The sequence below is a fragment of the Dendropsophus ebraccatus genome, chromosome 3 (assembly GCF_027789765.1).
Source record: "Dendropsophus ebraccatus isolate aDenEbr1 chromosome 3, aDenEbr1.pat, whole genome shotgun sequence".
Lineage (NCBI taxonomy): Eukaryota > Metazoa > Chordata > Amphibia > Anura > Hylidae > Dendropsophus > Dendropsophus ebraccatus.
The window spans coordinates 7,880,341-7,935,582 of NC_091456.1; the positions used below are offsets into that span (position 1 = coordinate 7,880,341).

At 44.8% G+C, this 55,242-nt stretch overlaps 1 protein-coding gene across 1 annotated transcript; it reads left to right on the forward strand.

Annotated features, from left to right (window-relative positions):
• The first annotated feature begins 3,333 nt into the window (after positions 1-3,333).
• TMEM116 (transmembrane protein 116) lies at positions 3,334-39,962 on the forward strand. The gene is made up of 11 exons (XM_069960766.1): positions 3,334-3,465; positions 10,087-10,133; positions 13,021-13,084; positions 13,847-13,972; positions 26,555-26,647; positions 28,004-28,053; positions 30,728-30,805; positions 31,879-32,014; positions 33,240-33,381; positions 37,414-37,481; positions 38,884-39,962. The coding sequence occupies exons 1-11, from the start codon at positions 3,412-3,414 to the stop codon at positions 39,079-39,081; spliced, it is 1,056 nt and encodes a 351-aa protein (XP_069816867.1). The 5' UTR covers positions 3,334-3,411; the 3' UTR covers positions 39,082-39,962.
• The last annotated feature ends 15,280 nt before the right edge of the window (positions 39,963-55,242 follow it).

Below are 55,242 nucleotides of genomic sequence, written 5' to 3' on the forward strand. Positions count from 1 at the left end.
GGAAGTCATGCCCGAGGGACCGAGAGCCCAGGGCGTACAGCTGCATTGTTGGGGGTCCCACAAGGGAACCGCTGTGGGAGACCCCTAAAATAAGGGGTAAAGATAAAAAAGCAAAGGCAGAACGAAAAAGAGGAAGAGAACATAAGGGGGGGGGGGGAGGGGGGGGGGGGGGACAGGCAGGGTCACTCCTCACTGAGCCAGCAGGGTCCTGTATTCATGGAGTATAAGGCTTTTGTGACAGGTGTCAGACAAGAAACACCAGTGGTGGGACACCACACCCACACATAACAGGTGGCAGACATACAACAAGGTGGTAGACGTAATCCCTAAGGGGCGAATGGGATGAGGACGGTAATAGGGCCGTAGCCCCGGCCCGTGTGGTAATCCACCCCCAGCCGTCCCCCTCCACTGATAATCTGCAGGCGGCAGATTGGTGTACAGAGGTGGGGCCACACCCATTGGCTGGCCAACCCCTTTTAATGATTATCAATGGAGGGGGCTGTCCAGAGGTGGATCTCCACGTAGGGGCGGGGCCACATCCCTCAAATGGCCCGTCCCCTCTAATGTAGATGAATGGAGGTCAGCAACCTGGGGCCGCTGGAAATAGAGCAGAGGATGAAGGTAAAAGATATAATTTCATCCTCAGCACCTCATGCCCACTAGGGAGCTATCAGCAGGTTTGTCCCCTTTAAGGATCCCCTTGAGACCCCCTGACCCCCATGTTATTATATGTAACTCCCATAGAGGTTAATGGGAGCTGTATATGCAGCATTGCACCACTAGCTAGGCTTTGACCTTTCTAGCCTGGTAAGTACGTGCTGTTCCTCTCTTATTCTTCCTGAAAATGATTGGACAGTAATAGGATGTATAGGGGCATGCTCTATGGACAAGGGGAAGAATAACAGCTAGTTGCGGTTTTTATGTGTACACGTTTAGGAGGAACATTATAACTCATGAAATCAGAGGGACTGTTATAAATGATGGTTGTCCCAGGGCTCTGACCCTAAAGCTGTCCATACACCTCTAATAACTAGTGGCTGAATGATTGATTGTTTGGCTGTCAGTTATCTCTCCAGAGTAGAGGGATAAGCCACAGCCAGACTGCTCTGACTGCGGCTTATCCCTCCGAGAACAAAGGGGTTTGGACAGTCATGTCAGGGACTGTCCAGATCAGTAGCAAATCCCCATAGAAAACCTCTGCTGCTCTGAACAGCTCCTGACATGGACAGAGGTGGCAGCAGAGAGCACTGTGTCAGACTGGAAAGAACACACCACTTATTGCAGGACATACATCAGCTGATTAGTACTAGAAGTAAAGTAAGTAAATTACAAATCTCTGGCACCAGTTGATTTAAAAGAAATTTTTTTCTGGTGAACTACCCCTTTAAAGGAAATCTGACCCCTCCATATCTGGTACAGAGCTGCGGACACACTCACAGGTCAGGAGAGGTGACTGATCCTCTGCCCCAGTACACATTGCTGGAAGCTCGGCTCTCATTGCCTTTCACTTCTTGTCCCCTCACACCTGACTTGTTAGCCGGATCTGCTGATCATTCACTTTATGTTGTCAGGTCCAGTCACCCAATCACTAATCCTATTAGATTCTGTCAGGTATTCTAATCCTTTAGCAGCAGGTAGTGTCCCCCGTTCTTCCTCCCCTGCCCCATGCTCTTCCTCCTCTGCCCCATTATCTTCCTCCCCTGCCCCATACTCTTCCTCCCCTGCCCAATGCTCTTCCTCCTCTGCCCCATTCTCTTCCTCCCCTGCCCCATGCTCTTCCTCCCCTGCCCCTTGCTCTTCCTCCCCTGCCCCTTGCTCTTCTTCCCCTGCCCCTTGCTCTTCCTCCCCTGCCCCATGCTCTTCCTCCCCTGCCCCTTGCTCTTCCTCCCCTGCCCCTTGCTCTTCCTCCCCTGCCACTTGCTCTTCCTCCCCTGCCCCTTGCTCTTCCTCCCCTGCCCCTTGCTCTTTCTACCCTGCCCCTTGCTCTTCCTCCCCTGCCCCTTGCTCTTCCTCCCCTGCCCCATGCTCTTCCTCCCCTGCCCCATGCTCTTCCTCCCCTGCCCCTTGCTCTTCCTCCCCTGCCCCTTGCTCTTCCTCCCCTGCCCAATGCTCTTCCTCCCCTGCCCCATGCTCTTCCTCCCCTGCCCCTTGCTCTTCCTCCCCTGCCCCTTGCTCTTCCTCCCCTGCCCCTTGCTCCTCCTCCCCTGCCCCTTGCTCTTCCTCCTCTGCCCCATGCTCTTCCTCCGCTTCCCCTTGCTCTTCCTCCCCTGCCCCTTTCTCTTCCTACCCTGCCCCTTGCTCTTCCACCCCTGTCTCATACTCTTCCTCCCCTTCCCCATACTCTTCCTCCCCTGCCCCTTGCTCTTCTTCCCCTTCCCCATACTCTTCCCCCCCTGCCCCATGCTCTTCCTCCCCTGTCCCTGCTCTTCCTCCCCTGCCCCATTCTCTTCCTCCCCTGCCCCATGCTCTTCCTCCTCTGTATTTTAATAGCACAGTGTCCTCAAGAGGTAGAAGAGCCGAATCATTGCTGAATACGGAAGCCGATGAGAGACGGGCGCCATCTCTCCAATTCACTGCAGGCTGGGATGGGAGGTGGGCTGAGAATGGGAGATGGGCTGACAATGGGACAATGAGTTTTGCTGAGGGTCTTTGAGAAGTTACAGCTGGAATCTGATTGAGCCGGACTCCATAGAGCTCCATTATAAGTCCGACTCTTTTTTCTAACTCAGAGCAGAGAGCGGATGTGCTGCAGCGCGGTCTTCTTCCAGCAACGTTCTCCTGATCGGTACAGGTGTGAACACTATAATGTCTCTATGATGTCTATAATGTCTCTATGATGTCTCTATAAAGTCTCTATGATGTCTCTATAATGTCTCTATGATATCTCTATGATGTCTCTATAATGTCTCTATGATGTCTCTATGATATCTCTATGATGTCTCTATAATGTCTCTATAATGTCTCTATGATGTCTCTATAATGTCTCTATGATGTCTCTATAATGTCTCTATGATGTCTCTATGATATCTCTATGATGTCTCTATGATGTCTCTATGATGTCTCTATGATGTCTCTATGACATGTCAAAAGTTTTTTGTAACAACAGTGACGCTTTAAGGATCCTTTCATGTAGGATACAGAGCGGTAATGTAGAGACTGTAAATCCAGGAAAATAGTGGTTGAGTATAATGGATGTGAAGTCTGTGTGACCTGGGCAGGCGCTGTCACTGTCACTGTCATTGTCAGCACAACCTCCAGTGTCTGCCCGTACAGCCGGAGTCCCTTCTCAGCCCTGGCCACGCCCCCAGCACTTATAGGCAGCGGCTGCCTCTTATCCCTGCACTGTGCTGTCTGCTGTCCCAGGATGAGACCTCACTACTACTCCTATCTAATCCTCATCTGACTCCCACCATGGACTATAACATTATGTATGAGAACGCTACAGACGCAGAGGAGCTGCCTGGGGTAAGCACAACCTTCTCCCTACAATGTCGCCTCTTATCCCGATGTTTTTTCTACCTGTAGAATTTTTGTGTATTTTATCTTTAACCCTTGAGGCTCCAGTATGGATCGTGTCCTGGTCAAGAATAGCGTCAGATCCACAAACATAGTAACATATATATATAGTAACATAGATCCCAATGCTGCACGACTTTATTCTCGGGATCAGACGAGAAATTCCTTTGTTTGTGGAACAATAGGAGTTTATTGTGCTACAATGGGAGCAGATTGTAGTGTAAAGACTCTTCTCTAAGGAAAATACAAAGGACGCGGCTAAAAACAAGAACATGATGGGGTGTGATTGGGGTTTAATCTCCTTGTCCGTGTTAATACTCGCAGCCCCGGGTCCTTGGAGGGCTTGTGTCCGTGCTGAGGGCTTGTGTCCATGCTGAGGGGCTTGTGTCCGTGCTGAGGGCTTGTGTCCGTGCTGAGGGGCTTGTGTCCGTGCTGAGGGGCTTGTGTCCGTGCTGAGGGGCTTGTGTCTATTGTATTGTGCTAATTGGTGCGAAAAAATGATCAGTGCGATCAGTTGACCAATTCCCATTCATGTCTGTTGGGTTCACGGTGAATCCCATCTATTGGCTCCATCGCGATCACTTTATATATATATATATATATGATCACTTATGGTCCGATTTTTTTAATCGTTTATTTGATCACTTTAAGGTCACTTAAGGTCAACCCCCAAACTAGGGTGAATCTGCGGAAGACTGTTTAGACCAGGGGTAGGGAACCTTGGCCCTCCAGCTGTGGCAAGACTACAACTCCCATCATGCCTGGATGATGAGAGCTAAAGCTTCAGCTGTCCAGGCATGATGGGAGTTGTAGTTTTGCGACAGTTGGAGAACCAAGGTTCCCTATCCCTTGGATGGACTAAGCGATCTGTGAATTATCAGCAAGCGACCAGCGACAATTTAGGGACCTGTTGAAAGACCACGAATAACGATTTCACGCTCGTCAGCTGTATTTACACGATCAGATAATCGCTGAAATGCGATCGTTATGTTTTGAACGATAATCGCTCCGTGTAAAAAGGACCATAAGGTATCAGTGTGGTCGGTGGGTGATACGTGAATAAACTAATAGCAATCACTGGTGTCACACAAACTGGGAGGAACAATGAAGGTGTTTATGGTGTTATTTTCCTGTTGTTTTTTTTTTTTTTACTGCGTTTTAAGGCTATGATCACACACAGTGCAGCACGCTCTAGTTATGGTATTTTTAAGTCTCTATTGTTTTTTCCTCTAATTACAATACAAATCACCAGGAGTAATTATCTATTAATTCAATAAAATTCACAACAAAAACATTCAGGTACTAAGCCACATCATGGGTGCCTTGCACCAGACTTAAAGGGGTATTCCGCTCCAACATAACTTTTTAGCTCTTCTCTCTGTCTCCCCCTCCTCTCCCTCCCTTCTGAGAGGGCTGATGTAAACAAGTCCCTGGCAGGCTTTATCTGCAACATGGTAGCTTCTTTGTAATGCTGGAAGGGTTAAAGGGGTTATCCAGCCCTACAAAAACATGGCCACTTTTCCCCCTCTCTTGTCTCCAGATTGGGTGGGGGTTTCTAAGGGTCTATTTACACAGAAAGATTATCTGACAGATTTAAAACCAAAGCCAGAAACAGACTATAAACAGAGATCAGGTAATAAAGGAAAGCCTGAGATTTCTCCTCTTTTCGAATCCTTTCCTGGCTTTGGCTTCAAATCTTTGGCAGATAATATGCCAGATAATCTTTCTGTGTAAATGGACCCTTATGCTGCGTTTACACAGAAAGATTTATCTGACAGATTTTGGAAGCCAAAGCCAGGAATGGATTTCAAAAGAGGATAGATCCCAGTCTTTCCTTTATGACCTAATCTCTGATTATAGTCTGCTCCTGGTTTTGGCTTCAAAGATCTGTCACATAAATCTGTCTGTGTAAACGCACCATAACTCAGTTCTATTGAAGTAAATGGAGCCATGTTTTTGTAGCGCTGGATAACCGCTTTAATCACAGTGAGTTTATTAGCAACTTGACCTCAGAATAACCCTCCAAGCATTACAAAGAGGCTACAATGTTGCAGATATAGTGAGTCAGGGACTTGTTTACATCAGCAGTTTTAAAAGGGGGGACAGAGAGAAAAGCTCACTCACAGATTTTTGTGTCTTCAGCAGAAAGCAACAGCTGAGAACTTGGGTAAGGAGACTGAATAGATAATAACAAGTATGGAAGGAATTGTTAGTCTCACCATGGGCAACAACTTATCAAAAGTTATGTTTGAGTGGAATACCCCTTTAATGGTCCACATTTACTTTAACTGTCTAATTGCAAACTTAGACTAGACAATCTTTAAATGTTCTGGAGTTATGAGGCTGTTTGCTAAATCTGTCACATTTCAATGGGAAGTTCCATAAAAATAAAGCTACCATGGAGGCAGACCATGCAGCTACTATGGGGCCAGTCAAGGGGGGAAGGCAGGGCCTTCCCCGGCAAGGTGTGCTCTGTCTCCATGGTAAAGCTCACACCAGCATTCTCACCCACTCGTGGACAACCAAGAGCTGATAGCCCAGACAGCATTGTACCGGAAGACATCTTTCATATGGCATTTTTGTGTCTGTTTTTTTTCAGTTATTTCCCCCTCTCGATTAGACAGGGTACTTTTCTGCAGTAGGGTGCCCGTCCGGTTGCCAATCACTTTTGTGTTACAAGAATCTGGATCCATCTGGATTATATTTTTAAACAGGACACAATATGAACCTGCCTCTTGTTTCACTGGTAAATTTGCTCAAAAAGAACAAAACAGTCATCGGGATGCAAAAAAACAAAACAAAAACGAGGCTAAAACAACCCAAAAACTACCTGAACTTCATTGGAATGAGTAAAAACAGACATGAAAGCTGGGTTCTGATTGGTTGCTGCAGGAACGCCTGGCAGTTTTGCCCTTAGGGCCCTATTCCACCGGATGATTATCATTCAGATTATTGTTAAAGCGTTCGAATCTAAACGATAATCGTTCGGTTGAAATGCAGTGAACGATTAACGACCGTTCGGTGGTTTGCAGTAGATACGAACGCAATAGCGAAGAAAAAACGATCAGAAATACGATCATAAGTAACGATTATCGTTCCAATGAAATGAGTGAACGTTTTCAGGTCTTTCGCAATAGCGGTCGTTTGAGATCGTTAATCGTTAACGATTATGCGAACGATAATCGTCTGGTGGAATGGGGCCATTAGTCGGCTATTATTTATTCCCCCCGAAAGACGTATAGGCAGACGGACAGAGTAACGTGATCATCCCCGAACAGCAGAATTGTTTGGACACGGAACGTGCATTCAGCTTCCATCCATATTCTCGGCATTTGTAAAAGTTTGGATAAAAAAAATGAGTAAAATTTGCCTTTGTCCTCCGGATAGTCCCCAGCATTGTGTATGAAGCCTGCGCTCACCGTGACTCTTCTGGGCGACATCTGTTGTTTCTGTTTCTTCTGGATTAGCATAGACGGCTGCTACAACGGACCGTCCAACTCTTCCGCATGACCTGATCCTCAAACAACAGGGACTGACTCATCCTGAGTTTTCCATGTTCTGCCAGCACCTAAATATTTGGGCTGTTAAATATCAATATTTTCATTTCCCTTTTATCGGTCTGGACTGTTATCCCCCCAGTTATCCTCTATGGGAGAAACTCGTCGGGACTTTTTGCATCAATAGATTTTTGCATGCCCTTCGGATACAGAAGGGTCTTCCATGTTTCATACTCACGTCCATTATTGGTTGATTATTGCATCATTATTGATAATAAGCCCAGGTTTTGCTTTATGTCTGATTCACCCATAGCAACATAACATGGTTCATCTTTTATTTAACCGGTGTTTGTTACGATATAAAAGCTGAGCTGTGATTGGTCGTGATGGGCACATCTGATCAGTTTTTGATGAATCCCGGCCATAAAGTCACTAAATGTCACTAAATGGTCTCTAAGTGACCTAATAGCCTTAGGCTGTTGTGTACGCTAAAAAAAGGATGTGTTTTCATCTGCTTTTTGACTCACAAAAATAGCAGTTTTTTTCATATAAATCCATTTTTTTTGCATAAAATTGATGAAAAGAAAAATTAATTGCAAAAACGCAGTGTGAGCCCTGCCATAGGCTGGGTTCACACTGAGCAGTTCTCGAGGGATTGAGGCAGAAAGTTTTCTGCTTGAAATTCCTCGCCTATTTAGCTCTGGCAGAATAGAAGCAAAATTTGAGTGGAATTTGAGCGGAATTCAAGCGGAATTTCAAGCATCATTGACTTCTTTAGGATTCCTCTAGTGGAATCCCAAAGAATTGACATGTCAATTCTTCAGGTCGGAAGGCGATTTTGCGGCGGAATTTTTAGCGTGGAAATTCCGCTGTGTGAACAAATAAGCGGAAAGCCCATTAAAGCCAATGTACATTCACAATGTTCATTCTTTACGGGCGGAATTACCGGCGGAATCTGCCTGAAAATCCGCGAGAATTCCTCATTGTAAACCCAGCCTTAGGCTATGTTCATACTACCTAAAGAGACCGGCCGTTCCGTGACCCGGCCGGTCTCTGCCCAGATATTTCCTGCCGCAGGGTTCTGATGCGGGCGCATCAGCGCACGCCCGCATCAGAACCTCCCACAGCACATAATGAAGCAAGCCGTCGGAGCCGCTCGCTTCACTGTGTGAACTGACATGTCAGTTATTTGTACTAAAATGCTCGATTGCTCACTACTCGAGTTGAGTATTTTCCGATGCTCGATTTGATTAATAGCCCCCATTAAAGTCAATAGGAGACTTAAGCCTCCAGAAGGGACAGTGACAGATTATTAAACGCTATTAGGCTATGTTTACACTACGTATGAGACCGGCCATTCCGTGACCTTGGCCGGGTCACGGAACGGCCGGTCCCTGGCCGGATCATCTCGGCCGGTACTTAAGTACCGGCCGGATGATCTTTCCGGCCGCAGAGCTCTGATGCGGTCGCATCAGCATGCGCCCGCATCAGAGCTTCCCATAGCACACAGTAAAGCGAGCGGCCGGAACCGCTTGCTTCACCGTGTGAACTGACAGGTCTTTCTGCGGCCGGAATTCACTGAATTCCGGCCGCAGAAAACTGACATGTCAGTTATTTGCGGCCCCGTATGGGATCCCGGCCGGAGCGCATACAATGTGTGTACCCCCATAGAAATCCCATAGAAAGTAAGGTTATGTACCACTGTTCCAATGTACTAATCTGACTCCTACATTGGATAACTCTCCTAGATCTATATACTACACCACACTGACTGCACTCATCCAGCATAATCCCTCTGTGGGGACACCCACACCAGGGCTACCTAGTGGTCAGGAAGGGTATAATAGGTCAGATCAGTCACACACATCACATATACTCTATCTAGTTCTATATACCACAACTGAGCGGCAAGATTGTCTTCTGTACCTTCACCAATAAAAGCCAAGTGTCCTGCAGGACAAATGAGAGAATGCATATATACACGTGTATACAGGATGGGGGGTGATGGAGGAACATCATTCTGCACATGCAGCCAGATATGTGAAGTCTCTGCTAAGACTGTTATAGAGCCTGCATGGCATTGCTTTACCAGAATTGATTTTTTCTTTCAAATCAACTGGTACCAGAAAGTGCCAGAGATTTGTAATTTACTTCTAATAAAAAGTATTCAGTCTACCAGTACTTATCAGCTGCTGTATGTCCTGCAGGAAATGGTGTATTCTTTCCAGTGTGACACACTGCTCTCTGCTGCCACCTCTGTCCATGTCAGGAACTGTCCAGAGCAGGAGAGGTTTTCTATGGGGATTTGCTGCTGCTCTGGACAGTTCCTGACATGGACAGAGGTGGCAGCAGAGAGCACTGTGTCAGACTGGAGAGAATATACCACTTCCTGCGGGACATACAGTAGCTGATAAGTACTGGAAGACTGGAGATTTTTAAATAGAAGTAAATTACAAATTACAGTTAATTTGAAAGAATTGTTTTGTCAACTTCCCCTTTAACATCTTACTGTTGTGAATAAAGTCTAAAATGTGGGCAAGTTGTTGGATTTCCCCATCAGCAGAGAAGCCTCACCTGAACCGTACACCGCTCGTCCCTGTAATATATCATGTTCTGCCCTCAGGTGACTGCGATCTATACAGCGGCTCATTTATCCAGATCTGTCACACTGTATTATTACACTGCTGACTGTAATAGGTTTGTACAATCACTGTGATGTGCGGGGAGATATTACACTGATATACGACACTAGCTTCTTACTGCTGTATATAGTCAGTATAGAGTGCTGTATATAGTCAGTATAGAGTGCTGTATATAGTCAGTATAGAGTGCTGTATATAGTCAGTATAGAGTTCTGTATATAGTCAGTATAGAGTGCTGTATATAGTCAGTATAGAGTGCTGTATATAGTCAGTATAGAGTGCTGTATATAGTCAGTATAGAGTGCTGTATATAGTCAGTATAGAGTGCTGTATATAGTCAGTATAGAGTGCTGTATATAGTCAGTATAGAGTGCTGTATAGAGTTCTGTGTCCCAGATGTTACTAACTTGCAGCATTTCCCCTTCTTCTAGGTATTTGCAGCAGTGAAATGGATACAGGTGGTTACTTCTATGCTGAGGTCAGTAACAGAGCTGGACAACAATATAATATGTCATCAAACTATCAACTGCTCTCCTTTAGAATGTAATAATAATAATAATAATAATAATACAATAAATAATGCTATAAATAATAATAATAACAACACAACTATAATAATAATACTACAATAAATAATACAATAAATAAAACAATATTAATAATAATAATACAATTTTTAATACTAACAATAATAAAATTAATAATACAATAAATAATAAAAATAATAACAATTATACAATAAATAATAATAATAAAATAATAAAAATTATACAATAAATAATACAATGAATAATACAATAAAATAATAATAATACAATAAATAATAAAAAAAATTATAATAATACAATTATTTAGAATCACAATAAATAATAATAATAATGATAATGATAATATTACAATAAAATAATAATAATAATAATAATAATAAAAAAGTTTGTGAATAAATAAATAATGTATGTACTTCCAAATAGTAAACTAAGCTTATATGGCAATGGGCCTCTTTATTTCATGAATTACATTATATTCTCTCTCTCTCTCTCTCTCTCTCTCTCTCTCTCTCTCTCTCTCTCTCTCTCTCTCTCTCTTTCTCTCTCTCTCTCTCTCTATATATATATATACACACATGCATATACCGCTTATAGAAAACTCCATGCAACTCTTCTAAAAGTATAGACAGGACAATATGTCTGTTTGCATCCTATATGCTGTAGTGATTCTTCTATCTTCCTGCATTGCAGTCGGCCATCAGGTTCATACTCGGGATAACACCTTGCTGGGCGGACGGCTCATCCTGTCATAATAATCACAATGCTGGGCTGTGTATATGTCAGTGGCTGTGTATATGTCACTGGCTGTGTATATGTCACTGGCTGTGTATATGTCACTGGCTGTGTATATGTCAGTGCCTGTGTATATGTCAGTGGCTGTGTATATGTCAGTGCCTGTGTATATGTCAGTGCCTGTGTATATGTCAGTGACTGTGTATATGTCACTGGCTGTGTATATGTCACTGGCTGTGTATATGTCACTGGCTGTGTATATGTCACTGGCTGTGTATATGTCAGTGCCTGTGTATATGTCAGTGGCTGTGTATATGTCAGTGGCTGTGTATATGTCACTGGCTATGTATATGTCAGTGGCTGTGTATATGTCAGTGCCTGTGTATATGTCACTGGCTGTGTATATGTCAGTGCCTGTGTATATGTCAGTGCCTGTGTATATGTCAGTGCCTGTGTATATGTCAGTGGCTGTGTATATGTCAGTGCCTGTGTATATGTCACTGGCTGTGTATATGTCAGTGCCTGTGTATATGTCAGTGGCTGTGTATATGTCAGTGCAGCATAGTTGAGATGCCATCATTGTGTGCATAGTCTATCTGCTCTGACATTGCATCCTGCAGGTGTGTTCCAAGGCTGAGTCCACCTGAAGAAACTCATACAGTAAAAGCTTCGTCCACCACCCAAAGTGTTTCATGGGTAAAAAAAGAATAAACTCAAAGCAGCTTCCTCTATCACATTGTATATACAGTGGTGCCTTGGATTAGGAGCATAATCTGTTTCGGGACGGCGCTTGTAATCCAAATTCACTCTTAAACCAAAGCAAATTGTCCCATAAGAAATCATAGAAATGCAGACAATTGGTTCCATACCCCAAATATAATGATTTATTATTCTGAATAACATGTAAAACAGATAAAACAAAGATTCAGAAACAGCAGAATATGTGATATTATAAGTTACTGTACAGTAATGGAGAGGATGGGAAACACAAGGGCGGACAGAGACTGCAGGGAGCAGGAAGGAATGAGCAGGGCAGATGTGGGCACATACATGCAGCACTCCTGTACGGGGAGAGAGGGGTTACAGCTATGGAGAGATTACCTCCACAGTCCTGTCCCCTGATGTAAGCCCCAGCCTGAAGTGGATCTGCTATGATTTGGAAGGTGAGGGAGACTTCCATGGTCAGAGTACAGGGCTGTAGACCCCGCTATGCAGCCATACCCCTCCCCCACTCCCCCTCCCACCCAGTACAGGGAGCTCTTACACCAAAGCAATGCTCTTATACCAAGTCACCATTTTGAAAAACTGTGAGCTCTTAAACCAAAACGCTCTTGAACCAAGGTATCACACTATATATATATATATATATATATATATATATATATATATATATATATATATAAAGAGTTGTGATTGGATAGCTGCAGGCAGAACCGGCTACACCAGGGTCACTTCATGTTAAGGGGATTTCCAGGACCAAACATTGGCGGCCCGGCCCAGGGACAGGAAACCTTGGCTCTCCAGCTGTTGCAAAACTGAGATTCTCAATACCCAAATCCCAACTCATCTGATCCCAATTTTTTGGAGGGACAATAACACTTACATTTCTTTATGCATATAGACAACACACCATTTTTTGTCTGGTTTCATACAGCATTAAAGTTTAGTAAAAACACCAAAAAAACTAAACAAAATTCTCCAATCATGAGTTGAGGCGGGACAGCGCGGCAGCTGATGATTGGCTGAGCAGATATTGCAGGAGCCAGAGGCCGGCATACACCAAGCTCAGTGTGCCCGGTCTGGTGCCCACCCCAGCAAGGACCGGGCTCCCTTAACCCCCAGTGTTTAGGCTAACCTGATAATATAAAATGTGGATATCTGCCCCAGTATCCGCTCCCAACTGCAATCTCACTGATAGCGCTGCCTGCAGGACATCCTGGTGCAGTAAGACGCTGAGGAGTCTGGGCTCTTCCTTTATTATTGGCAGATGGGACCAGAACCTACAAAAAACAAACATTTTCAAAATTTTTAAAAACATTTAATGTTCTTAAAATGCCTAATTCTTCCTCTCTGTTTTCTCTCCAGTATTGTGGGTTCGGGCTCCATCATTGGCTATGCTGTGTTTCAGAACGCTGTCAGATCCCCAGAGGTGAGGTTCTTGTGGACAGGAGAGGAACATGTTATATTTCTTCCATGGATTTTACTAATATTCCTGTAATTGTAATGTTCCTATCACTAGGATATGCTGGGGCGATTGGGAAGCACCTGTAGGACTCCTGACTATTTGTGTCTCCACCTGCTGTTCAAGAGAATGGGGCTGTGGTTCCTGCACAGCAGGTGGACAGAAGGGCCAATGTGTTCTCATATAAGCAGAATTAAAGGGGTACTCCAGTAAAAAAAAAAAAAATTCAAACCAACTAGAAAGTTAAATAGATTTGTAATTTACTTCTATGTAAAAAAAAAGTCTCCAGTCTTCCAGTACTTATCGGCTGCTGGATGTCCTGCAGGAAGTGGTTTATAACACAGTGCTCTCTGCTGCCACCTCTGTCCATGTCAGGAACCGTCCAGAGCAGCAAAGGTTTTCTATGGGGATTTGCTGCTGCTCTGGACAGTTCCTGACATGGACAGAGGTGGCAGCAGAGAGTACTGTGTCAGACTGGAGAGGATACACCACTTCCTGCAGGACATACAGCAGCTGATAAGTACTGGAAGACTCTAGATTTTTACATAGTAGAAGTAAATTACAAACAACAGTTTATTTGAAAGAAAAAAAAAATCACTGTAGTGCCCCTTTAATGCTCTGAAGGGATATGGACTGAGGGGGGTAGTCACAGGTAAGTATCTTTCCCTTACTCTCTTTATATTGTCCCCCCCAGAAATCTGTGAAATAATGTGACTTTTTCATCCTTAGGTTCGGCCGCTCTTTTACCTCAGCGTCTCTGACTTACTTCTGGCGTTTTGCTGGCTCCTTGGGGCCGTTCTATACAATCCAAGTACCGGGGGCTTGTCATGCTTTAACCTGCAGGCAGCGGGGCAGGTGAGTACATGTTACTTCTTATAGAGACTTGGCGGGAAGGAATTGTTTGTCAAGTCAAACAATCTGACCTTCCATTGAGTTTGTCGCGTTCACCGCTGTGTAGGTAAAGCTGCTTTATTAGAAACATCATCATAGACTATAGCGGACGCCCGCCACTCTCTTACATTTGTATATTGTTTTTTTAATTAAAGTTTTGTTTTATTAAAGGGGGATTCCGCTCATATGTTGCTGCTCATGGGGAGAATATAGCATACAGCCTATTCTTACCTCACTGGAGTCCTCCTGCATCTTCTCCAGGTCCCCAGCTGAACGATCCCGCCTTCACTTACAACTTGGACTCGTCTAGGGGGGAGGACAGCCCGCTCAGCCAATCACTGGCCGCTGCACTGTCCCGTATTAGTCAGTGATTGGTTGAGCGGGCTGACACTGCCCAGACTAGTCCATCTCGGAAGTAAAGGTGGGATCATAAAGCCGGGGACCTGGAGATGATGCAGGAGGACACCAGAGGAAAGCACAGAAGGAAAAATAGGCTTTCCATACGGTGTTATATAAGGATACACTGATAGTATATGATGGTATATAAGGATACACTGATACTATACGGTGTTATATAAGGATACACTGATACTATACGGTGTTATATAAGGATACACTGATACTATACGGTGTTATATAAGGATACACTGATACTATACGGTGTTATATAAGGATACACTGATAGTATACGATGGTATATAAGGATACACTGATAGTATACGGTGTTATATAAGGATACACTGATACTATACGGTGTTATATAAGGATACACTGATACTATACGGTGTTATATAAGGATACACTGATACTATATGGTGTTATATAAGGATACACTGATACTATATGGTGTTATATAAGGATACACTGATAGTATACGATGGTATATAAGGATACACTGATACTATACGATGGTATATAAGGATACACTGATACTATATGGTGTTATATAAGGATACACTGATACTATACGATGGTATATAAGGATACACTGATACTATACGGTGTTATATAAGGATACACTGATACTATACGGTGTTATATAAGGATACACTGATACTATACGGTGTTATATAAGGATACACTGATAGTATACGATGGTATATAAGGATACACTGATAGTATACGGTGTTATATAAGGATACACTGATACTATACGGTGTTATATAAGGATACACTGATACTATACGGTGTTATATAAGGATACACTGATACTATACGGTGTTATATAAGGATACACTGATACTATATGGTGTTATATAAGGATACACTGATAGTATACGATGGTATATAAGGATACACTGATACTATACGATGGTATATAAGGATACACTGATACTATATGGTGTTATATAAGGATACACTGATACTATACGATGGTATATAAGGATACACTGATACTATACGGTGTTATATAAGGATACACTGATACTATATGGTGTTATATAAGGATACACTGATACTATATGGTGTTATATAAGGATACACTGATAGTATACGATGGTATATAAGGATACACTGATACTATACGATGGTATATAAGGATACACTGATACTATACGGTGTTATATAAGGATACACTGATACTATATGGTGTTATATAAGGATACACTGATACTATATGGTGTTATATAAGGATACACTGATACTATACGATGGTATATAAGGATACACTGATACTATACGGTGTTATATAAGGATACACTGATACTATATGGTGTTATATAAGGATACACTGATACTATATGGTGTTATATAAGGATACACTGATAGTATACGATGGTATATAAGGATACACTGATACTATACGATGGTATATAAGGATACACTGATACTATACGGTGTTATATAAGGATACACTGATACTATATGGTGTTATATAAGGATACACTGATACTATATGGTGTTATATAAGGATACACTGATACTATACGATGGTATATAAGGATACACTGATACTATACGGTGTTATATAAGGATACACTAATACTATACGGTGTTATATAAGGATACACTAATACTATACGGTGTTATATAAGGATACACTGATACTATATGGTGTTATATAAGGATACACTGATAGTATACGATGGTATATAAGGATACACTGATACTATACGATGGTATATAAGGATACACTGATACTATACGGTGTTATATAAGGATACACTGATACTATATGGTGTTATATAAGGATACACTGATACTATACGATGTTATATAAGGATACACTGATACTATACGATGGTATATAAGGATACACTGATACTATACGATGGTATATAAGGATACACTGATACTATACGATGGTATATAAGGATACACTGATACTATATGATGGTATATAAGGATACACTGATACTATACGATGGTATATAAGGATACACTGATACTATACGATGGTATATAAGGATACACTGATACTATACGATGGTATATAAGGATACACTGATACTATACGATGGTATATAAGGATACACTGATACTATATGGTGTTATATAAGGATACACTGATACTATATGGTGTTATATAAGGATACACTGATACTATACGATGGTATATAAGGATACACTGATACTATATGGTGTTATATAAGGATACACTGATACTATACGATGGTATATAAGGATACACTGATACTATACGATGGTATATAAGGATACACTGATAGCACATTATCTTATCAATAAGTATAAGCAAACAAACCCTATAGTTCTCGTCTATCTTGTAGATAAGTACTGATACAGTCACATTATCGCTCACGTCCTGTGTTCCGGGGTTGGGACGTGTCTGGGTATTTCAGGTCAGACATATTCGTTTCCCTATGAGAGGATCGGTCAGCTCTCCTGACTTAGGGTGAGTTCATACTGAGGAAATCTCGCGGATAATGTCCACGGAATTCCGCAGTATGTCCGCGCGCACGGCTGCGCGCCTTTATGCCGACTCCATAGACACCATTCTATGGGCCAGCGTATTCCGCGGAATACACCGGCCCATAGAATGGTGTCTATGGAGCCGGCGGAAAGGCGCGCGGCCGTGTGCGCGGACAGCCGATGGAATTCCGCTGAGTTTATCCGTGAGAATTCCGTAGTGTGAACCCACCCTTATAGGTAATTTGCTGTGGTCTCCATAAAATACTGACCCTGGATCTTGTCTTAGGACTTTACATTGTATATAGGAAGACACTGACAAACTAATAAACTGAAGGAGACAACACTTGCAAGTAAAAAAAAAAAATCTTTTATTCACCACTTTGGGACGTTTCGGCTCCACACTCAGTAACCTGTCTCCATGTCAGGAACTGTCCAGAGCAGGAGAGGTTTTCTATGGGGATTTGCTGCTGCTCTGGACAGTTCCTGACATGGACAGAGGTGGCAGCAGAGAGCACTGTGTCAGTCTGGAGAGAATACACCACTTCCTGCAGGACATACAGCAGCTGATAAGTACTGGAAGAGTGGAGATAAAAAAATAAAAAAAATAAATAGAAGTGAATTACAAATCTATATAATTTTCTGACAACAGCTGATTTAAAAGAAGAAAATTGCCGGAGTGCCCCTTTAACAGAAGTCAGACATGTAGGCAGAACCAGCTAGATCGGTGTTCATTTACTGGGCCTATTACCATGCAGCAAGGGCTGAATATATATATATAGCTAGTTCGCGATGTCTGTGCAGCCCTTGCTTTAAAGGTAACGTTCATACATTACCTCTCCCCGCTCCGCGCTGTTCTCTTTGCTTCTCCCCGCCCCCTGCAGCCTCTGGTGCATCTTCAGAGCCGGTTTCTGAAGTGACAGGCCGATCAGCCAATCACTGGCCCCGGTGGTCCCTTCCTGGCCAGGCATTGGCTGCAGGGAGCGGGGAGAAGCGAAGAGAACAGCGCGGAGCAGGGAGCAGGGAGAGGTAATGGAGGAAGTTTATTATGTTTACACATCAGCCGGCGGCCGTGCATTGTTATCTTTTTAAACTTGTTATAAATGTCAGTAAGTTGCCCAATATTTACCCTGTGATACGGTAATATAATGCAGAGCACTGATCATGGGAAAGGTATACAGGAAAAGTCACCGTGTACACAGGCCGAGAGCAGCGCCAGGAACGGCCGATAGTCACACTGACAGCTTATGGCTGTGTTCACACAACGCGCAGTACGTACAGTTCAGTATTAAGCACGGCTGTTGTTGTGCATCGGCAACAACGGCCGTGATTAATACTGTACTTACATTGTGCTGCAGGCTGAGGGGATCCCATCTGGTTATATTATGTGTTAGTACCTGGCGGTATTATGTGTTAGTACCTGGCGGTATTATGTGTTAGTACCTGGCGGTATTATATGTTCGTACCTGGCTGTATTATGTGTTAGTTCCTGGCGGTATTATGTTACTGCCAGGCTGTATTATATGTTAGTACCAGGCTGTATTATGTGTTAGTACCTGGCTGTATTATATGTTAGTACCAGGCTGTATTATGTGTTAGTACCTGGCTGTATTATATGTTAGTACCTGGCTGTATTATGTTAGTGCCAGGCTGTATTATATGTTAGTACCAGGCTCTATTATGTGTTAGTACCTGGCTGTATTATATGTTAGTATCTGGCGGTATTATGTGTTAGTACCTGGCTGTATTATATGTTAGTATCCGGCTGTATTGTGTGTTAGTACCTGGCTGTATTATATGTTAGTATCCGGCTGTATTGTGTGTTAGTACCTGGCTGTATTATATGTTAGTATCCGGCTGTATTGTGTGTTAGTACTCGGCTGTATTATGTGTTAGTGCCTGGCTGTATTATGTGTTACTACCCGGCTGTATTGTGTGTTAGTACCTGGCTGTATTATGTGTTGGTACCCGGCTGTATTATGTGTTAGTACCCGGCTGTATTGTTAGTACCCGGCTGTATTATGTGTTAGTACCTGGCTGTATTATGTGTTAGTATCTGGCTGTATTATGTGTTAGTATCTGGCTGTATTATGTGTTAGTATCTGGCTGTATTATGCATTAGTATCTGGCTGTATTATGTTAGTAACCGGCTGTATTATATGTTAGTGTCTGGTGATATTATGTGTTAGTACCTGGCTGTATTATGTTAGTATCCGGCTGTATTATGTATTAGTGCCTGGCTGTATTATGTGTTAGTAACCGGCTGTATTATGTGTTAGTACCTGGCTGTATTATGTGTTAGTAACCGGCTGTATTATGTGTTAGTGCCTGGCTGTATTATGTGTTAGTGTCTGGCAGTATTATGTGTAAGGGTCTGGCGGTATTATGTATTAGTGTCTGGCGGTAATATGTGTTAGTACTCGGCTGTATTATATGTTAGTACTCGGTTGTATTATATGTTAGTACTCGGCTGTATTATGTGTTAGTACTCGGTTGTATTATATGTTAGTACTCGGCTGTATTATGTGTTAGTACCTGGCTGTATTATGTGTTAGTACCTGGCTGTATTATGTGTTAGTACCCGGCTGTATTATGTGTTAGTACCTGGCTGTATTATGTTAGTACCTGGCTGTATTATGTGTTAGTACCTGGCTGTATTATGTTAGTGTCTGGCTGTATTATGTTAGTGTCTGGCGGTATTATGTGTTAGTACCTGGCTGTATTATATGTTAGTACCTGGCTGTATTATGTTAGTGTCTGGCTATATTATGTTAGTGTCTGGCGGTATTATGTGTTAGTACCAGGTTGTATTATGTGTTAGTACCCGGCTGTATTATGTGTTAGTACCCGGCTGTATTATGTGTTAGTGTCTGGTTGTATTATGTGTTAGTACCTGGCTGTATTATGTTAGCACCCAGCTGTGTATTGTTAGTACCTGGCTCTATTATGTTAGTGTGTGGCTGTATATTGTTAGTACCAGGTTGTATTATATGTTAGTACCCGGCTGTATATTGTTAGCACCTGGCTGTATTATGTTAGTACCCGGCTGTATTATGTTAGTACCCGGCTGTATTATGTTAGTGCCTGGGTGTATTATGTTAGTGCCTGGCTGTATTATGTTAGTACCCGGCTGTATTATGTTAGTGCCTGGCTGTATTATGTTAGTACCCGGCTGTATAATGTTAGTGCCTGGCTGTGTTATGTTAGTACCTGGCGGTATAATGTTAGTGCCTGGTTGTATTATGTGTTAGTACCTGGCTGTATTATGTGTTAGTACCCGGCTGTATTATGTGTTAGTACCTGGTGGTATTATGTGTTAGTACCCGGCTGTATTATGTGTTAGAACCAGGCTGTATTATGTGTTAGTACCTGGCTGTATTATGTGTTAGTACCTGGCTGTATTATGTGTTAGTACCCGGCTGTATTATGTGTTAGTACCCGGCTGTATTATGTGTTAGTATCTGGTTGTATTATGTTAGAACCAGGCTGTATTATGTTAGTGTCTGGCGGTTTTATGTGTTAGTACCTGGCTGTATTATGTGTTAGTACCTGGCTGTATTATGTGTTAGTACCTGGCTGTATTATGTGTTAGTACCCGGCTGTATTATGTTAGTACCCGGCTGTATAATGTTAGTGCCTGGCTGTATTATGTTAGTGCCTGGCTGTATTATATGTTAGTACCCGGCTGTATTATGTTAGCACCTGGCTGTATTATGTGTTAGCACCTGGCTGTATTATGTTAGTACCTGTCTGTAGTTTGCAGAGTCCAGGTTACATATGCCATCTTTCCTCTCGCTATCTCTCACCGCTGATGTCTTCCAGTCTACAAGCTTAAACATGTAGGAGACATAGGAGTCATGTTTATTTGAGGATGTAAAAATTTGGCCATTATGCAGAATGCTTATCTTGTATATGTAGCCGCCGGATCAGATCAGCTCTGTCGTAACTTGTCCAATAGATCACTCTAAATTATAAAACTGATGTCGAACGTCATCCTAAGAATTGTCTATATAAACAGCCTAGTGATTTATAACAACCGTCTCATCATAGTATCACTGCAATATAGGATGGATTACATGGACCCAGAATACAGTGCGCGTCTCACATCAGGTGTGATTTCCATGTCTGCTGTTATTGTATATCAGGATATCAGGCTATGCATCAGGATATCAGGCAATATATCAGGATATCAGGCAATATATTAGGATATCAGGCTATGCATCATGATATCAGGCAATATATCAGGATATCGGGCTATGCATCAGGATATCGGGATATGCATCAGGATATCGGGATATGCATCAGGATATCAGAATATGTACAGTATCAGGATATTAGGCTATGCATCAGGATATCAGGTTATGCAACAGGATAACCGGCTGTTCATCAGCATAACAGGCTGTGCATCAGGATATCTGGCTATGCATCAGGAATTTAGGCTATGCATCAGGATATCTGGCTATGTACATTGTCAGCAGCATCAATAAAGATGTTATATACATGGCAGCATGGGAAATCAGGATCTGTAAAACATGGTCTTCACTTACTTTCCTTGGTGAAATTATAAAAGAAAAAGTGAAGGTCGTCACCAAGGGATCTCCACTGTGGGTATGCATAGGAATCCCATGAAAATGCTATTTCCCCATATACTGGGACATGCCCAATAAACATTCTGGCTTCCTAGGGCCAGCAGGATACTCCAGGATCTGGTCACAGCAAAAACAGTGAAAAGTTTTAAAATAACATTAATACATTTATAAAACTATAGCATTCTTGTACTAAACCTACACACACCTCCCCCCATTTAACCACTTGTACCTGTCCTCTCCATTGACATCTTCTCTCATCCTTGGTTGGACTTTAAAAAAAAAAAAAAAAGATACTTATCCATTAACTAACAATATGACCATATAGCCACCAGTAGGAAAATCACAGGATCTCCTGCTTACAGAATTGAATAGAAGTACAGATGTACAGAGTGAGCTCCCCCTAGTGGTGGCAGCCATACATGTATTAATTGGGGACACATTTATCATTGTGCGTTTTTGTTTTTTTCCTTTTTCCTGCCACTGCACCTATGGATAAATCCATAAACAACAATAGTTGGTGGGCACCTTCTGATAAATCCAGAGTTTTAGCCTGTTTTTTAGTTAATTAGGGCCCAAAAATTGATGCTTTTTGCACACAGGGAGAACATGCCTCCCCATATACAATACTGTGCCTCCTCCACGTCCCATATGGCGCACAAGGCACAGACTTGACATAAGTGTAAAGTTTTTTGTGCACATGGGGAGTTGGGGGGGGGGACCATGTGCAACCTCAGTGCATTTTTTCAGGCACAGACGTTGATGAAGGTGCCCCTAACTCTATGAAGAAATCAAGGACATCAACATACTTCAAGTAATATCCTTAAAGGAGTATACTGGGGATTATTTTTTAAAACTGTGGTCAGAGAGCAGCTAAGTACAGAAATAGCATATACTTATAACATATACTTCCTTCTCGCACTGTTAGGCTATATTCAGAAGCTGTAAGAGACCGGCCGTTCCGTGACCCGGACGGTCTCAGAAAAGATCATCCCGGCCGGTACTGCGGTACCGGCCGGATGATCTTTAGCACCGCTGAATTCTGATGTGGGCGCATCCGTGTGCCCCTGCATCAGAATTCCTCGTTGCTCACAATGGAGCTTGCAGCCAGAGCCGCACGCTCCATTGTGTGAGCTGATAGGGTTTTCTGTGGCTGCTATTCACTGAATAGTGGCCGCAGAAAAATGACATGTCAGTTTTTTTTGCTGCGCCGCTAGGGTCCCGGCCGGAGTGTATACTATGTGTATGTATATATTTACTATGTGTATACACTCCTATGTGTATACACAACGTGGGTAAAGGATAAATCACGGCTGTGTTGTAAATCGGCAACAACGGCCGTGATTAATAATTTACTTACGTTCTGTAAACATAGCCTTAAGAGTGGTAAAGAATCTCAGTAACTTGAAGAAACTTTCCGGCGGTATTCGTGAGACATTTTCTTGACAATCCAGTTTGTGAGACATTCTGTGTTACATAACAAAACGTAAGAATTACAAAGCCTGAAAAATGCTAAAATGTCACCTGCTTCACTGTTATGTTTTTTTTTTCCTTTATTTTTGACACATCAACCTTGAAGGGAAACTTTCAGCAAGTTAGAAGAATCCTCCCCCGGCTGATATTTCCCTAGAGTGCACCGGGTGCTGAGAAGGTAGAGAAGCTTCTTACCTTCATCCTCGCACCATTTCTGTGCTTTCAGGAAACAGCTCCGAGGATATGTAAGAAACTCCATCCTCGCAACCCCAAGTGCTATAGGGACATATCAGCAGGTTGGATTAAGGGGTATTTCTGTAAGGGTTTTTCTTTTGAAATAAGGGACTGGGGGCGATTTTAAAAGAAAAAATGAAAGCATACTCACCTGCCCTGATCCCTTGTTAGTCAAATGTGGAACTTTCTAGTGATACTTACAAACTGGATTAACTCGCCCCCCCCCCCCCCCAAATATTGGTTGAGTTTGACCAACAGGATTCAGAGATTTGAGAAGATACATACTACAAGGTTTAAAGGGGGCGATAGGAGATACAAACAGCTATGGGAGCCGAGGAAAAATCTATAAAATTTAAATTAAAGTTAATATTTATTTTTTTTTATTTCTCTTCTCTCATGGGGGGGGGGGGGTTGGGAATTTTTATGAATAGTTTGTATATAACATTGCATTGGCTATTACTATAATAGTATAATGTACGGGGTCTTATATATATGAGATGTACAATGTTTGTGGATTGTTTTCTTCTTTTTACTCAAAATAGATAAAATTGAAATGAAAAAAACAAAAAACAAAACAGAATTTCAGTAAACATTCAGGGTCTTGTGACAAACTACAGTTATAACGTCTGGCAGCAGCTTCATAGACATCGCATTGAACTGAATCAGAAACACACGGAACGTTCTGCCACTAGATCTCTTCTATTTCAGTGAAAATATTTCCATCATTATGTAATTTCAGAGATGAGTCATTTTCACAAAGTGAAGGCGTTCTCTTTAGAGTCTGTGACTCTTTCCTTCGCATTATGTACTAAGGTTGTCTAAAGTTTGGGGGATTGGGTCCCAGTATGGCTGGAGGGGAGTGATCTTGTGGGCATAAAGTCTTATAATACATGAGCCTGAGTCTAGTGGGAGAGTGGTTGACTAGGTTTACATTTTTAGATTTTTCTTTCAAATTAACTGTTGCCAGAGATTTGTAATTTACTATTATTTAAAATTTAAAATCCGGTCTTCCAGTACTTATAAGCTGCTATATGTCCTGCAGGAAGTGGTGTATTCTCTCCAGTCTGACACAGTGCTCTCTGCTGCCACCTCTGTCCATGTCAGGAACTGTACGGAGCAGGAGAGGTTTTCTATGGGGATTTGCTGCTGCTCTGCACAGTTCCTGACAGACAGTTCAAGTTCCTGGAAAGAGTACACCACTTCCTGCAGGACATACAGCAGCTAATAAGTACTGGAAGACTACAGATTTATAAATAGAAGTAAATTATAAATCTCAGGCATTTTCTGGCACCAGTTGATTTGAAAGAAAACATTTTTTCTGGAGTGCCCCTTTAATGATTAAGAGGCCTATGGTGAGAAATATTGCACATAAGTATGATTGTGACTGATTGGTGTGAATGACAAGTGATACGGACTCTGTGCTGCCCCTCATGCCCATGTAAAGTAGGGTTGCTATGAGACTATTTTATTAGTCAGTATATTTTTTAGGAGTTGCAGATTGAAACACTTTAGTGTGGGAATTTAGGCAACTCAAGTAGTGCAGTGCTAGTCAGATAGAGTTGAAGCTACTATAACTAATAAAGTATTTGGGTGGGGAACCCCATGAGGCCTACGGCATTAAGGTGCTGGTCACAGCTCACAGTCTGGTGAGGCGCACAGGACATTGCAGTAGATTATACTATGTGTGGTCTGTATGGCTCAGGTGGAGCAGTATGTATTGGTGCAGTGTGTTGTTGGGTTACTACAGGTGGAGTTGTATTTATTTCTGCAGTATGTGGCTGATTCATGTGCACTACATGGCGGTATCTGGCACTGCATAGTAGAATGTGTTTGTTGGTGAGGCCTCCAGCATCAACATGGATTGCTGGGTGAGACCTGGGGGACACCGCCACCGTTCTTTTGTCTTTTCAAAGACTCAGGAAATAGGATTTCCTTTTAATCACGGTAAATGGGAGCAGTGGACCGTCGGGAGGGATCGGTATGTTTACACAATGATTATTTTTGTACAGCGTTATGCACATGAAAGAAAACCTGACTCTTTGATCAGAAGAAAAGTTGTTTGAAAAAAATAATAATAATAATAATAAAAGAAAAACTTTAAATTATATAGATGAAATAAAGTTGTAAAGGGGAAACGGGAAGTTAATAATGTAATTAAAAACATTCCACTGTATCCTCAAAGGGAAACTAACAGCAGGTGAGAGGACTGTAACCGGGTGTTCTGTTCCCATAGTGCACCGGGTGGTGAAAATTAAGCTCATTTTCTTAAATTCATTCTTAGCATCATTTTTGGTAGATCTTAACTTTAATCGATATGTAAATTAGTCGGTTTGGTGCACCCCCCCCCCCGGCCATTTGTCTTCTTATGAATATTCCTTCAGCACTCTACAGTGATGAGTGCTATAGTGACGTCATTGCAGAGCACCGCCTCTATTCTCATAGGGAGGGGAGGGCTGGATCGGTGCAGTGTAGGCTGTAACCCCGCCCCCAGTGCACTTAACTGCCTAGTTTACATACTCAAAGTTTGACTCAAAGTTCAGCGAAAACTGCATTGAGGATGGAGGTAAGACAATAACCCCCCTGTCTTTTTGGTTCTCTATGGAGAGGGGAGGGGTGGAGGGAGATGAGGCACCAAAACAGGGCAACAAACAGTTAATTTACAGCTAGATCACCGGGCTTTCTCCTCTGAAGTCAACACTGACCTCTCTGACCTCTGAATACAGGCTTTTACACAGGTCCTGGGCAGGGGCAGGTGGGTAATCTGATAATGAGTAAGAACTTACCTCCTCCTGTGCTTGCGGTGAGCTGTGGCACCGGCCTTGGTACCCCCGCTGGGCTCCAGAATCTCCAGCACTACACAGCATGATGGACTGGCTGCTCAGCCAGTCAGTGACTGGGACGGGACACTGCTCCAGCGACTGATTGGCTGAGCAGGCTGTCCATGAGCCAGGACAGGCATTTCCCTCCCGATTCGTGACGTCATCCCAACAAGGAAGTAAATGCCTTCTGGCGGGGGTCCTGAGATGGTCCCGACGCTCACCACGCGCACTGGGAGAGGTAAGTACGTACTGTAACGTAACGTACGTAAGTACATTATGAAATTTCCTCCTCTCCTGTTGGCTGCAGGATTTTAAAAATGTCCGGACTTCTCCTTTAAACAGAAGCTTCATTGCAGGGACACTCACAACTGGACAGTCTAGTCTGGAGTACGGAGCTGTATACACATTATATAAGCAGGAATCTCTGGAAGTCTCATTCAGATGAATGGGACGGTCACAGACGTTTATACAAGTCTGCCTAAGGGAGTCCTCCGGGCATACAAGATGTAGTTGTACATAATTATTATGTGATAGATCCTTCTTACATGTCTTGTTTTGCTTCGCAGATGTTTTATCTTTCTACATTTTTCTACACTATCAACTATATGTGGCAGAGCTTCAGTAACTCCAGGAGAAGAATAAACCAGGAGTTATATCAGGTCAGTGGTCGCATCTATAGAAGCTTCCATTCATGTTTATGTTGTACTTTATACTTGTTTTATCATTAGAAGATCCCGGTTATTACCGCTGTTACCTTCATGGATCTCATGCATAAAACTATACTAACAAAAGGTGTCAGTGTTCCCCCAGTTTACTGAGGACCAAGAATAAGACATATAATAAACCTTATTATATCTCTTACACCCACATTATCCAGGATGTCCAGAAATGGAAACATTTTTGAAAGTGGCTTAAAGGGGTATTCCACTCAAACATAACTTTTGATATGTTGCTGCCCATGGTGAGGCTAACAATTCCTTCCATACTTGTTATTATCTATTCAGTCTCCTTCCCCCAGTTCTCAGCTGCTGCTTTCTGCTAAAGACACAAAAATCTGTGTGAGCTTTTCTCTCTGTCTCCCCTTCCCTTCTGAGACGGCTGATTCAAACAAGTCCCTGGCAGGTTGTATCTGCAACTTTGTAGCTTCTTTGTAATGCTGGGAGGGTTACTCTGAGGTGAAGTTGCTAATGAACTCACTGTGATTAACCCTCCCAGAATTACAAAGAAGCTACAATGTTGCAGATACAACCTGCCAAGGACTTGTTTACATCGGCTGTCTCAGAAGGGAGGGGGGAGGAGGGGGAGACAGAGAGAAAAGCTCACACACAGATTTTTGTGTCTTCAGCAGAAAGCCGCAGCTGAGGACTGGGAGAAGGGGACTGAATAGATAATAACAAGTAACAGGCACTCCGGCTGGCCTAGACTTATGTAACGTGTACTCACACACACCAGCATTCACTTTCTACAGTAAGTCTTTGGGATCAGATCAGAGAGGCTAGCCCAGGGAGCCTTGGGTGGCCATGGCCCAGTCTCTGGTTGACCTTCCTTGGACCACTCATGGTAGGTACTGGCTACAGCTCCCCAGAACACCTTACACAGGCTGGAATTACACTGACTCTGTCTAATCTTTACAAATTGGCCCTTGTCGAGGTTGCTCAGATCCTTACATTCATCTATTTCTCTACTTTTAACTTGAAGTGACAGCTGCCATTGTCATGAGCTGATGTTATCCCGTCCACCTGTCAGCCGTACGCCCTGTAGCTGTTTACACTGCGCCGTGTTGACTCGTAGAGGCGGCCGGCCGGCAATGTCCTCAGGTGAAACTAAACGTTCTGGTCGGGTTGTGTTATAGAATTGATTCTGAGACAATAACCAAGAGTTACTGAAACAAACAAACAGAGGCGGCGCTGGGACTTCCGCACATAGATTGCAGTGTGAAGGTCAAGTTCAGGGATAAGTGTATAGACCCGAGTGAGAACAGCAAGTAAACACTGACTTTCCTCTTCTCCTTTCAGATTTCGGATAGAGAATTGCGCATTGGAAAAATAGCCACGGTTTTATGCAGGTAAGAAGGAGGAGGAGGAGGAGGATTGCTGATAGTGAGGACAACGGGAGATTTATCAGACATGGTGTAAAGTGAAACTGGCCCAGTCGCCCCTAGCAACCAATCAGATTCCACCTTTCATTTTCCAAAGAGTCTGTGAGGAATGAAAGGTGGAATCTGATTGGTTGCTAGGGGCAACTGGGCCTGTTTCACTTTACTCCATGTTTGATAAATCTCCCCCAATGATTATAAAAGTACAATGTCAGTGTCGGTAATTACTAGAGATGAGCGAACCCAACATCACCAACCGAGATTCATTACCAACACTGCAAAAGATTCAGTTTGTTACCAAACTGAATTTTTTGGCAAAAATCTTAACCAGTTTTTTAAAGATGGCGGCCAAACTATTTAAAGTGAATATACCACGAGGTACATCGTATTTTTTTTTTTTTTTTACAGACCGGCACCAGTGTGGGGATGTCGATGCCGTGGTCCTTTATTTGAACCGCTGCCTGGTTCCCGTGAATGGCATGAAGCACTGGAGGTAGGCCCGCCCACTGTGACGATCTCCCTTCTCCTCTGTGACGCAGGGTCACTGATTCTAATGGAGCCGTGTCACGGACGGGAAAGGGTTTTGTCACACTGGGGGCCGGTGGGCCGCCTCCAGTGCTTCATGCCCAGCTGGTGCTCAGTGATAGACTGAAGCCGTGCGCAGGAACCAGGCGGCAGTTCAAAAAAAGGACTGTGGCTCTGGCCTCCCCGTATGGGTGCCGGTTTGTTCATGTTAAAAAAAGAGCAGTGGTATACAGTGGTGCCTTGGTTTAAGAGTAACTTGGTTTAAGAGCGTTTTGGTTTAAGAGCTCACAGTTTTTCAAAATAGTGACTTGGTTTAAGAGCATTGCTTTGGTGTAAGAGCTCCCTGTACTGGGTGGGAGGGGGGTGGGGGAGGGGTATGGTCTTCATAGCGGGGTCTACAGCCCTGTACTCTGACCCAGGAAGTCTCCCTCACCTTCCAAATCATAGCAGATCCACTTCAGGCTGGGGCTTGCATCAGGGGACAGGACTGTGGAGGTAATCTCTCCATATCTGTAACCCCTCTCTCCCCGGACAGAGAGTGCTGCATGTATGTGCCCACATCTGCCCTGCTCATTCCTTCATGCTCCCTGCAGTCTCTGTCCGCCCTTGTGTTTTCTATCCTCTCCATTACTGTACAGTAACTTATAATATCACAGATTCTGCTGTTTCTGAATATTTGTTTCATCTGTTTTACATGTTATTCAGAATAATAAATCATTATATTTGGGGTGTGGAACCAATTGTCTGCATTTCTATGATTTCTTATGGGAAAATTTGCTTTGGCTTAAGAACGGATTTGGATTATAAGCGCCGTCCCGGAACGAATTATGCTCCTAATCCAAGGCACCACTGTACCTGCTCCCCCGGTGTCCTACAAGTCTCTGGTGTCCCCTGCCAAATTGTTTTGTGTATTTTATTTTTTGTGTTTTTATTTCAGTGTTGCTGTTTTAGACCATGTTCCCATTCTGTAAGACACCGGCCGTTCCGTGACCCAACCGTTGGTGTCAGAGAAGATCATCCCCACAGGAACTGCAGTACCGGCTGGATGATCTTTACTGCCACTGAATTCAGATGTGGGTGCATCCGTGGGCGCCCGCATCCAAATACCCCGCTGCTCACAACGGACTATGTGTATTCACTCCGGCTGAGATCCTATAGACACTAGCACTACGGAAGTTCCGTAGTAATCATGGCCGTTGTTGCAATTTGGCAACAACGGCCGTGATTATTACAAAACTTACGCAGTGGGAACATGGCCTAAAATGAAAAATCAGCAACATTGGGAAAAAAAAACAACAATCTGTGATAAGTAAATGTACAGCAAACAAGCTGGTGTCATAGAAAGGAATAGACATGATCCCTGTGTATGCTGATTGTGTTCTACCCCGCCAGCTTGTTTGGTGTATATTCACTTATGACAGTATAAACTAACCCAAACTTTGCTTTAATGGGGTTGTTCACCATTTTTTTCTTTCAAATCAACTGGTGCAAGAAAGTGCAAGAGATTTGTAATTTATTTCAATGAAAAAATCTTGAGTCTTTCAGTACTTATCAGCTGCTGTATGTCCTGCAGGAAGTGGTGTATTCTTTCCAGTCTGGCAGGGCTCTCTGCTGTCACCTCTGTCCCTGTCAGGAACTGTTTTCTATGGACAGTACCTGACATGGACAGAGGTGGCAGCAGAGAGCCCTGTGTCAGACTGGAGAGAATACACCACTTCCTGCAGGATATACAGTAGCTGATAAGTACTGGAAGACTGGAGATATTTTTTTAATAAGTAACTTACTAATCTATATAACTTTCTGACACCAGTTGATTTAAAGACACCCCCCCCCCCCACGCGGGAGTTCCCCTTTAATGAAGCATAGTCAACATAGTACAGACCTTGGTCTCAGCAATTTATTAAAGGGGTTATCAACCTGTAATATCAAATGGGGTTGGACCCCTATGATCTAATATTAATCCCCTAATCTGAGGGTGGGTCGTCAACATTTAAAGACTGGATAAATGTGAGTAAAGAGATAGAAAGCAATAGAACTTTATTCCAGGTAAGAAAGTAAATTCAGGTGATAAGTTCTTATTGTGCCCAAATGTGTTACTAATAATATGTCTGTCTTTTAGTGCGATTCCTGTATTATTCATCTCTCCTGTGTTCTATTACGGGAATAGTGAGGAATGTTACGGGAACAACAGCGACAGGTAACGACTACATCTAAACACTGCCATTATATGAAATATAACTATAAGATAAATATAAGTTATATAACATACTGATGAATTGCTTGGACATAAATACATTAAAGGGTTGGTTCAACTTAAAAAAAGAATTCCCGCAGGACATACAGCAGCTGATAACTACTGGAATACCCGAGATTTTTTTTTTTTTAATAGAAGTAAATTACAAATCTCTAATTCTGGTACCAGTTGATTTGACAGAATTTTTTTGGGGGGTGAACAACCCTTATATATTTCTTATATACTACTTATAAAAGGTGCCACAAAACTCCTGTGATTTAAGGAGTACTGAGTTAAAATAACATATCCCTATCCCCATATTCACAGGATGGAGGGTAAGTGTCCGATCTCCAGAACAGGGCGTCATTGTTTTTTTTTTTTTTAAATGAATGGAGCAGCAAGCCAATGCTCTGGAGGTCCTGGATGATCCTAGTGCTGGGGCCCCCTCCAATGCTGTACATATTTGGAATACACGTTTTAAAGGGAATCTGTCACTAGGTTCATGCTGACTTAAATGAGGGCAGCAAAAACTGGTGTAAGTAATACACCGATCCGTTCAGAATTTCTTTCATCATTCTGTTCAGCAGTTCTCCTAATATGCAGGAGAATAGGATTCTTGCCACACCCCTCGCCCGCCCTCCAGCTGCTGATTAACAGTTGATTGCCTATACATAACAAGGATAGATAACTGCCAATCAGAAGCTGGTGGGCGGAGTTTTCTGGTTCTCATGAATATCCAGGACTACTGAGCACATGCACATAATTATAATGTATGCTATACATCATTTTGTTCAGCTTCTCTGTCACTAGTTTATGCTGCGCTGAGATATGACAGTGTAATTCTACTGACAGAGTCTCTACAAACAAGAAATCACAGCTGAGTAATGTCTGACCCTCCCAATAACTTTTCTATGTAATGATAACATCAGCGCCTGTATATGCGTCTGTATATAGAATGGCAGCACATAGAGTGGAAGCAGCTGTTCACATTAGTAAGTGCTGTGTCCTTTCCTGACTCTTCTCTGTGTATTTCCCAGCTGTTTGGTGCTGAACATTGGATCCCACATTACAGTGGACCCCGTCTCTTACCGCGCTGCCGGCTGTGCCGCCTTACACATGTACAGCACCACCGTCTTCATTGTTACATTTGGTCTTTCTACTATCGGTATTTTGGTAAGTAAGTGTAACCTCCATAAATTTTTTATTATGTGTCACTGTCGTTATAAAAAAAACTTTTGTCACGTCATAGAGAGATGTGACAAGTTTAGATTTTTTCCGGGTCTGAGTGTTCACACCTGCACCGATCAGGAGAACGAGCCGCGCTAAGTGCAATCCTTGTACATTTATAATTCGGACAAGTCAGAGAGAATTGCGAGAGGTTTTGAGGAACACATTCTAGTTTTTTTGCCTTTAAAAAAAAAAAATTCTGGATACTTTTAGAAGCCTTAGCTAATAGAGTTATAGGGTCATTGTCATCATACCAGAGTCTATCAAACAATGTAACAGTGTCAGTCAAAATGTCCTCGGATACTGTCAATGGTTCTGCTCTGTTTATAATTTAAAGTGTACCTGTCGTTAAATTTTTTTTTGCAGAAATCAATAGTCCAGGCGATATTAAGAAACTTTGTAATTGGGTTTATTAGCCAAAAAATGTATTTTTATCATGAAAAAGCAGTTTGAAGCTCTCCCCTCTGTCTTCATGGTTCTCTATGGAGAGGGGAGGGGTGGAGGGAGATGAGGCACCAAAACAGGACAACAAAGAGTTAATTTACAGCTACATCACTGGGCTATCTCCTCTAAAGTCAGCACTGACCTCTCTGATCTCAGAATATCTGCTTTCACACAGCTCCCACTGTCTAATCCTTTGTGCTCTGCTCTCTGCTGCCGACTAATCTCCCTCCTACCTCCTCCCCCCTCCCCTCTCCATAGAACAGACAGGGCCCAACTGATGTAAAAGAGTCGAGATTTCTGCAAAAAACATGAAACGACAGTGACACTTTAAAGTGCACCTGTCAGCAGCTTTTTGCTGACTAAAGTAAAAACTGTGTACAATAAGACTTTTACCCCAGGAGATCTTACTCTTATTGCAATCCATTGCTCCAGCGCTGGGATATGAGTTTAGGAAATTTAAGCAAATTAGGCGATAAAGCCACCAGGGTGCTGCTGTAGGCTGCAAAAGCTCAGCAAAGTTCACAGAATGGGAGTTTACATGCAGGAATAGGGACATGAGTTAGGAGAGAAGTGGCTGCACTGTGCGCACATGGCCGCGGACCCCATCACTCCCCAGTTGGCAGCTCCGGGACTATGGGTAATGCTTTCCAGTTGTCTTTCCTGTACTATATATAGTTGTTATTGCACTCCATTACCTCCTGCCTATAACCTATATATCTACTTCCAGGTCATATTGGCTTCTTCCCATCAATTATTCAGAATGAACCAAAGAGACTCCAGGTCCCTACAAGACCACTGGGCGGTCCTCACTGTTACCAGACATAGTTTCCTTCTGTTTCCTTCTATCTTCCTTTTTTGCTGCTTACCAGGTAAAGTCTAACATATACAAGTCCTGCCATGTATCATTGTTACACTTATGGGTTTTTCTTTCTAAGGCTGCGTTCACACCTTACTTATTTGCAGCGACTGCAGCAAGCTGGAATGCCTCCTTGCTCCCCCTCCCATACCCGACCCTGCTTGGGACTGTGCGACATGGGGCCATGCAAGGACGCAAGTGACTGCCCATCCTTATATGCATTGCCTCTACATGGCACATTAAACAAGTGTATGCAAAAGAGGAGTCCGTGGAGCCTCATTGAAGAGTCTCAAAACACAGGACTAGCCAGATATCCCTCCGGGAAGGACCCAGCCAAGTGGCAGCTCCTGTTAGGAAACCACCAAATCCACCATATTAAGTGGCCCTATAAGTCAGTGTAATGACAAGGGATAAACCAAGGCTAGGTAACCATCCACAGACAGCTGTTTCGGGGTGTTGCCCCTCATCAGTGTGGAGCAGGATTCTGGCTAGGTGGGAGCAATGCCTAGTAGAGCCATAAGAGAAACAGATTGCTGAACTCAGGGAGAACAGCCAAATGACAACACTGCCGGCTGCTAATGAAAGCGCTCAATGCAGTGAAGTCCTAGGTGCATTGCCCCCTGGGAAACATGAGTATGCAAAAGAGGAGTCCGTGGAGCCTCATTGAAGAGTCTCAAAACACAGGACTAGCCAGATATCCCTCCGGGAAGGACCCAGCCAAGTGGCAGCTCCTGTTAGGAAACCACCAAATCCACCATATTAAGTGGCCCTATAAGTCAGTGTAATGACAAGGGATAAACCAAGGCTAGGTAACCATCCACAGACAGCTGTTTCGGGGTGTTGCCCCTCATCAGTGTGGAGCAGGATTCTGGCTAGGTGGGAGCAATGCCTAGTAGAGCCATAAGAGAAACAGATTGCTGAACTCAGGGAGAACAGCCAAATGACAACACTGCCGGCTGCTAATGAAAGCGCTCAATGCAGTGAAGTCCTAGGTGCATTGCCCCCTGGGAAACATGAGTATGCAAAAGAGGAGTCCGTGGAGCCTCATTGAAGAGTCTCAAAACACAGGACTAGCCAGATATCCCTCCGGGAAGGACCCAGCCAAGTGGCAGCTCCTGTTAGGAAACCACCAAATCCACCATATTAAGTGGCCCTATAAGTCAGTGTAATGACAAGGGATAAACCAAGGCTAGGTAACCATCCACAGACAGCTGTTTCGGGGTGTTGCCCCTCATCAGTGTGGAGCAGGATTCTGGCTAGGTGGGAGCAATGCCTAGTAGAGCCATAAGAGAAACAGATTGCTGAACTCAGGGAGAACAGCCAAATGACAACACTGCCGGCTGCTAATGAAAGCGCTCAATGCAGTGAAGTCCTAGGTGCATTGCCCCCTGGGAAACATGAGTATGCAAAAGAGGAGTCCGTGGAGCCTCATTGAAGAGTCTCAAAACACAGGACTAGCCAGATATCCCTCCGGGAAGGACCCAGCCAAGTGGCAGCTCCTGTTAGGAAACCACCAAATCCACCATATTAAGTGGCCCTATAAGTCAGTGTAATGACAAGGGATAAACCAAGGCTAGGTAACCATCCACAGACAGCTGTTTCGGGGTGTTGCCCCTCATCAGTGTGGAGCAGGATTCTGGCTAGGTGGGAGCAATGCCTAGTAGAGCCATAAGAGAAACAGATTGCTGAACTCAGGGAGAACAGCCAAATGACAACACTGCCGGCTGCTAATGAAAGCGCTCAATGCAGTGAAGTCCTAGGTGCATTGCCCCCTGGGAAACATGAGTATGCAAAAGAGGAGTCCGTGGAGCCTCATTGAAGAGTCTCAAAACACAGGACTAGCCAGATATCCCTCCGGGAAGGACCCAGCCAAGTGGCAGCTCCTGTTAGGAAACCACCAAATCCACCATATTAAGTGGCCCTATAAGTCAGTGTAATGACAAGGGATAAACCAAGGCTAGGTAACCATCCACAGACAGCTGTTTCGGGGTGTTGCCCCTCATCAGTGTGGAGCAGGATTCTGGCTAGGTGGGAGCAATGCCTAGTAGAGCCATAAGAGAAACAGATTGCTGAACTCAGGGAGAACAGCCAAATGACAACACTGCCGGCTGCTAATGAAAGCGCTCAATGCAGTGAAGTCCTAGGTGCATTGCCCCCTGGGAAACATGAGTATGCAAAAGAGGAGTCCGTGGAGCCTCATTGAAGAGTCTCAAAACACAGGACTAGCCAGATATCCCTCCGGGAAGGACCCAGCCAAGTGGCAGCTCCTGTTAGGAAACCACCAAATCCACCATATTAAGTGGCCCTATAAGTCAGTGTAATGACAAGGGATAAACCAAGGCTAGGTAACCATCCACAGACAGCTGTTTCGGGGTGTTGCCCCTCATCAGTGTGGAGCAGGATTCTGGCTAGGTGGGAGCAATGCCTAGTAGAGCCATAAGAGAAACAGATTGCTGAACTCAGGGAGAACAGCCAAATGACAACACTGCCGGCTGCTAATGAAAGCGCTCAATGCAGTGAAGTCCTAGGTGCATTGCCCCCTGGGAAACATGAGTATGCAAAAGAGGAGTCCGTGGAGCCTCATTGAAGAGTCTCAAAACACAGGACTAGCCAGATATCCCTCCGGGAAGGACCCAGCCAAGTGGCAGCTCCTGTTAGGAAACCACCAAATCCACCATATTAAGTGGCCCTATAAGTCAGTGTAATGACAAGGGATAAACCAAGGCTAGGTAACCATCCACAGACAGCTGTTTCGGGGTGTTGCCCCTCATCAGTGTGGAGCAGGATTCTGGCTAGGTGGGAGCAATGCCTAGTAGAGCCATAAGAGAAACAGATTGCTGAACTCAGGGAGAACAGCCAAATGACAACACTGCCGGCTGCTAATGAAAGCGCTCAATGCAGTGAAGTCCTAGGTGCATTGCCCCCTGGGAAACATGAGTATGCAAAAGAGGAGTCCGTGGAGCCTCATTGAAGAGTCTCAAAACACAGGACTAGCCAGATATCCCTCCGGGAAGGACCCAGCCAAGTGGCAGCTCCTGTTAGGAAACCACCAAATCCACCATATTAAGTGGCCCCTATGTTTCTGTTCCACATTAAACAAGTGGCTGGGCCGCACGAATGATCCTTGTATTGTTTGTGCAGCCATAGAAACTGACAGCACAGATATGTATGTATTGGGGTCTGGGATATGTATATCTGTGCTGTCAGTTTCCAAATCACACAAATCAGGCCGGGTTCACACTGCGTTTTTACAATCTGTTCAACGTATCCATTTTTAATTGGTTACTTTTAACGGACAGAAGAACGTAGTCAACACTACTTTTGTGTCCGTTAAAAAAAAAAAACGCATCCGTTTCGATACTTTTTTTAATAATGGAAGTCAATGAAAAAACGGATCCAAACAGATGACACACAATTCCATCCGTTTTTGCATCCGTCTTTTTTCCATAAAACGTAAACGTTAAACGGATTGCAAAAACGCAGTGTGAACCCTACCTAAGGGCCGTATAATCGTCAACGATAAACGATCCAAACAACCGCTATTACGACAAACCTGAAATCGTTCGCCCATTTACATGGAACGATAATCGTTACTTATGATCCTTCTTGCGGTCGTCTTGTCGTTGCTATTGCGTTCGTCACTACTGCGAACGACCGAACGACATCTTATTCAATGTGAACGATTTGCGAATGAGCAACGATTAAAATAGGTCCAGGTATTATTAAACGATCAACGATTTCTCGTTCGGTCATAAGACGTTAACTGCTATTCAAACTAACGATTTAACGATAATATGAACGATAATCATCTGGTGGAATAGGGCCCTTAGTCCAACACATCGACTCTCGGTTATAAACCTCTGTGCTCCAATGTGTCTGGTGCCTTCACTGTTACAGCAAGAAGTAATATTATACTACATGTGCACAGTCCGGCAGCTGCAGCGCCTCCTACTGTCCGATGGTAAAATGAAAATTTAGTACAAACCTTATACTGTGATATATATCAGTAGTAATATCTGTTCTCTATATTTTTGTGTCTTCATAGTTGTTACACTGACTCTTGTCAGCATGAAGGGGATAAACGTCACCTACCAAGCCCTGTGTTATATCCAGGTGAGCGAATACAGATGTTGGGGGTTCTCATCTCAATGATTTTACAATATTCCCTCTATAGGGTTTTCAGACAAACATCAACTAATGCCAGAAATCTGTAATTTACTTCTATTAAAAAAATCTCCAGTCTTCCAGTACTTATCAGCTGCTGTATGTCCTGCAGGAAGTGGTGTATTCTTTGCAGTCTGACACAGTGCTCTCTGCTGCCACCTCTGTCCATGTCAGGAACTGCCCAGAGCAGGAGAGGTTTTCTATGGGGATTTGCTGCTGCTCTGGACAGTTCCTGACATGGACAGAGGTGGCAGCAGAGAGCACTGTGTCAGACTGGAAAGAATATCCAATTTCCAGGACATACAGCAGCTGATAAGTACTGGAAGACTGGAGATTTTTTTAATAGAAGTAAATTGTAAATCTCTGGCACTTGCAGGAAGTTGAAAGATTATCTTCTGAACTCCCCCTTGTGAGTTCTTGTTTGCTGCTGTAATTGTGTTTTGGCATGGAGCATACAGCGCTCATTCTCGCCATGTGAACGAAGCTTCAGACATCAGTAATTGCCTCTCTGCTGCTTCTGCTTAGAAGGACTCAGATCACTGTAAGATTATTTAGGGAAAAAACAAAACACAAATCTAAGTCATCCACCTTTAGTTTATGTAAACTGGATTTAAGGAACACGGCCATTATTTACACAAGCTGCCGCGGCGACGTCCGCTTGGATTTTATTCTGATGTTTTCAGATTTTTTTTCTCTCCTAAACCAGAAAAGTTTGCAGCGGTCCAGACGTTTCTCATTGAAATATTCTTTTATAACATGGACACAATGACTCAGGCCTCGTACTTCGCACACTATGTGGTTAAGGAGACGGCAAATAAGAAAATAAACCGACATCTGGAGTTTTATAAATTAACAAACCAGTAAAAGAACTGAAAAGCAGCTTTGGTGAAAGAAAATAGTGCTGGTCCAAAAATCTTTAGTCTTCCAGTACTTATCAGCTGCTGTATGTCCTGCAGGAAGTGGTGTATTCTCTCCAGTCTGACACAGTGCTCTGCTGCCACCTCTGTCCATGTCAGGAACTGTCCAGAACAGGAGAGGTTTTCTATGGGGATTTGCTGCTGCTCTGGACAGTTCCTGACACGGACAGAGGTGGCAGCAGAGAGCACTGTGTCAGACCGGAGAGAATACATCACTTCCTGCAGGGCATACGGCAGCTGGTAAGTATTGGAAGACTGGAGATTTTTTTTTTAAAATTTGATTTGGGAAAAAAAATAAAATAAAATTATATATATATATATATATATATATATATATATATATATATATATATAAAAATTTCTGTGAACAACCCCTTTAAACCATTTGAATATTAATATGAGGAAAATATATGATTATAACTTCTCTCTTTCAGGCATTTACTGCAGTTTCCCAAGGATTCCTCAACAGTTTGGCCTATGGATGGATGCAGCAAATGTATCGCTGCCTGAAACAAAATAGCGTTCGCCACGCGGATACCCAGACCCCTCTCCTACGATCCCAGAAAAACCTTTACGCCGCCATGCAGACTTCTAACACATACATAGGACCGCGCTCGGTTTCTGCATTTTGATCATGAAGAGCCCTGGATGCTATAAGGCCATAGGACTATAGGACTATACTGGACGGAGTCTTCATGGAGCTCTGGAGCAGTGTATTAAAGGGACACACTACAGAAACGTCCTTAAAGGGATCTTTTGTATGGGATTGTTTTTTTTCTGCAAGAAGGGCGAAGAACTTTGCAAAAAGTGTGAAAAGTATCTGATAAGTGAGGAGATGGCTCTGCAGATTATGGTGATGTCTCTAATATAATAATGGCTCTCATCTATATCAATGGAAGCTCCTATATGGATCAGCACGTACAGAGGTTATACGTCCAGCCTGATCCACCAGACAGTGTGATGAGGGATCAGTCAGCGGTGTCAGTTTTAGTAACACTAGAGATATTTATTGATGCTCGATGGACCCAGGGAAGGACGTACTGTCTAATGCCATAGCGTTCTGGTCTGTACTACGTCCGGGGAACGTGAAAACGCTTACAATGAGATAAGGCCGTTCCGTTATATCCTGCAGGACCTGCATGGAAATAATCTATTCGAGATGAAGCTGCTGTTATACCTGTGTGACAATATAGATATCCCATAATTCATACAATATACATTGACTACATCTTGTTTCGAGCGTATGTGTACATTTGCCATTGACAACCATTAAAAAAAAAATATATATATATATGTATATGATGCATGTGCACTACAGCTACAATGATAACTATTCCAAGTATTGTATTTTTAGTTGGGTTGGACTGCATTGAATATGACACATTCCCTGATCAGCTCATTTCAGGGTAGCGTCAGACATGATGATAGCGAGGAGTACGTCCTCCAACGTCAGTACGTTGCTGTCAAAAGTCCATTCTCGGCACTCACCATATCATGCTTCAAAGCTATTATATTGTAGAAAAGTCATCAAAATACATATGACGGGACGTTTCGGCATCAAGCCTTCCTCAACTGAAGGCTTGATGCCGAAACGTCCCGTCATACGTATTTTGATGACTTTTTGACAATAAAATAACTCTGAAGCATGATATGGTGAGTGCCGAGAATGGACTTTTGAAATGCTGTGAGGATTTTTTTCTTGCTACGAGCACCACCCTCGACACAGACATGCCGCCTAAAAAAAACTGTTTAGTACGTTGCTGTCAGCAGGATTTTCAAGGCTTCATAAGAATGCGCTAAGTTCTATCACGTGTAAGGCTGGTTTCACACTACGTTTTTTGCAATCGTTTTTTTGCAAAAAAACGGATGGAAAAACTGTACAACTGTGTGCATCCGTTTTGATCCGTTCTTCCATTGACTTCCATTATAAAAATAAACGGATGAAAACGGATCCGTTTTTTTTTTTTTTGACAGACACAAAAATGAGGTCAACCACGTTTTTGTGTCCGTAAAAAAAAAGGATCCATTTTGATCCGTTTTTTTTTAAATAATGGAAGTCAATGGAAAAACGGATCAAAACGGGTGCACACAGTTGCATCTGTTTTTTGCAAAAAAAAAAAAAAAAAAAAGCGGATTGCAAAAACGTAGTGTGAATTCAGCCTAAGTGATGCGGCAGATACTGAGAGTCCTCACACCCGGCCATTTCCTGGAGGAGGTATAGTTAGTAATAAGACTTTGATGTTAAATATTTTGTATATTGAAAAGAAATAAAATATTTTTCTTTACCTTTAAATATTTTAGTTGTGTTGGACGAGAAGATGGAATCCACAACGGCCTCTGTTTTTCATATCGTTTCCTAGATGGTGTCCGTGTTTTATTCTCTATAGGTCTTCCTTAAAGGGGTGTCATATACCAGTAATTTTCAACCTTTTTTGAGCCGCGGCACACATTTATACTTAAAAAATCCCAGGGCACACCACCAACCAAAATGGCACAAAATGACACTAAAACAGTACATAGTATACATATAGTTAATAATATAGATTCTAAATGTATTTATACTCTGGGCCTGTTTTCTTCTCCCCCCTGCTTCTCTCCCCTATGTTTCTCTCCCCCATCCCCATGTTTCTCTCCCCCATGCTTCTCTCCCCCATCCCCATGTTTCTCTCCCCCATGCTTCTCTCCCCCTGCTTCTCTCCCCCACCCCCATGTTTCTCTCCCCCATCCCCATGTTTCTCTCCCCCATCCCCAGGTTTCTCTCCCCCATCCCCAGGTTTCTCTCCCCTATGTTTCTCTCCCCCCTGCTTCTCTCCCCCATGCTTCTCTCCCCTATGTTTCTCTCCCCCATCCCCATGTTTCTCTCCCCTATGTTTCTCTCCCCCTGCTTCTCTCCCCCATCCCCATGTTTCTCTCCCCCATGCTTCTCTCCCCCTGCTTCTCTCCCCCATCCCCATGTTTCTCTCCCCCATGCTTCTCTCCCCCACCCCCATGTTTCTCTCCCCCATGCTTCTCTCCCCTATGTTTCTCTCCCCCATCCCCATGTTTCTCTCCCCCATGCTTCTCTCCCCCCTGCTTCTCTCCCCCACCCCCATGTTTCTCTCCCCCACCCCCATATTTCTCTCCCCCATCCCCAGGTTTCTCTCCCCCATCCCCAGGTTTCTCTCCCCCATGCTTCTCTCCCTGTCTCTCCCCCCGTTTCTCCCCCATGCTTTTCTCCCCCATCCCCAGGTTTCTCTCCCCCATTGTTTTCTCCTGTTTCTCTCCCCCATCCCCAGGTTTCTCTCCCCCATGCTTCTCCCCCCGTTTCTCCCCCATACTTTTCTCCCCCATCCCCATGTTTCTCTACCCCATCCCCAGGTTTCTCTCCCCCATTGTTTTCTCCTGTTTCTCTCCCCCCCTTCCTCCTCCGAGATGGTCGCCGCTGCTGTCCGCCTCACCTACTGGCCGCTCGTAGGGCCCGGACGTGCTCCTCTAATCAGCGGAGAATGGGAGCGTGGTGCGCTGCGGCGTAGCGCACACGTTGATTGGATGCGTGCATCACGGCCCGCTGCAGCGCACCACGCTCCCGGTCTCCGCTGATTAGATAGGAGGAGCACGTCCGGGCGCTACAGGAGGCCAGTAGGTGAGGCGGACAGCAGCAGCGGGGCGATCTGCAGGGGCACCATAGTTTGGGGAACTTTCCCCGCGGCACACTGGTTGAAAATCACTGTCATATACAGTTGTTATGTATATGACTTTTGTGCAATCTTTAAAGAGTTTGTGGGGCAAAATCAACTTTGCCCCATCCATAGAATAGGGGAAAAGTAAGAGATTGGTGGGGGGGTACAAAGGTCAGACCCCCACAATCACCATAACGGCCCCCGGATTCTCTGTTATGAATAGGGATGCCGGTACGGCACGTGACCCGCAGCTCCATTCATTCCTATAGAGGTGCCAGAAAAGCACTGTACTCTCCTCTCTCCGGTGGCTCCATAGGAATGAATAGAGCTGCGGGTCACGTGCCGTTCCTGCGTCCCTATTGATAATACAGAAGCCGGGGGCCGATGTGGAGATCGGCGGGGGGGTATGAAGGTCGGGACCCCTGCAATCTCTTACTTTTGTAAGTTGACTTTGTCCAGAGAACCTCTTTAAGTTGTTAGGAATGGTATTTTATGGTATTTAAAGAGATTTTTCCATGTTCTATATATAAGATGAATACCGGGCACCTGCAATGCAGAACAGTGAGCATGGTGGGTGTGAGATGTGGTGCGGATATTCATCTATCTCTACTTGAAGATTCATTCTGCAAATACTGGCCGTTCCTTGCACTTGGCCGTCGCTCAGCTTCAGTAGTGGCACTTCAATCAAAGGAATCTGCACAGAGTGAAGTGACTGCCCTGTGAATTCTCTAGCCCTGAATCATAAGTTTCCACTCCACACGACATGCCCCGACCCTGCGAACACTTCAGCAGCTTCCTCTGCAATCCAGAGACTTTTATATCGTGCGTCACATAAGTTGCCTGTACAGTAAGTGCGGTGGTGAGGACATAGCTAATGTGTAACCATCCTGCAGCTAAGTGTCAGCTCTGCCTGCCAGATCCCTCCAAGAACGGCTGACGCAATAGACGTATGTCACCCTGATCATCATATATGTAGTCAGTCTACAATTGTACCATATAGATAAATCTATAATAAGGGGAGATAGAATATAGCATGCCTATAAAAATTCAATAAATACTGTATGTTAAAGGGGTATTCCGCACAAACATAACTTTTGATATGTTGCTGCCCATGGTGAGACTAACAATTCCTTCCATACGTGTTATTATCTATTCAGTCTCCTTCCTCCAGTTCTGAGCTGCTGCTTTCTGCTGAAGACACAAAAATCTGTGTGTGAGCTTTTCTCTCTGTCCCCTCTCTCTTTTGAGACGGCTGATGTAAACAAGTCCCTGACCAACTTTATATGCAACACTGTAGCTTCTTTGTAATGCTGGGAGGGTTATTCTGAGGTCAAGTTGCTGATGAACTCACTGTAATTAACCCTCAGAGCATTACAGAGAAGCTACAATGTTGCAGATACAGCCAGTCAGGGACTTGTTTACATCAGCTGTCTCAGAAGAGAGGGGGAGACAGAGAGAAAAGCTCACACACAGATTTTTGTGTCTTCAGCAGGAAGCAGCAGCTGAGAACTGGGGGAAGGAGACTGAATAAGTAATAAGTATGGAATTATTAGTCTCATCATGCACAGCAGCATATGGAAAGTTATGTTTGAGTGGAATACCCCTTTAATGGATGGATTATAGGTCTATTATTGCTGTGTTTGTCTGAGATTTTATATGTTGTAATGAAGTCACATACGAACACCATGAACGGGATAATACAGTTTGGAACCATGGCCAGAGGTGATAACATGCCCCTCTCCCTGTTTATTGTAATGTCCTTGTGTATTAAAGGGGTACTGTGGGGAAAAAACTGTCAGGAACTGTCCAGAGCAGGAGAGGTTTTCTATGGGGATTTGCTCCTGCTCTGGACAGTTCCTGACATGGACAGAGGTGGCAGCAGAGAGCACTGTGTCAGACTGGAGAGAATACACCACTTCCTGCAGGACATACAGCAGCTGATATGTACTTGAAGACAGGAGATTTTTTTTTTAAATAGAAGTAAATTACAAATCTATATACCTTTCTGACACTAGCTGATTTAAAAGAAAAAAAAAATCTGGAGTTCCCCTTTAAAAAAAACTATTTAACATTGCCATAGTTATCTTGTGCCGTGTTCCCTTCGCCATTATTTCTACCTGCTTACAGGCCTAAATTGGGCCCAGGACAGTGGCGTAGCTACCGCGGTCGCCGCCGCGACTGGCCCTGCCACGAAGGGGGGCCCCGCGAGGCAATCCCGATCAATCAATCTTGTGACCGCAAGCATTGTTTTGCTTGTGGTCACAAGTGTCCGGCTCCGTCTTCCCCCGGCTGCCGGGGGTGTTGCGTCTTATCCCGGGCAGCGTGCGCATCCCAGAGCTCCCTGCGCGCCTTGGACCCTGACTTCCGGTTGCGGCGCGCAGGGAGCTCTGGGATGCGCGCACTGCCGGGGATAAGACGCGACACCCCCGGCAGCCGCTCAGCAGCCGCGGACAGATCAATGTGGGAGCGCGTTGTCAGGTGAGTTAAGTTTTGTTTTTTGTTTTTTTTATCAGCCTGCAGGGTGGGGGGAAAGAGGGGGGCATCTATGAGGGTGAGGGGGGGGGAGAGGGGGGCATCTATGAGGGTGGGTGGAAAGAGGGACCATCTATGAGGGAGGGGGGAGAGGGGGACCATCTATGAGGGAGGGGGGAGAGGGGGACCATCTATAAGGGAGGGGGGGAGAGGGGGACCATCTATAAGGGAGGGGGGGAGAGGGGGACCATCTATAAGGGAGGGGGGGAGAGGGGGACCATCTATAAGGGAGGGGGGGAGGGGACCATCTATAAGGGAGGGGGGGAGGGGACCATCTATAAGGGAGGGGGGGAGGGGACCATCTATAAGGGAGGGGGGGAGGGGACCATCTATAAGGGAGGGGGGGAGGGGACCATCTATAAGGGAGGGGGGGGAGGGGACCATCTATAAGGGAGGGGACCATCTTTAAGGGAGGGGGGGAGGGGACCATCTTTAAGGGAGGGGGGGAGGGGACCATCTTTAAGGGAGGGGGGGGAGGGGACCATCTTTAAGGGAGGGGGGGGAGGGGACCATCTATAAGGGAGGGGGGGGAGGGGACCATCTATAAGGGAGGGGGGGGAGGGGACCATCTATAAGGGAGGGGGGGGGAGGGGACCATCTTTAAGGGAGGGGGGGAGGGGACCATCTTTAAGGGAGGGGGGGAGGGGACCATCTTTAAGGGAGGGGGGGAGGGGACCATCTTTAAGGGAGGGGGGGAGGGGACCATCTATAAGGGAGGGGGGGGAGGGGACCATCTATAAGGGAGGGGGGGGGGGGGACCATCTATAAGGGAGGGGGGGGAGGGGACCATCTATAAGGGAGGGGGGGAGGGGACCATCTATAAGGGAGGGGGGGAGGGGACCATCTATAAGGGAGGGGGGGGAGGGGACCATCTATAAGGGAGGGGGGGAGGGGACCATCTTTAAGGGAGGGGGGGAGGGGACCATCTTTAAGGGAGGGGGGGAGGGGACCATCTTTAAGGGAGGGGGGGGAGGGGACCATCTATAAGGGAGGGGGGGAGGGGACCATCTATAAGGGAGGGGGGGAGGGGACCATCTTTAAGGGAGGGGGGGAGGGGACCATCTATAAGGGAGGGGGGGGAGGGGACCATCTATAAGGGAGGGGGGGGAGGGGACCATCTATAAGGGAGGGGGGGAGGGGACCATCTATAAGGGAGGGGGGGAGGGGACCATCTATAAGGGAGGGGGGGAGGGGACCATCTATAAGGGAGGGGGGGAGGGGACCATCTATAAGGGAGGGGGGGAGGGGACCATCTATAAGGGAGGGGGGGGGAGGGGACCATCTATAAGGGAGGGGGGGGGAGGGGACCATCTATAAGGGAGGGGGGGGAGGGGACCATCTATAAGGGAGGGGGGGGGGAGGGGACCATCTATAAGGGAGGGGGGGGGAGGGGACCATCTATAAGGGAGGGGGGGAGGGGACCATCTATAAGGGAGGGGGGGAGGGGACCATCTATAAGGGAGGGGGGGAGGGGACCATCTATAAGGGAGGGGGGGAGGGGACCATCTATAAGGGAGGGGGGGGAGGGGACCATCTATAAGGGAGGGGGGGGAGGGGACCATCTATAAGGGAGGGGGGGAGGGGACCATCTATAAGGGAGGGGGGGGAGGGGACCATCTATAAGGGAGGGGGGGGAGGGGACCATCTATAAGGGAGGGGGGGGAGGGGACCATCTATAAGGGAGGGGGGGGAGGGGACCATCTATAAGGGAGGGGGGGGAGGGGACCATCTATAAGGGAGGGGGGGGAGGGGACCATCTATAAGGGAGGGGGGGAGGGGACCATCTATAAGGGAGGGGGGGGAGGGGACCATCTATAAGGGAGGGGGGGGAGGGGACCATCTATAAGGGAGGGGGGGAGGGGACCATCTATAAGGGAGGGGGGGGAGGGGACCATCTATAAGGGAGGGGGGGGAGGGGACCATCTATAAGGGAGGGGGGGGAGGGGACCATCTATAAGGGAGGGGGGGGAGGGGACCATCTATAAGGGAGGGGGGGGAGGGGACCATCTATAAGGGAGGGGGGGGAGGGGACCATCTATAAGGGAGGGGGGGGAGGGGACCATCTATAAGGGAGGGGGGGGAGGGGACCATCTATAAGGGAGGGGGGGGAGGGGACCATCTATAAGGGAGGGGGGGAGGGGACCATCTATAAGGGAGGGGGGGGGAGGGGACCATCTATAAGGGAGGGGGGGGAGGGGACCATCTATAAGGGAGGGGGGGGAGGGGACCATCTATAAGGGAGGGGGGGAGGGGACCATCTATAAGGGAGGGGGGGGAGGGGACCATCTATAAGGGAGGGGGGAGAGGGGGACCATCTATAAGGGAGGGGGGAGAGGGGGACCATCTATAAGGGAGGGGGGAGAGGGGGACCATCTATAAGGGAGGGGGGGGAGGGGACCATCTATAAGGGAGGGGGGGGAGGGGACCATCTATAAGGGAGGGGGGGGAGGGGACCATCTATAAGGGAGGGGGGGGAGGGGACCATCTATAAGGGAGGGGGGGGAGGGGACCATCTATAAGGGAGGGGGGAGAGGGGGACCATCTATAAGGGAGGGGGAGAGGGGGACCATCTATAAGGGAGGGGGGGGAGGGGACCATCAATAAGGGAGGGGGGGGAGGGGACCATCTATAAGGGAGGGGGGGGAGGGGACCATCTATAAGGGAGGGGGGAGGGGACCATCTATAAGGGAGGGGGGAGGGGACCATCTATAAGGGAGGGGGGGATGGGACCATCTATAAGGGAGGGGGGGATGGGACCATCTATAAGGGAGGGGGGGGGAGGGGACCATCTATAAGGGAGGGGGGAGAGGGGGACCATCTATAAGGGAGGGGGGGAGGGGACCATCTATAAGGGAGGGGGGGAGGGGACCATCTATAAGGGAGGGGGGGAGGGGACCATCTATAAGGGAGGGGGGGAGGGGACCATCTATAAGGGAGGGGGGGAGGGGACCATCTATAAGGGAGGGGGGGAGGGGACCATCTATAAGGGAGGGGGGGAGGGGACCATCTATAAGGGAGGGGGGGGAGGGGACCATCTATAAGGGAGGGGGGGAGGGGACCATCTATAAGGGAGGGGGGGAGGGGACCATCTATAAGGGAGGGGGGGAGGGGACCATCTATAAGGGAGGGGGGGAGGGGACCATCTATAAGGGAGGGGGCGGGGAGAAGGGGACCATCTATTAGGGAGGGTGGGGGTAGAGGGGGCCATCTATAAGGAGGGCAACATGGGGGGGAGAGGGGCCATCTATTTGGGGGGGCAACATAGGGGGAGAGGGAATACACAGAGGGGGGCATATATTATTAGGAGGTCACATAGAGTCAGGGCTACCCACTAAATGAGGGTGTAAAGGGGACAGTACAGATGTGCAGTGTGTATAGAGATGAGGGTGGTGTCAGTGTGAGGAGCCTAATATGTCTGTCTGGCAGATTCTGTGGATTCGTGGCTCGGAGAAGTTCTCATAACGGCCCAGGACGGATGGAGAAGATAAAAAGGAAAGAACTCCGATCAGAAAAGACGTCTCCTGTGAGTCACCTGATATAACTGCACTGTAATGTATATGGTGTATAGAGCCTGTGTAGAGCTGGGGCCACCTCTATATGACTGGATGAGGTGATTTAGTATACTGGATTTGGTCAGTAACAATATGGTGGTGATGGTAGTGGTTGTGGTGTGGCGGTAATGTTTCCTTCCTATATACTGGTATTACTGGTAATATTGGTCTCAGTATACAGGATTTGGTCGGTAACAGTATGGCGGTAATATGTACGTTGATATTACTTTCTCTTCCAATATGCTGGTGTTATTGGTAATATCTGTCTTGGTGTATATATATATATATATATATATATATATATATATATATATAGATATATAGATATATACATACACACACACCAATAGCATTATTTGGTCGTGAAAGGAGGGGGGGGGCCCAAGTTGGCCTCTCGCACCAGGGCCCAGGAGACATTAGCTACGCCCCTGGCCCAGGAGGTGGCTGTGCCCTCTCCATAGCTGGCATACCATGTACGCCAGGCCCAGGGATGATACATCCCCCGTTATGTAAGGGCGCCATTCTGAACAGTGAATGTAAAGTGAAGAAGTGCAATGTGAGTCTACCGGCTGCTATTCTACTGTTACCGCTGTAATGTCAAGAATTCTTGTAAGAAAGAACTTAAGTTTTTATTGTCAAACTACATTAAATTACATGGAGCCTGAGGGAGCGCAGACATCTAAGACCTGCTCAGTGAGCCGTACAATACAGGGACAGGTGTGCTGCTACCTAGGGTATTAGAGGCTAACCTCCCAATACGTACAGAGAGATGCACAGCGCCCTGCACGATTCCCCCGCTTCCTTCCTGGTGTCTTTCCTGTTATGTCGCATTACAACCTGGAAATAAAATGGATTCTAGAAAGAAGAAAATACTTTTGTTTAAACATAAATAAATTTTAATTAATTGAATAAATTCAACTTTAAAGGGGCACTCCAGTGGAAATATTTTTCTTTAAATCAACTGGTTTCAGAAAGTTGTATAGATTTGTAACTTACTTCTATTCAAAAATCTCCAGTCTTCCAGTACTTATCAGCTGCAGGAAGTGGTGTATTCTCTCCAGTCTGACACAGTGCTCTCTGCTGCCACCTCTGTCCATGTCAGGAACTGTCCAGAGCAGCTGCAAATCCCCATAGAAAACCTCTCCTGCTCTGGACAGTTCCTGACACGGACAGAGGTGGCAGCAGAGAAAGAAAAACAATATTTCCTGCAGGACATACAGCAGTTGATTAGTATAGCAATTGACCCCATTCACCGTACAGCAAAAACACTCTGATGACGGTTTAGAAATAATTATGTTTTATCACATCTCAAGACCTGTAAATCTTTAGTTTTTGGTCTGATGAAATTAATTTTTTTACAGGAAATCTTGTTGATTTTATTTGCACAATTTTGGAACACTTTTTTTTCCATTTTTTTGGTAGGTGGATTAATAAAATACAGCAAGTATGGTGGATTTTTTAATAATTTTTTTATTATTTTTTTGCTTTCCAGCATTCACCGTGCACTAGTACTCTAACCTGTCAGCGAACCTCAGACACCATGGTCCCCCCGCCGGCCTCAGCGTCTCTATGAGAGGGCTCGCACGCCCCCGCTTACGTCATGTCAATTCTTTGAGCGGAGGCGAGCGATCCCTCCCATTGACACACGGAGGCAGGCGGGATTCCGCCATGGAATTCTGCCACTTTTTCTGCGTGTGAACTCACCCTAAAAGAACTTGAACTTGCTGTGAGCTTTTACAACAGTAATGAACTTAGGTTTGTTTTTTTTGGGTTATAAATTACTAGAAAACTACAAGATGTCAGATCGCGGCTGCCGCCCGGAGGGAAGGGGGGGGTCGTGCTGTCAGTCACCTGCAAAGACGCCGCTAAAAATAAAACTATTTTGCCTTAGGTGTATGAGGTATCCCAGATCCTGGACTCCACTAAAAGCCACTTCACAGCGTTGTCGGGTCATAAATCATTGTCGTGAGACGCATCTTGACATCTCAATGTCATAGAGAACCTAAGGGGAAAAGCGGCCTCTACCAGCTGTTCGGAAAGCCTCACCTCAGCGTATATGGGTACACAGTGTTTTATATATATATATATATATATATATATATATATATATATATATATATATATATATATATATATATATACTGATCTACCATAGTGTTATATCCTGATATTGTGTAGATCCTCTCATGCCCTGGTCCTAGACCTCTGCAGGTGTCCGGTGGTGGAGACCAGGATGGAGTCTCCAGGGATCAGACTTGTTCTTCTACATCCCAACACCTTGAACTCCTCATCCTATTTCTCCTACCTTTTCTGAACACCTTATTGCACTGTGGCCGGCAGCAGTTTCCAGGTAAAGGAGGCCACCACCATTAGGGAATACCAAGGTCATGAAAAGGATGGACTTGGTGTGTACGAATGTTTCGGTAGGTGGTCCATGTCCTGTAACATCCACATGAATGCCAGGAACAAGCAGAACATTGCCCTGAGTATCACACGGTTTCGGCCAGCTTGGCTTCTTCCCACAGTACATCATGGCGACCTATGCTCCATGTAAGTGACACACATATAAATGGCTGCCCGCATGATGTACATATAAATGGCTGCCCGCATGATGTACATATAAATGGCTGCCCGCAGGGGTGGGGTCATTTTTCTGAAAACATTAAATATCAACAGTACAAGCAATTTTAAGAAACTCTGTAATAGGTTTTATGTACTAAAAGAGTTTCCTTCTGTAGTGAAAAAGCAATCTCCCAGCCTCCCCCCTCACATCAGATGAAGCAGGATTTCTGTCTCCATTATGTGGCTATGGAGAGGGGAGGGGCTGTTGGGAGTGACTGAGCACGGAGCAGTCCTGCACAGCACAACACCCTGCAATCTTCTCTCAGTAAGTTCATAGATAAGCACTGACCTTTCTGACCCCAGAATCCTGCGGTTTAGGTGCCCAGAGAGTCTACAAACAGCTGACCTTCATGTCACCTCTTCCTGCTCCCTCATCTCCCTCAGCCCCTCCCTCCTCCATAGGCTTACAATGGAGAGAGCAGAGCCCGTCTTCACTGGCTTCTCTGTAATGAAGACGTGTTTGCCTGATAATGCACAGATAAGAAGTCAGGGGGGGAGGCTGGGAGATTGCTTCTTGAGTACAGAAGGAGGCTTTTTTGGCTGATAAAACCTATTACAGAGTTTCTTAAAATCGCTTATACTACTGATTTGTGCAATAAAAAAAAAAAACATGACAGTTACGCTTTAACATAACTTTTGATATGTTGCTGCCCATGGTGAGACTAACAATTCCCTCCAGAAGACAAAAGAATCTGTGCGCCTGCTTTTTTTTGTCCTCCCCCCCTTCTGAGACAGCTGATGTAAACAAGACCCTGGCAAACTTTATCTGCAACATTGTAGCTTCTTTGTAATGCCAGGTGTGAACACTCAGACCCAGGCCGATCAAAACTTTTAACATGTCTCTGTTACTATGTCAAAAAATTTTTGTAACAGTGAAACTTTAAAGGATCTAAATCTGCATAGTCTACAGGAAAGAAGGGAAAGGGGGGACAAGATCAAAACCTTTATATATGTTACAGGGCTAAAGGGTCAGGAGGGAAGTTTTTTCTTAATAAGAAACTTAACTCAAGTACAAGAGGAGACAGTGAGAGGTTACTGGGGGAAAGATCAGAAGCAAGGTGAGAAAATATTACTTTACTGAAAGAGTAGTAGATGCTTGGAACAAACTTCCAGCAGAGGTGGTTGGTAAATCTACAATAACAGAATGTAACCTGCCTGGTATATACATTCATCTATCCTAAGAGAATAAGAAGGGAAATACTAATTGGAAAAACTAAATGGACCGGGGGGCTTCTTCTGCCGACAATCGTCTAAGCTCCTGATAGAAGAAAGAGCGAGAATCGATGATGAACAATACAACAGACAGTGAGAGGTTTCAGTAAAATCATTTTATGTACATGAATGCATATTTACATTATAATACTGATCTGAAGAGAATGACGTATCATACAAGATAAATTAAATACGCTTAGTATGCTAAAAAAATGAGATTAAGAATGATGAAGCACAGCAACAGATTAGACACCGATCCTCGTCCATAATTCCCCCCCCCCCCCCCCATCCCCCGGTTCCGAGACAATAAAAGGCGAGTTTGCTGCCAGATTTGAGATTATTTCTTTAGTGCATTTATACCTAGTCAGGAATAGGATTTGTAGCACCCAAGTCTAAGATGAAGAGAAACTCCTACATCAAACAGGATGCTTCCAAACGTGCAGAAGTTCGCCTTCAAAGTGCAGTAATTAGTAGAGAACATAAAAACCCTTTAAGTAAAAACTGTTCAAATAGTGAGAGGTCCATTCATGTCTATGGGTGGTACATTCAGAGTAGTGAGAGGTATATAACCCTCTAAGTAACTGGCTCAGTGATAACCCCGAGAGACTAGTGCGGAATGCCGTACCATAGCCGTGTTCTACGTGACGGGGTTAGTGGCAGGGATGTCACCAAGCTCTTACCAATGAAGCCACAGAACAGAGCTCAGTTATTGTGTATAAAACCTTAGGGTATCTCCTTTGGCTTCTATACGGGACCTCTGCTGTATAATAAGCTACAGATACAGGACCACAGTGGACCATATTTACTAAAGGAATTTGCACCTTTGTTTTTCCGCCATATTTATAAACCCATTTGCAGTCAATATGAAAGAACCTGTCAGCTGTCCAAGATGAGAGGTAGGGGGCGCCTCCATGGGATTGTCACCCGTCTGAAGAGGACTGCGCCCTGTACCTGGACCAACTAGAAAGTGGTCAGACTGCTAAATCCCGCTTTACAAAAACATAAATAGGGAACCCTACAATCTAGGGACATTATGGCCATTGTTGGCAAAAGGAAGTATGGAAATAAAGTTTAAAGGGAAGGTTAGCCGAATCTTACCCCTACTGCACAGGAGACACTGAGGAGGAGGGTATGTCTCTTACCTTCATCCTCTGCGCCGTTCCAGTACAGTAAGACCATTAGGAGCATTGTCTGCCCCCACAGTGCTGATCCACCCGCCCCATCTCAACATACGGCATCACCACCATAAGGTCTAATTGGCCTTGTATACGATGCATATATAGCTGGGATGCTGGCTAGCTTCTTTAGGCTATGTTCCCACTCAGTATTTTTGCTCAGTGTTTTGCAACCAAAACCGGGATTGGATTGCAAATACAGAAAGGCTATGCTCACACACTGGAAATTGAGCGGATGGCCGCCATTTAATGGTAAATACTGCACGTTATTTCAAAGCAATTTAAAAAAAATTGTAAATAAACGACGGCCATTCACTCAATTTCAACTGTGTGTGAGCATAGCCTTTCTGTTTTTTCAATCCACTCCTGGTTTTGGCTGCAAAATACTGAGCAATAATACTGTGTGTGAACATAGCCTTACTCTGCATATTGCTGTAGAGGTTGACTGTGAAACCATCCCTAATAGATGTCATTTGTACTTTAATAGATTAGCAATTACATGACAGCCTATGTACGGCAACCCTCTCAGCCGTGATGACCCTAGAACCACTTTGTACTTGGTAATATGCACCATAAAATGTAAGGCAGCTTTGGGGAGCGAGGCCTAGCAATACAGGAGGGGATGAGAGAGCAGATGTGGGCAGCCACCAAGCCCTGACCCCTTCACAGGGCTGATGTATCCCAACAATGCCGGGAACCAAGGTGCTGCTCACTGAACAGGTGGGAACAAGAGAGTTGGAGATGTCACACTTTATGTGCAGATATCATGCCGAGTGTGAACAGAGCTCAGCCCCCGCTGAATGCGCCATGCTGGGCAGATGGAGAAGCTATGCTGGGGATAGTTGTGGACAGCCGGCCAGCTGTATCAGTACACTCCTGCAAAGATTTAAACACTTATAGCTCTTATTGATACACAATGCCATTGCAGCTTCACGCTCTGTGACCTTCCTAATATTCCCATCATGCACTGCAAGTCACTAGTAGGGTAAACTTAAAAAACACAAGCAGGAGACCACTGCTGTACCTGAAGTATTGGAACAGGGCAGAGCGAATTAAAGAGGTACTCCACTCAGATAAAATACATGTTGAAGGATCCCCCCTTCTGGAGACACTTCATTAGATACATTATCTTTTCTGTCTCTTTCCCCCAGTTCTGAGCTGCAACTTTACGCTTAAGGCACAGAAAACTGAGATGTTCACTCACCTTCCCCTCCCTTCAGAGACAGATCCTGTAAACAGTGTCCCTGACCGGCTGTTTCTGCACTGTGTAATGCTGGAGAATTAATCCAAGGTCAAGTTACTTACTTTGATTAACCGTCCTGGCATTACAGAGAGCAGAACCAGCCAGGGACACTGTTCACATCAGCAGTCTCAGAAGGGAGGGGGAAGGGGAGACAGTGGACAGCTCATACACCGTTCTCTGTCTTCAGCAAAAAGCAGCGGGATCAGAACTGGGGGAAGGAGACTGAAAAAGTAACCACATGTATGGAAGGAATTGTTAGTCTCCAGAAGGGGAAAATGATTGGATTGCATGAGTGGAATACCCCTTTAATTGAGAACGTCATATTACAGTTCTGTCTGATATCATTGCGTGATTTTATAGGTGTAATGTGCAATATACATATGTACACACATATGTAATATACCCACAATATACCAACATATGCAATATACAGTACCCACAAAAGACTCTTCTGTAACTTGGGGGGTCATCTCACTGAGGTTTTACTGTAATATATAATTGCTCCTTACGAGCGGGGTAACTTACAGAAAGTATCACATTACCAATATGCGCCCTCTTTCTGGTCAATGGATGGAGGTTTGGGAAATGCAGCCATGCTGGAGATATAACATGATATCAATGAGGCTACGGCTTAGGGCCCTATTCCACGGGACGATTCTCGTTCGCATAATCGTTAACGATAAACAATCTCAAACAACCGCTATAGCGAACGACCTGAAATCTTTCACCCAATTACATGGAACGATAATCGTTACTTACTATGGTTCTTGTGGTCGTCTTGTTGTCGCTACTGCGAACA

Bases quoted from the DNA above. Each gene is read 5' to 3' on its own strand.
- TMEM116 (XM_069960766.1), top strand. From the start codon at position 3,412: ATGGACTATAACATTATGTATGAGAACGCTACAGACGCAGAGGAGCTG. The intron at 30,806-31,878 runs GTAACGACTACA...TGTATTTCCCAG, and splicing joins TACGGGAACAACAGCGACAG to CTGTTTGGTGCTGAACATTG. The intron at 33,382-37,413 runs GTAAAGTCTAAC...GTGTCTTCATAG, and splicing joins CCTTTTTTGCTGCTTACCAG to TTGTTACACTGACTCTTGTC.